The 70,696-nt window shown below is 41.4% G+C and overlaps 7 protein-coding genes across 9 annotated transcripts in view; 3 read left to right on the top strand and 4 right to left on the bottom strand.

The window, feature by feature from the left end:
- Positions 11,669-17,480, top strand: LOC110431943 (acetyl-CoA acetyltransferase, cytosolic 1-like). Its single transcript, XM_021451790.1, has 14 exons — positions 11,669-11,851; positions 11,954-12,013; positions 12,630-12,728; positions 12,828-13,001; positions 13,104-13,209; positions 13,462-13,600; positions 14,437-14,514; positions 14,594-14,659; positions 14,864-14,949; positions 15,732-15,831; positions 16,031-16,141; positions 16,266-16,307; positions 16,470-16,556; positions 17,038-17,480. The coding sequence occupies exons 2-14, from the start codon at positions 11,986-11,988 to the stop codon at positions 17,125-17,127; spliced, it is 1,206 nt and encodes a 401-aa protein (XP_021307465.1). The 5' UTR covers positions 11,669-11,851; positions 11,954-11,985; the 3' UTR covers positions 17,128-17,480.
- LOC8080445 lies at positions 19,229-23,381 on the bottom strand. Its single transcript, XM_021464546.1, has 7 exons — positions 23,125-23,381; positions 22,880-23,032; positions 21,525-21,760; positions 21,196-21,454; positions 20,046-20,225; positions 19,796-19,951; positions 19,229-19,717 (listed from the first exon to the last, which is right to left on the bottom strand). The coding sequence occupies exons 2-7, from the start codon at positions 22,964-22,966 to the stop codon at positions 19,541-19,543; spliced, it is 1,095 nt and encodes a 364-aa protein (XP_021320221.1). The 5' UTR covers positions 22,967-23,032; positions 23,125-23,381; the 3' UTR covers positions 19,229-19,540.
- Positions 39,833-42,055, bottom strand: LOC8080444 (60S ribosomal protein L37-3). The gene is made up of 4 exons (XM_002465126.2): positions 41,920-42,055; positions 41,698-41,833; positions 40,225-40,326; positions 39,833-40,114 (listed from the first exon to the last, which is right to left on the bottom strand). Exons 1-4 carry the CDS (start codon positions 41,920-41,922, stop codon positions 40,071-40,073), a joined length of 285 nt encoding a protein of 94 aa, XP_002465171.1. The 5' UTR covers positions 41,923-42,055; the 3' UTR covers positions 39,833-40,070.
- On the bottom strand, positions 44,194-49,499 carry LOC8077102 (probable inactive heme oxygenase 2, chloroplastic). Its single transcript, XM_002465125.2, has 4 exons — positions 48,935-49,499; positions 46,144-46,367; positions 44,814-44,921; positions 44,194-44,738 (listed from the first exon to the last, which is right to left on the bottom strand). Exons 1-4 carry the CDS (start codon positions 49,491-49,493, stop codon positions 44,646-44,648), a joined length of 984 nt encoding a protein of 327 aa, XP_002465170.1. The 5' UTR covers positions 49,494-49,499; the 3' UTR covers positions 44,194-44,645.
- LOC8080443 (probable protein phosphatase 2C 12) lies at positions 52,893-57,200 on the top strand. Its single transcript, XM_002467702.2, has 9 exons — positions 52,893-53,767; positions 54,498-54,669; positions 54,866-55,019; positions 55,105-55,168; positions 55,312-55,419; positions 55,582-55,707; positions 55,798-56,030; positions 56,213-56,415; positions 56,508-57,200. The coding sequence occupies exons 1-9, from the start codon at positions 53,543-53,545 to the stop codon at positions 56,540-56,542; spliced, it is 1,320 nt and encodes a 439-aa protein (XP_002467747.2). The 5' UTR covers positions 52,893-53,542; the 3' UTR covers positions 56,543-57,200.
- LOC8077101 (protein WEAK CHLOROPLAST MOVEMENT UNDER BLUE LIGHT 1) lies at positions 58,691-62,962 on the bottom strand. Its single transcript, XM_002465124.2, has 3 exons — positions 62,681-62,962; positions 60,804-61,423; positions 58,691-60,698 (listed from the first exon to the last, which is right to left on the bottom strand). The coding sequence occupies exons 2-3, from the start codon at positions 61,329-61,331 to the stop codon at positions 58,872-58,874; spliced, it is 2,355 nt and encodes a 784-aa protein (XP_002465169.1). The 5' UTR covers positions 61,332-61,423; positions 62,681-62,962; the 3' UTR covers positions 58,691-58,871.
- Positions 68,236-70,696, top strand: part of LOC8080442 — a 9,318-nt gene continuing 6,857 nt past the window's right edge. Inside the window, exon 1 of one of the 3 annotated variants that reach the window (XM_021447781.1) lies at positions 68,236-70,696. This exon is cut by the window's right edge and continues 2,318 nt beyond it. In XM_021447781.1, the coding sequence (XP_021303456.1) occupies positions 68,470-70,696 (2,227 nt within the window). In that variant the 5' untranslated portion in view covers positions 68,236-68,469. The other 2 variants (XM_021447773.1, XM_002467701.1) reach the window with 2 other exon arrangements.

The raw sequence follows: 70,696 nt of genomic DNA, 5'->3' as shown, positions 1-70,696 counted from the left end.
TTCATCTTGATTGTGTCTTCACCTGATGATCCTTCCACCATCACTCCATGAAGCCATTTGATATCTTCACACATTGCTCGGCGGTGATATGTGTCTTCATTGCTAGGTGAACGTGAACACAAGGTCCCGCCTGTCCGTTCTGGCATAGTGATTATACTCACATAATCAATGTACTTCAGTTAACATTCGTATAAATAAGAGCCAGCTAATCGATCGCTCGTACGTATAGTGGAGAGGGTCATGCGCGCGCGCGAGTGCATGCATCTATCTAACACGAAAGTTATTTTTTTGAAGCATCTGACACGAAAGTTTGTCGACTATAGAGCTTCTCCCTTCGTCTTGGAACTCATTAGAAAACGATTTCTTCTACTGTTGCAGAGCCCGGCCGGATTAGACGTAGAATATCCATACTGCATTCTTTGCACCCGTCATGTGCTAGAGCTCTCTTTTTAGGTAAAAATGTGGTAGTACCGGCCAGCCATGATGCATGCCAAGATCGACATCAATGTAGATCCAGTCTGGAGATGCATATAGCTAAAAGTTTGGAATTATTAATTGTTTAGGTGCTTTTTAGAGTGTACTTGTATATGAGTTAACACTTATTATTATATATTTATATGTACTCTTTTTGCCAAAAGCAAGCATAGCGCACACACGTACGAGCACATGATATTGCTGCATTGTCCTTATTGTGAGAGACGTCCCTAGCTCTCTCGGAGAGCCATGCCATGCATACATGCATGCAATGCATATAGACATCAAACATCCATGCATGCTGCATGCAATATTTCACATGCAAACGCATGAGGACCTATGAGAGGCCGCACACGCGCGCACGAAGCAAAACTGAAGCTAGCGACGTAGAGTACGTACGTGTGCGCCGCCAACTCTCGGGAGATGTGCATGCATGTCGTGCACGCACATGACGCCTCGATGGATCATTTCATCTTTTGTTGCTTGCAGCCGCCGTCAGGATGGTCTCAACCATAGTTTGAACTTTTTTTTTTGAAGTATAGTATAAATATGTGACGGTCGGCGGTGCCTAGGAATATTCAGCCGCGCTGAGACATAGATACCTGCATGCTACATGACTATGGCCTTGTTTACTTCTGAAAACTTTTCGGTTTTCGGAACTGTAGCACTTTCGTTTTTATTTGACAGACATTGTCCAATCATAGAGTAACTAGGCTTAAAAGATTTATCTCGTGATTTACAGTGTGTAATTAGTTTTTATTTTCGTTTATATTTAGTGCTTCATACATGTGCTGTAAGATTCGATGTGATGGAGAATCTTGAAAAGTTTTTTATTTTTGGTTGAACTAAACAAGACCTATGTTAATTAATTACCCTAAGCTAAGCTAGCTAGCTTCTTTTGGGGTTGATTCTTTACGTTTAAGCCGTACATTATGCCATCTATATTCACTGCATCCGTCCATATGTACAACAGCTAGCAGTAACAAGCTGCATAGTATAGATTAATTAAAAAGAAGCATGGCAGTAGTATGTGATGACATGCGGCTCTTAGTTTCACCGGTTGTGCGATATTCAGTGGCCAATACATGGTGCAATTAAAAGTGTTTATTAGTCAAACTGGAGTCGTTTGCAAATTGCAATACCCTTTAACTTTAGGGTCTTTCTGTAAAATCACCAATTCTAACCTAAAATCAAACCCATGCATGTGTTTCTTGTTTGTTGTAAGAGAGAGCTAGGTGACGAGATGAGAAATGAGACTTCAACTACCAAATTCATCCATTAGAGAGTGAAACTTACGAAGAATTTGTAGCCTTTCCAACCTTCTCACCTCTTGTATTCTTCGCTTCATAGTGTCTTGGGTTGATTGATTCTCGCCTCCCGTTGTTTTTCTTAGAAGAGGTTTCCACGTAATCATGGTGTGTTTTTTTATTTGTTTCTTCTGTAATCTTATTTCCATAGGTGTTATCGATTAGAGATTTTGTTTTTTGTTGGTCAAACTGGCTCAAATTAGTGGTCAAGTTGGCGTATGAGACTTGCATATGTTAAAACTAATTCATATATATGTCAATCATTATATCAACGGGATTGATATGTTAGTAAGCAAACCTTTGCAAGTGTATTGCTTATTATGCAATTCGGGCATCAACTTGTTCTTAAGTATTGATGCTAGCTATTATTTCTTCATTATATATATGAACATAAGTTGTTAGGTTAAATGCTTGTGAATGATTAGCATACTAATTTAGTTGCTTCCACTAATTTCACATAGTGCCTAACTCCAAAATCCTAGCTAATTAGTAGGGGCTTTTCAAATTTGGTGTTCAATATATATGGATGCTCAGTTCATGTTATTGGGAAATGTGTGCGAGGACACACATCAGCCCTTTGTTACATAAACATGCTAGTTGCTTATTACAACAATGTAGTCATATATATATATATATATATATATATATATATATATATATATATATATATATATATACCCTACCATGCAACATGCATCATGACAGTTGGCTTTGTTATTTCATGATTCCTTCAATGATGATTCATTTCTTATGCTTCCTCTTTATTTTCTAACAAGATTCTTTGAAACTCCCTTCCTACAAACCATGGCCCCTATCTACTAGTTCTCATCCAAACATGCATGGATCAGAGTTTCATTCAAGGCTTTTAAGAAAACAAAACACAACAACCAACACTAGGACATATTTATATATGAATACAATGATCAACGATTCCACTAATAGCAACTAAATCATATAAGAGAACTATGTGCCTCTACCCCTTCTCCTTCTCCATAGTGTCAGGATACCTCTCGGCGCCTCCAACCCCCTAGCACACCAAACTATTGTTTGTCACCACTAGAGTTAGCTACTAAAAGCTTATCTAGTAACAATGACAGTGCTAGTGAGGCATCCCATTCCCATTCCCCAACCCCATCTCCTTGCTAGCTTGGTTCTCTCATGGGTCATAACTCCCTATAGAGGAAGTCTCTTCATCTTCAGGATTGGTGGTGACTGCATCTAATACCTCCATGTCAAGATCTGGAGCCTCCCCATTGGTGATGGATATATCTTGTCCAAATATCACTGTTGTCCATCGCTCATGATGAAGATGTGCACTATTCTGCAAGGTCAAGGTTGTGCCCCTATAACACTAGTTCTTCAGCGTCACTATATATGTTAAGTCCAAGTGGACGACCACAAAGTAGGTCAAGGCCCTAGTGCTGCCTATGCAAATGATGATGCCTGCATGGGCATGTGGGAATAGTGATAGTGTGGGTATGATGGTGGCATCAAGGGAATCCTTTTGTAGTCCATCAATCTGATGGGCTGATGATGACGACACCCTTCAGTTATTTACTCCCTCTTTGGAGGCATTTGTTGTATCCTTCCATATCCCATGTGTCGTCATCCCATATCCTAAAGTGCCAAGTAGTCGATGTGAACAGTCACATGTGGACGCCACCATTCCAAAAATATCTTGATCGCCTGGCACACCCGAGTAGGTGTCCTAGGCATGGGGTGTGTGGTTTCAAGAGACATGTTTTCCAATCTTCTATATGTTTTGGAGAGACTTGAACAGGGAAAACTCAGAGCAACTCAATAGAGAGGAGAAGGTGTGGTGTACGTGAATAGCATGAGGCTTCTAACGAGGTCTTTCTATATACACATGGATAGAAGTCAGAGCGGGACCACATCTTGTCATGGAGCAGTGCCACCCAGCACGCCATGCACACGCACACACGCCACGCCACACCACAACATGGCTCGAGAGCAGCATGCACGTGTGGCACACCCTTAGCCTCCCTCAACTTCTCAACAAGAGCACACACATATATAGTTCACATGTTTAAGTTGAGTCAACATATAGTTAAAATTCTATATATAAGAAAAACTATATTGGAGTAAAATTATATTGCACAATAGCATTACATATGGGCCTAGGATTTAATTGATTTAATTGAATAAAATATGGGCTAGGCCCATATTAAATCTAACAGTATTGAGCCTACTATGTTGTGTTTCTTAGAGTGTACTGAATCTCTTTCTTCTTCTTTTTCTTTCTTTATTTTATCTTTTGCATTTGTATTGGCTATACACCATTTGAGTGTAGAGGACTTGATAATATATATTTCATCTCAAACTAAAGCTTCGTTTATATATCTATAAAAAAGAAGAATGGTTCATTTGTACTCCAGTGTTCCATTATACCCTCAAGGACAGATTACAAATGATGCCAATATCTTGCTCGCTAGCTTTGCTTTGATTTGAGAAATTACGTAATAGTGTGCTTTTATCTAGTTAACTATTAAAAGTATGTCCATCGAGGTTTCTTATTGTACGAAAGAGTCATATATATCTCTATGTTATCATGCAGATATATAACTGATGAGTGCTGCACGTACGGCAGCTTTGTCGGCAATGTAGCTGTTACCAGCACTTGTGCGGTGTGGGTCTCTGGGTATGCTTTTGAGGTTGGGTTATATTATTAAGAGGTATAAAATTAATCTGTAACATATATAAACACAAACACTAGGACAAGCAAGCACAATGTTAAGGCTTTTGAGAGGTATAGTCCGTACTTTCTAACAAACATATGTTACAGTTATTAGTGCAAAAGAGAGATGTTTAGTGTTGTTATCTGATTAATCCATTTAATCAAATACTAATTCTTTGTGCGACCCACATGCACATGTGCCAAGCTAATAAAGGTGGCTCCGTAGTTATATTCTATATAATATATATTGCAGCTCTAGTCGGCACACCTAATTCATTGTATTTGTATCTAGTACGATGCTATAAATAGCAAAAATATGAGCTAAACCCAAAAAACTACTGTGAAGGAGAGGACATACTACTGTGAAGTCTGAGCAAACGTCTTTAAATTAAGGCCTTGTTTAGTTCGCAAAAATTTTCAAGATTCCCCGTCACATCGAATCTTTGGTCGTATCCATGGAGCATTAAATATAGACGAAAATAAAAACTAACTGCATAGTTTACCTGTAATTTGTGAGATGAATCTTTTGAGCCTAGTTACTCCGTGATTGGACAATGTTTGTCAAATAGTAGCCAAAAACAAAAAATTTTGTGATCTAAACAAGGCCACTATTGATAGTACGTGTATCGATCGTCTATCACCTCCTCCACGTCCGCGATGAGATCTCATGTTATTATGGCGCGGCCATGCGTGATACCGGCGACGAGGTCGTCGTCGCATTGGCGAGGCCTGCAGAGGCTGCTGCTGTCCTGGGGGGAGGAAAAATCAGGAGCAGCAGGCCATTGTCACACCCAAATTTTAAGAATAAAATAGGATGCATAAAAGACTCATATGTGCCCCAGAAACAGTCGCACACATAAGTAGACAAATCTCAAATGTACCATCGCAGTGTTTATTACATAGCGGAATATAATATATCACATAGTCTCATACAATAATGATAGCATAAAGTAAACCACGCTCTCGACGGAAGCTCCACACAGGGACACTGTTGACTGGTTGACTCCAAACCTAGTACTCATAACGGTACTCCTCATTCCAGTCATCTTCATTATCATATCCTGAGGTGTTGGGAAATTGCAAGAGTGAGCACATATCGTACTCAACAAGTATAACCAGGGATTCATGAGGCTCAAATAGCTGACACTGGTTTGATGCATTTAGCTTTTAATAGTGGATAGCATGTTCATAATTAAATAGCAATTGTCAAGGAAGCATAAATAATCCATTAATCCTATGATCATGTGTAAGCATAATTAATCCATTGCATAAACGATAATCAAATGAACATAACAACTTAATAAGCTCATCGTCGGCGCAGCAAGAACCCCCAAGGCCGCTCATAACCGTGAGCACGGCTAGTATACCAGTTTTACACTCTGCAGAGGTTGTACATCTTTACCCATGAGTCATGATTTACCCTTTCGCCCGAGGTGATCAGCCTCTTAACCCACTTCCAAGGAAGGTCGGCAGGGATCACTATGAAAAGTTTCAAAACAGAGAATAAATAAAAAGTAGAGCTCGGAAATACGAATCTAACGAAATTTGAATGGACAAAAACGGAGTTAAAATGAATATTTTATAAGCAATCTAAGTTCAGTGGCAAAGCTGTAATTTTCAGAAAACGTATTCCCTTCCAAACCGACAGAGTACGTTTTCAAAATTAACAAAGCGTATTCCTGAAATGCGTGACAGACTGCGGGTTAGATATGGGAAAACTCAGGGGCTCTTAAACAAAAAGTGCAGCGAAGGGGTACGATCTGTTTTGGGCCCTTGGATCTTGATCGGACGGTTCAGAAACCAGCAGGGGGCCTCGGCGGCGGCCGGCCACCAGGGAGCCACCTCCGGCGTGGTGGCGCCATGGCCGGAGCGTCTGAGCTCGCCGGCGTCCGCGGACTCCTCGTTTCCGAGCACCCTTTCAAGAAATAAAAACACCGGGATGCGGAGAAGCTTCACGCGAACTCACCCAGGGGCTCGGTTCGGCCAGAGAAGGAGTAGGGAGCCCGGCTCGCGACGGCGCAACTCGGCGAGTTCTTGGTTAGGCGGCTGCAGCGGCTAGGGCTGTTTTACTTCGCGTGGATGGGAAAAACAGGTGCGGGCGAGTCCTTGGGTCCTTTATAGGGGTTTGAATCCACGAATAAGGCAAGGAAATCACGGGGTTCGGGTTGATTTCGGGGAGGAAGCTTCCCAGCTCGCGTCTCGGCGGGGAAGAAGAAGGAAAGGTGAGTGGGTGAGGCTGACGTGCGGGGCCCGAAGGTCAGCGAGAGGGAGGAGGGGGAGAAAGGAGGCGCGCCTGCTGCCCGGCTGGGCCGCAGGGAGGAGGAACTGGGCCGCGGGTTGGGGGGAAAGAAAACAGGCCGGGGTGAGAAAGGCTGGGCTGCGGCCTGGTTTCCAGGGGCTCCTCCCCTTTTCTTTTTTTTTATTTTATTTCTCTTTTCCAAAACAATTTTTCCAAAGCTTTTCCTAGATAGAAATTTGAATGCAAACAAATTCAAAGCAAAGCAATCAACACAAAATAAAGCATGCTCCAGCATGAGTGCATATTCATGTTTCTAAATTCATGGTAAATTTTAATTTGCACAAAATTATTTATTTTGCTAGATTCAAATGCTCGCAAAAATACTTAAATAAATCAAATTAATTCCTATTAATAGAAATTCACATTTTTGGGTGTTACAGCCATTCACTACTGGGCGCGTCCTCTTTGCCGAGGGCCCAAAGCTCTCGGTAAAGGCCTAAAAATTCTCCGCAAAGACTTTGCAGATGACGGCCCTCGACAAAGAGCTCTCGAAAAATTTTGAGTTGAAGCGATGATCCTCGTAATGGATGCCTGTAACAAACATGTCACAGTTAGTGCACAAGTACTACTTTGTGTGGTCCTTCACCTCCTCCATGTCCATATACTATATATAAACTTGCAAAAGAGTGGAGTTTAGTGTTGTTGTCTGATTAATCCATTTAATCAAATACTAATATACTTTGTGCCCACCATGCACATGTGCCAAGCTAATAAAGGTGCCCGTAGTTATGTTTTATATAATATATATACATTGCAGCTCTAGTCGGCACACCTTTCAGTGTATCTAGTACGATGCTATAAATAGCAAAAACATGAGCTCACACACATCAGATCAGCCACACCAGAGTTCACCACTTCACCATTAGCTCATTCTAGGAGCTCATCACCGGCCATTGTTGGCCCTTCTTTCTCTAGGTAGCTAAGCTTTATATACCATGGTCTTCTGTAAGGTTAGCAAAGTAGCCCTCATCCTGGTGCTCATAATCCTCGTCTCCTCTAACCATATCATGCACTCTCAAGGCGAACCCCTCACGATGATGCATAGGAGGTTTAACTTGTTGTCGCATTCCGACGATGGGGACACCAAGCGGACGATGACCCCAGGCACAATCTCGCCGGACGGCACCGGGAGCGGCGGCGCAGCCGGTGGTGGCGTCCTCGGAGAGGACACCCGAGCGACGGATCCTGGACACAGCCCTGGTGCCGGCCATGCCGCCACCAACAATGGGGTTGGGAGGAAGCTGCTTGGTGTGCAGTGGACTAGGCGACTAGCTAGAAACTAGCTTCATTCTTCTTGCAATTGTTCCTTGTTTCCTCTCTCTCTCTCTCTTCTTGAGCGACGAAAATCCAATGTGTTTTCTTCTGTTTGCACGCAATCAATTTATTACCTCATTTTACCGACCTATAATAACCTGATTTATCCTACGGGCTGTTTGTATGTAACTTGTATACTCTTTTGTTTTTGTTTTCCTTACTCGTCTAATAAAAATCCGGCAAAAGCTTTTTGCCGCCTTTCGAAAAAAAAATAACCTGATTTATCCATTTCCTTGTGTCCACTGTTCTCTACCTATTCATTATTCCTCAGATTTTACAATTTGTTGCAGAAGTTGCATGAATGTCTGATATCAACAATTTACCAAATTAATTAGTGTGTTTCCACATTTTGATATGACGACTAAATTGCTTTACGTTGATAGAGGAACAGTTTGCACTTTAGTCATATCCAAATGAACAAAGCCCTGATTTGGTACATTATTGTCTTGTACTGGAACTTGCAATGATTACAAAAAAAAAAGAATATTAGAGCAGCTCACACATTTTTATGCTACTAGGCCTACGATTGAGGAGGAACTTGGCCCAACTCCAGGAAGAGAAGATTTGGGCTGCCCATGACATCTAAATGTCTTGGGCCATAGGAATTGGCCTATGTCTGCCATCGGTGTCTTTTATCCGTGGAAAAAGTATCTCCTCACCTTTTTTTCTGATTTCTATCGTCAATCCAAAACCGTTCCCTCCTCCTGAACTTTTAAAATTATTTTTTATACTCTAGACAGTTTTTTTTTTGCTACTCCACTCTAGACAGTTTAACGATGATTTTCGTAGACTTGCCACCGCATGGCCCTATGTGCCGTCAGGTCAATCATATAACATGAGTAATAAATCAAACTAAGTTGAGCGATCACAAGCCGTCGTGCCCCATAGGCTAGCAAGCCACCACCGCAAACAGGTGCTGGGCGACGAGCCCCACTACGCCCCACAGGGATTTACTAGTGAGATGGGATCTAGTAGCGGGATGGGTTCAGTCCCCCTCTACCGCATCCGCGACAATAGAGCCCCTTTATCTTATCTTTTTTTTATAAATGTGGAAGAGAGCAAGAAGAAAGAGCTCTAAAGGTTAGAGATGAGTTAAACCCTCTCTTCTATAGCTTTCTAGATCCACTACTGATTATTTTGACAGATGACCTCTAACCTATGTGCACCTATTTGAGGAGGAATGGAATGAAAACCAAGATGTGTAATGAAACGTTGCTGGTGCTCTTTTCTTTTCCGTTCATTGTGAGTTTCATTTTAGCACTACTTGATTTGAAGAAGAAAAAAACGTTGAACTATTGTCTGGTTCAGATTTTAGATGGAGATTGCATAATAACCATGGTGTGAGATGAGAGCCCATGCTCTGCTCGGTGAAGCAAATTGAACTTGGAAGGTTAAAAAAAATGCAATCAACTAAACCGTCCAAATTAAATCACCGTCGGATCTCAAGTGCTTGCCATTGTTATTTGTTCCTGGTGGAACTTGTAGTCCGAAAAAAAAAGGAAGTGACCTTCACCTCGTGCACTCCGCCCGCCACCAGAGATCCAGATTCCAGCGTCGAGCTCGGCCCTCAACACGTGAAACCTGAAACGTCAGAACATACTCCTGTGCATCAGAACACATCCTCATTGCTAGTTTGATAAATGTTTTTTGGTACATCAGTTTTATTATATATCTAGATATAATATGTATCTATATACATGGCAAAATCTATATACTAAAAAATTTAAAGGACAGAAGGAGTATATAGGCATACTAATATATCTATATATAAGAGGATTCCTTTGCCGTGATATGAATATATATATATATATATATATATATATATATATATATATATATATATATATATATATATATATATATATATATATATATATATATATATATATATATATATATATATATATATATATATATATATATATATACACACACATACTATGGTCTATTGAGTCATCTATATATAGCTTGGTTTTTTAAGAGAAAGAAAGGAAATCACATGAGAGAATAATGATAGCAGCATGTGTGCATGAACATGGGTAAGTGCATCAACTACTTCAAACCATTTGTGAGTGGACACTTTGGATATGGTAGCAGGAGGAGTGGATGATGATGTGACGTAAGAAGGTGTAAGATAATTTGCTTAGTGGGATTTACTTTTATAGGATATATAGATATGGGTATACATGCTAGATTATATATTTGGAAAAACATATCCTTTTTTAATTGACATCGAGGTGATCAGCAGCCTCCCTGATGTGTTTTGATCAAAGCTCAGTTAAATTCCCAATTTTTTTATGAAAACGATAATCATTGCTTGCTGGGGAATCTGGAATGTCAGGAATAGTCTCATCTTCAGAGGGGAAAGATTAAATCTTCTTGACTTCAGACGAGCATTCTTCAGAGAACTCATGCTCTTGCAGCATAGAGTAAAGCCTGGACTTGGAGATCATTTGTTCCTATGAATCCAAAGTCTTCAATAGATATCTGCTTACAACTTATTTTCTTTGTTTCTTTTTTTTTTGTTTCTTGAAGCTGCTGTTAGAGCATGCTGTTGTACATCTACTTTGATTCATGTACTTGTTGTTTTTGTTTAATAAAGTTCCTGTAGAGGCTGCGGCTCCTCCAGTTTCGTAAAAAAAAATAACTTATGTAAAATTCGGAAGGGAAGGGAGTCGATAGCAAAAATGACTCTCTAGAGTAAATACAACATATAGAAAATTTGTTAGAGGATAGAACACAAAGAAAGCGCTTCGATAGATGACTCTTCAAATTTAAATAGAACTCTTAGAGGTGATCTAAGATATTAAGAGGGTGTTTAAATGTTTTTGGAATAGTAAAACTTTTGTCTCTAATTTTTTACTGCAAAACTTTTGCGCATTCAAACTTTATATCTTCGTATTTAAATGCATGAGAAAACATTAGCCATGCAAACATAGCATACGCCCCCATAATATTTTTGTCCAGCTTTGGGCCTCTTGGGTCCCAAATACAGCATCTCTAAGAGCTTTTCTAAATTTCATTCTCTAAATCATCATTTAGAGAGTCATTTATATAAAAATCACTTTTTATACCTTTTCAATCTCAAACATGTTTTCTATATCTCGTGCATAGCCTAGAGAGCCATTCTCGTCTTTTAATTTTTGGCTAGCAAAAAAATCGAAATAGAAAATAGTTATATTCGGATGACCATTTAAAAAAGCGGTTGGAGGATAGTTTCTCATCAAAATTTTTGTTCCTAACATTTAGAATGGATATATAATGTCTCTTGGAGTTGCTCTTAGCCGTCTAAGTTTTGCTCTTTTTTGTCCATCTATTTTGCCAAAAGATAAAATAAAACAGCAAAAGTTTTGACAAAAGAATTAAACTAAACATGCCCTAATACTATCTCTCTGTACAAAATAAATACACATCACCAACCTCGAGTTTAACTAGATTTGTATAAAATTATATTAACATTTTCATATTTAAATTAGTTACTATAAAAATACATACCATTATTAATCTAATGATGTATATTTGGTATTATAAATATTAATCTCTTTTAACATGTATATTCGGGATATTTGCCTCTTGGGGGGTTGCGTTGCGTACTTGCGTTCGCCAACGCACCTACCAACACGAACCCTCTTTTTTCTTCCTCTGCTTCAACCTTCCCACTCTGTCTCTCTCTCTCACACACACTCTGAGCTTTCTTTTCCTAGCGGCGCCGCCATTCGATCAGTTTTCGTCGGCCGCTTTGCCGGCGACAGCATACTCCAGGTATGCTGTCCCTTCCGTTACTGCTGTGAGAATTGAACTCCCCCAATCTACTATTTGTATTTGGATCTGACCATTTTCACTGCGCCCGCCCCTGATTTGCAGGTGGTTGGTTTTGGCACTCTGGACCGGCGTCCATGGCTTCCGACGGCGTCGCCCCCAGAGGTATTATTGTTTCATCTCTTCTTCTTGTGTTCAAACAGGCAGACGTCAAGCCGCCGAGGGGTGCAAAGGTAGATTTTTTTGGGCAATCAGCACGCCATTGCGCTTCCAGCGATCTGACATGTTGGAAATTCTTGTTTTTGTAGCTTGCAAGGCCAGAATTTATCACTTTCTAGTGTAATTCTAGTGCCTGTCTGCGTCCATTAGGGCATTCTAGCTTCTCCATGCTCTTGATCTCGTCCTTGTAGTCCCTGATCTATTTGCTTGATTAAATCCATTGTTTTCCAAAGTTTGTTGCTACTAAAATGTTACTGCAAAATACATTTATATTATTACCACAAGTTGTGTTTTTGCCTTTTCGGGTTGCACATAAGGGAGTGCTACACACGTACTTGGTTGTAGCAGCTACTGCCATCATTGTTGTTATAGCGCCAATTGAAACAAGTGATTCACTGGTAGTGTAGTATTCAGTATGTGCTTTTCATGTGTGTTTGGTTTGTACAATCAGATGGAACTATAAGCACGGTTTGCACAGTACTATAGATATACTGTGAGGTGCTGCATACTAGATGGTTCTGATTTGTTCTACAATCAGTAACTTTTTCTTCCTTGCTCACAGATGTATGTATTGTTGGGGTCGCACGCACCCCTATGGGTGGTTTCCTTGGTGCCTTGTCTTCCTTTCCTGCTACGAAACTTGGCTCTATAGCAATTCAAGGTGAGATCCAAATCTTCTCTGCATTTACATCTGAGCTCTGAGCAAGCTATATTTGTTTCGCCCCAATAGCACTGACATCGCCATGGCTGGGGCTGTTAGCTGCTCTGGAAAGAGCAAATGTGGATCCAGCCCTCGTGCAGGAGGTCTACTTTGGAAATGTCTTGAGTGCTAATTTGGGACAAGCTCCTGCAAGGCAAGCTGCTCTGGGTGCCGGGATACCAAACTCTGTTGTCTGCACCACTGTTAACAAAGTCTGTGCATCTGGCGTGAAAGGTTTGAATTGAAATTATCTGTCCGTCCTTGTGTACTCTGCACAAAGTTCACAGAAGTGAGAGATTACCTGAACATGCTCTTGCTTTTCTTTCGTATATGCAGCTACTATGTTTGCAGCACAGTCAATTCAATTGGGTATCAATAATATTGTTGTGGCTGGTGGCATGGAAAGTATGTCCAATGCCCCAAAGTACATTGCTGAAGCTAGGTATGCAATTATTATTTGTTGGATACATCCAGTATCAAGCTGCATAAAGCAAATAACTTAAGTCATTTGGTGGGTACATGCATGTTTACTTATTCGCATTGCATTTTGTAAATTTGTTTGTAAGATGTGTCGATTCACCAGCGGCGAGGCTATTAGTGAAGTGACCATTTTTATAGTGAAAGTATATTATGTTCTTGTTTGAAGTGGATTTCAACTGCTTTAATACAATAAGCTTGCTGATTACAAATGCAGGAAGGGGTCTCGTTTTGGTCATGACACACTTGTTGACGCCATGCTAAAGGATGGGCTTTGGGATGTATACAATGATTGTGCCATGGGCATGTGCGCCGAGCTTTGTGCTGACAATCATGCCCTCACAAGAGAAGACCAGGTCTCTTGCTATAGACAACAGTAAATGCCATTTGTTATAATAATATATTAATATATTCCCCTCCTCTATCTGTCAACATATAAGTTGTGGTATTCAATAGTTGTCAATGCTGACAATTCTTTTGATAGTGCCCTGGACTCTTCTTGCTTTTATCTTGGTTATCATCCTAAATGGTCTAGACCAGCATCTGCATTCCTTGTCTGATGAAGTAGTACCTGGGATCCTTTCGGGCAATGATTTTCTGTCAGGTTATGGCATGATTGAGAGGGTGGGCTTATGCATGCTCTGGGTCTGTGAACTAACCATTCATTTGCTTCCAAAGATAGAAGTAGATGTGCCAGATAAATGGTCTGTTTGGTTTATGTCCCAAACTTGCCGAACCATAAGTCTGGTGTGGCACACTCACTCTAGCCAGTGTTTGCTTTTTTGACACATCTCTGGCATGCCGCACTTCTATATGCTTGTCTGTTGTCTCAACAGCAACTTGCCAAATGTTGGGCGAGCAAAGCCGACGCTAGACTTTTGGCACGGCCAGAGTTCAGTTATGGCAACCTGCGGTCAAAAGCCAAACAGAGCCAAAAATGAGCACCTTTTGTATTCTTGTTAGAGCTATATAAATATTAATCTCTTAAAAGCTGCTCATCAGTACACGACATTACAATTTTATACATGTGTCTGTTTACGTAATTCTTCCTCTTAATAAATTTGTATAGTATTAATTAAAATCATCAGATGCCTTTGAATTTTCATTTATCTGTTGCAATGCATTTTTGTCTATATTGCAATAAATCTTTTTCCAATTTATGATATATTTGATTTTACTTATTTTTGCATAGGATGCATTTGCTATCCAAAGCAACGAACGTGGAATTGCTGCTCGCGACAGTGGTGCTTTTACATGGGAGATCGTTCCGGTAATTTTCTCCTTCATTGATGATACTAGACATTATGTGCTTTGCTTGGTTTTCTTATGTTCAATGTTTTGTCCCCCAGGTTCAAGTTCCTGTTGGTAGAGGAAAACCCCCAACACTCATTGAGAAAGATGAAAGCCTGGATAAGGTAATTTTTCTGATGTAACAAAATATTTTGAACAAAATAAAACTTGTAGTTGGTCAAAGTCGAAAAGACTGGCAGGCACTTGATTGATTATTTTCGCTTCCTCCAAATGCAACGTCCCTCGCATAATGAGCTTGTTAACAGTTATTGTAAGATCAATGCATGGCGGTTTAATTTATGTCTTGTGCTATTTCTTTTGTCTCTTAGTTTGACCCAGTAAAACTAAAGAAACTTCGCCCAAGTTTCAAGGAGAATGGTGGTACAGTTACAGCTGGAAATGCTTCTAGTATAAGGTAGCTGCTTGAATTATTTCTGAGACCTTTTTGTCCTACAAAAGGCTTTCTGAGACCTTGTTTTTCTGCCATATGTTGTTTAGCTGACAGGTCTGAAGGACAACCTATTTCATTGTTGACAGTTAAATTATAATTTATATTATGCATGCATTTTGTAGACTTCATTGCTTCTCTATTTGTTTTTAGACTGCTTGAGTATACTCTACTTTGTTAAATAAATGATAACTTTTTCTTCAGAATTGCTACCGAAATTGGTGTAAATGATTTATCACATAAGTAAAATCATTTTTAATGTCTTATTTGTTAAGAACGACGTATAGAAATATGAAGTAAACGAAATCAATCACAGCGAAGACACACGATTTACGTGGAAAACCTCTTCAATGCGAAGAGGAAAAACCACGGGCACCAGCCGACAACAATCTCACTATCTCAAGAGTTTTGGGTTACACGCCTATGGCGGCTTACAAGAGAATCTAGTCTCCATGAAACCCTTAAAAGGGTATATATATACCGTACCGCTCCGCTCCGCTACGCTACGCTCCGTCAGAAGCCCGGCCAATATCCTAAAGTGAATTTGGAACAACTCCAACATTATTATGTCCATTGAAACAAGAAAAACTAGCCTACCTTTTAAATTTCTTCATGGTTGTCCTAGACCTTGTTCATTTCATTTTGTACTGACTATTTTTAGCTGACCAGTACTGCCCAGTGTACTGGCTGCTATTGCTTGTGTAGCCTTCTGCAACCAGATATATCTAAATTTGTTTTATATGGATCAGTGATGGAGCTGCTGCATTAGTTCTGGTGAGTGGGCAGAAGGCTCAAGAGCTTGGCCTGCAAGTCCTTGCAAGGATCAAAGGATATGCTGATGCAGCTCAAGTAAGCCACAGTAACAATTGTTAGTTCCCTTAAGAGTAGAGTGCACTTATTCTAATTTACAGTGTGATCTAAATATTTAGGATGTAAGAAGTTATTTTATCTGGAACAGTTTTATGTTTTTATTATAGATATCAAAGTTTATTAACTATTGGAACTTGTAATCTGGAATATTATTTTGTAAATATGGATATTTATACAGGCTCCGGAGCTTTTTACAACCACTCCAGCACTTGCAATACCAAAGGCTATAGCAAATGCTGGATTAGAGTCATCCCATGTTGATTTCTATGAGATTAATGAAGCCTTTTCGGTATGTGTTGAGTTTCTTTTACTCACTACTTAATTTTTTGTAAGCCTTGTTTGTTATGCATTGATAGTTTGTTTTACTGATTACTTTTTTTTGTAATAATATGTCTTTTTACTTACCAATACAGGCTGTTGCACTTGCAAATCAAAAGCTTCTCGGGATTCCTTCAGTAAGTGTCACATGTATTAAACTGCCATTCTTTATGTATTTAAAAGTTAAAACATCATTTTCAAGAAAGTACACATTGGCTCTTTTGTTATTTGCAATCCAGGAGCAACATGTAATTGCATGATATTAGTATTCACTGTACTAACAATATATGTGTTTGCAGGAAAAGATTAATGTTCATGGAGGAGCTGTATCTTTAGGACATCCTCTCGGGTGCAGTGGTGCTCGCATTTTGGTTACCCTTATTGGCGTAAGTTCTATCTTAAGATGCTTCTTTTATCTTCTGAGTTACAATCCCTTTTGTTTAAATATGTGCAATGTTTTTCTAGTAAAACATTAGATGCTGGTCTTTGAGTAAATAATGAATTCTGACAAATACTTTAGCATATCATCATAGGATTCGTGATGAACGGTAAACATCTTCACTATTGCTACTGGATTCTTTGTGGAATCGAGCCACCCCATCCCTAATACCGAACACTACCTTAGTGATTTTCAGTGTGCAAATTATCTGCAAATAGGATCTTGTATAAACCTGCAATTGTAGAGTTCACATTGATATTTGACTCGGATTATGAGAGCCACACCATCCCTTGTTTCACTTCTTGCTAGCGATCAGTAGTTTCTCTTCATTTTCTTTAAGTAAAATCTTGGGCATAATCTGTTGTCATCATGTTGTGACATCAAATATATGGTGCTCGACCCTCATAATCCTTGTTTCCTTTTAACAGGTTCTCAGGGCGAAGAGTGGCAAGATCGGAGTTGCTGGTGTCTGCAACGGTGGAGGCGGAGCATCAGCTCTTGTTCTCGAGCTCGCATAAGAAATCTAGACCTTGTAAGATTGAAAACGCTGAATATATCTCAACTCAAATGGATTCTTTTACTATATGGGAAAGTATTAAAAAGGTGCTAACCAATATCAGTTGTTATTGTCAACTTGTAATATGATTGCATAGTCAGCTGAACCTAATTGAGTGATCCTTTCTTTTTATTTACAATTGCTGTGCAATTTCACTAATTGCTACAACTTGATATTGCGGTGCAATCTTCAGTAGTTAGCAACAGCTCCCTGAGGTGATCTTGTAATCTTATGTTGATGTTTATTTTTCCGTTGTAGTAGTTCATAGAACATTCGTAAGTTGATTTGGCAATAAAGCGTGTCGCGCTTCTGTTAGTTGCATATTTTCCATATTTTCCTGTAATAAGAGAACTGGGGCAGCCCCTTTGCTCATTTCTCATAAGGAAGTTCTACATCTGTTCAGATGCTTCAGAGGCACAGCTTTAGATGTTTGTGTGAAAAGGGAACGATGCTACAACGGACATGTCAGGTTCGAGTCCAGGTAGATCAGAACTGGGAACGATGACATGGTGCTAGCCAATTGTTACAGTGGCTGCTTTATCAGTGGTTCCTCTTACATGTCAACAGTTGTTGACAAGGATCTCTATGCACGCCGTTCGTACCTTTGTGACGCTACTTGTCATATTGTCTCATTGTGTATATTATGTAAACGAGCTCTGTTCCGAAAAGAGTTTTGAGGTGCCCGGATTGCTCTGCTTCTGCTATGATTGTCTTATTGATGTCAGTCTCGTGCATATTATGTTGTGTCCCTTAGAGCATGGCTAGGCATGAGTATTTAGGGCTTGTTTCTGGAGCCTATGTCCTACAGCTGCAGTTCACTTATCTTCTCCTCTTTCCTCCCATCTCTAACACAAATCTGGCGTGGCAATTTGTATCCTCAGGGCAAGGGCAATGTTATTGTCTAAAATGATCTTAAGATGGACTCATCTGTCACAGCACTACAGTGTTGCCATAGGTACAATGTTTAGGCCATGTTTGGCAGGCTTGCTTGTTGGGGAGGGGGGTCACAATTCATTTTGTGAGAGAGAAACGGCTTTTGTGGATAGTGTTGATTGTAGGAGAAACCGGAGCCACAGCAACCTACACCAAACAAAGTCAGAATTGACCATAACCGTGGGGCTCACTTGACAAAAAAAAACTTAAAAAAAAAACAATGCAACCCCATCATGGCAACTACATTGAAGAGAAAGAGAGGAGATCAAAGGTAGAATCTACAAGTCATTCAGTAGTGTTTTTCTCTTATAACAAATCAGTCTTTCTATCATGATTTATCAGCCAAACAAACAAAGGTATTTTCATAATGTACGGTTGACCTTAAGACTCTTAAGGTCATCTTTTCAGTAACATGGCCGCGATCCGCAGGTTGTGGAGGTCGATCCGTCGATGCGGTCAGTCATCTCGTGCACCACGGCCACCATGAGCCTTGTAGGCAGGCGTGGTACATGTTGAACACGACCAAGGAGCTCGCCGTCGCCATTTGCGATAAAGAAAAAGAGAGGTTTTTTTGACCGCAGAATGGAACAAGGCCGAAAATGCTTCGGGATAGGGAAGGGAAAGAGCCCATTATATTGTTGCGGTCATCACCAATCATGATTGCTGGGCCCAGAAACATAGCCCTTGGGTAATTGGTCTGTACGGGGCCAGATCTACCGGTCGTTGACGGGTGAATTGCCCAAGAGCTCAGCCGTGGACGCCAAAAGTGAATTCAAAGTCTGTCTCCCTTCGCCAGAAACGACACCAGTGTAGAGGTCCTTGTCAACAACTGGTGCCCAGACGGACGACAATGATACAGGTCACGAAGATTTATGAATTTTGACCGTTTAAAAATCAACATGGGAACATTCCAATATATGAAAGAGACCTTTCTACCTGGTCATAGCACACCCAAACAGTTTGCGATCGCTGAAAATTCTGCCTCAGGTTTTCAGAGCCTGCTAGGGCAACTGCATCGCCACATACCCTCTTCAACTGCAGCGTCTTGCCCACCGCAAACATCGAATGAAGAGACAACAGGTGCACAGCTGTATTTCTCGATGGCAAGAGAGTAAAGATCACCGAGGACAGCACGCAAGCATATGTGAACTGGCACAGCAAGCATTACAAAGCGGACGGCCTGACATCAGAGAAGCTCGAGGGTAGGTAACAGGGACATCAGGAAAGCAGGTGTACAATTAATAGTGAGGCTAACCAGGAACTCAGAGTAATGCAACCATGGCAAAGCGCCTTCCCCGCATCAAAATTTCTGCCAGGCACGTCCAAGGCCAGCTACATGGAAAGAAAAAAAAAAGAACGAAACAATCACACGCACACAAGGGGATGCTATAAGGGACTATATCTACATCTACATCCACATCGAGAGATGTGGAGACGTGATGTTATACTACGTAGTCAGCAGCATTCAGGAAGCCCTCGTACTGGGTACCGTTGAGAGCACTGTAGACTTCGTCCCAGTTCTCAATTTGCTCCGACAGTGGCCTTGTGTGTATCTTCACATGCCGGCTCACCAGATTCCTCCTTGGCACTTTGAGGAAATCCAGGACATCAAAAAGCTTCTGCAACAACGCAGTGCTTGGTAAGCAACACAATGAAAGGAAACAGAATAAGTTAACGATGGGTCAGTGAGAACTCACTGTTCTGTTGCGAACGATATCCTCGTAGTAGACAGTGATGTGGCGGGTGTTATTTAGGTTTTGAATAGCATCGCGAGTGTATTCATCAGCTTGTTTCAGTTGCCATATTAGTGATGTCGTGTTGAGCTTGGGCTTGTATCTTGCAAGTATATGGGCCTGCGAAGGAAAAACAACTCATCAGACATAGAGATCACTCAGAGACTGCTGACATAACTGAGGCAGAGTTGAACCATTTCTTATATAGCTTTACCTCACGCTTTGTGTGAACATGGGCCTTATGTGTTCCGTTTAATTGCTTAAGGAATCTGTCATGATTATTCGCTAGTTGTGATACCAACTGACGGAGCAGATTCCTTCTAAAGAGAAATATTGCAGAGACTCCTCTTTGATTGAAGTAGTCAACTACATCCGCATGATTTGCCACAAGACCCTGAAAACATACATTGACAGAATAATGCTTGTTTGTTTTGTATCTTAACTCTCTATGCTTGGCCAATATTCATGATTTTATGAGTCAATCTGTCTAAAGGGAAAATTAAGTTTTCAGATAAATTAGATCAAGTCCTGAAAGAAATATGCTTGCCATGTAGATTATAATTGGCCTACTGGACACGCTACGAAAATTATCGAATATACTCAGTATGCATTTGCACTATGCTCTTTTTCATTTGTCCAAAATGCATCTAACAAACTAGATGTAACATACTCTCTTCTTCTTAAATCTTAATGCAATGGCATGCAGTTCTCATGCATTTTCAAGAAAAAAAATGTCTAAAATGCAGGATCTGGAGGCCAGAATACTTACATCTTTCAGATCTATGAATTTAACACAAAATTACAAGAGAATAGTATACCACACAGGAATACAGGACAACCATGCCATGTTGAACATCTAATCAGAAATGATCCATTTTATAATCACACATGAGGTTTATAAAAAAGGTATATAACAAATCATTCAAGCATTCAGCAGTTTAGCTGAAGTAAGAGCCTGCATTTTTCTAGCTCTACGCTAAACAGTCAGCCTACTTAGATTTACAAATTTCATGAAAAACAAAATCAGCACATGTCTAGGCAATGCTGCTTAAACAAGGCATCAGAGCATTTAGCCCACCGAGCCCTGGGTGTGGATCAGTAACCATGCATAAGGTGTTTCTGATAGCAAATCAGAAAACTAAACAAGCTATCCAACAGTTTCATAAAGGGGATTCCCAAAAAAAAAAGTTCCATAGAGTGGGTGGAAGGTTTGGTGCAATATGCAATAACATCGAGCATCTAGTTGAGAACGTGTATGCCCTTTAGAAGCCTACGATACAATAACTGAAATATACTGGAAATCTGGAACCAAACGAAAATGATCATCCAAACAAATTATCTATCCAGCATGTATTAGTCCTCACCTGATTAAGCATCCACTTGAAGCCAATAGCAGCAGTGCACTCATTCTTGGAAGCACTACTGTTCCAATCCAAGTTGTACACTTTATCCAAGGTATTTATTATAGAGGAAATGTTACTTCTCCTTTCTTTTCTAGAGAAAATTTCACCATTGGAGCTAACATTCATGTGGCTGTTAAGAAGGGTTTCAAACCAGCCACTTCCAGATCGCTGTGATGATATAATTGCAAAGAATCGGACAGCATTGCACTTGCATTCCTCCCTAGAAATTAAAACTATGTTAGGCATTAAACAAACCAGATTGCTCAATCTTGCTTCAGGGCAAATCTCACCTGCTGTAAGTTATTGGTTGAGGATAATGCACAAACTGAACCTCAGAAGGAGGAACAGTGGACTTGTTACATGGTTGTTCCACAACTTCAATCTTGACAATTCTTGACCAGCCATCACTCCCTAGTTGCTTCATACACATTGAGCAAATAGATATCCCACATAACATAGTCATAGCAAAGACAACCATTCTCAATGGGAGTGGTGACTTTTTCGGGGCCTTCAAGTCAAATGCATTCTGCAAACAGATTCCGACAAGTACAAAACCAATCAGCAGGTGCACAATGCATATTCCATTCAGTGCCGGTATATACGTTGCAGCCCTTTTTGAGGTAAGATCTGTTATTTTGTAACCTTGTGCTACAAAGTAACAAACCTTACAGCAAATAACACAAACATGAATATTTCCATGTTGGAACGAGGTGAGTTGAGAAGCATCCATTTGGCTACATCAATATAATAGATAAACAAATAAAACTTCAAGATCTATCTGCCCAAACCCAGTTGTGTACGCCAGGGGAGTTAAAATGGGCACGTACTATTCAAATCAGCTACTAGCCTTTACCAACATGAAAGACACGGCAAGGGATGAAAAGGCCCTTTCTGTGAAGTGTACATTCTCAGATTCTGTCGCCGAAGTGGCTTAATAAATGAATCTATCCCAACGAGGAGTATGACAGCTTTCGTTCTCACTCTCATCAAGGAAGACAAAAAAACTGATGGCCGAAAATGCTGGAAGTGCTAATAAAGAGACAAACAAATGCAAGCCGAGATGCATATTACAGCCGGAAAATGCAGTCATCATCGATACGACACATCTGAGGTGACACAAACATAATAAGCTGACTCAAATCAAGCGGATTCCTATTCTTCTGCAACTCATACTGCACCCAGAAATGGAACAGGCGAACAACAGATTCCTCCTAGCTTCTCCCGCAATAAAAAAGGATTGGACCAAAAACAAAGGGATTGTATGCAAACAAAAACAGAACATAACAACAGCCTTCAATTCTGAAACAGCGCACGGGAACGGCTCCGAGCTTAGAACTAGCAGACACAATAAAAATGGGGAAACAGAAATAGGAAACGATTAAAATCAATGCGACCCCCATTGATTTAGTGACGTTTCAGATCAGGGTTCCAAGACACAGAACTGTTGGCCGCAGAAAGTGTGACTGGTCAGGGAAGCTCGCAGAGACGGATTTGGGGGGTGTGAACCCAAGGGAATGGCCCCAAAGGCCAGCGCCAAAGGGTACTCCGCTCCATTTTCCTTTGAGATTTGTCAGCCTAGGCAAAAGCGGAACCCGAAAATGTGACCTAGGATCGCAGAGGTCGACAGCTGGGGAAGAAATCCAACCTTGTTTCCAAACTGGTAGCACCAGTCGTCTGCAGCTGCGACGGCGGCAGCGGCGGCGGGCTTGTCCTCCGCCTTGGCGCCCCCCATGGCCGCGCCCCGGAAACCCGCCTCCCCCGTTCCTCGGCCTCCCGCCTGGTCCTCCGCGGGCGCCGCCTGGAGAGACGGCGGGGTTTAGTTAAGCCGACACCGCCAACCGCCCGCCAAGGACTCGCTCGCCGCCGCCTGTCACGGGCGCATTAACTGACCTCCTGGCCAGCCGCCGCGCAGCGCGGGGAGAAGAGAACGGTGGGGGGTCCGTCAACGGAGCGGGGGGCGGCAGCAGGCGCGCGCCGGCTCTGGCCGGGCTGGGGCCGCAGAGCAGCGCAGATGGCGGCAGGTGCGGAGCAGGAGGGGGCTCGAGGTGGCTGGCCTCTGTGATGACTCGGTGGGGACGGTGAGCTGGGGTGCTGTGTCTCGCGCTCGCTCGCGTGAGGCGTGTCAGTGTGTGCTCGCGAGACGCGTCTCGGTGGTTTTTGACGGGTATCGGCAAGGAAGCGAAATGGGGCAAGGAACGGGATTTCCCGCTTTTGCAGCGCCGTTTCTTCGTACGGCGTTCATTAAATGGCACACTTCAGTTTCTTTCATTTTCTGTGCGGAGAAGGAAAGGATAATTATTCAGGAAAGAATTCCGTACGGTACTGTGTTGTATTTTTTGTACTCCCTCCATCTAAAAAAGATAGATGTTTTTTACTTTGATCAATTATATTTGACTGCTCGTCTTATTTAAAATTTTTAAGTAAACTCTAAAATAGATAAATCATTATTAAAGTAAATCTAATGATCAAATAAGTCGTATCAAAATAGATGATATTTATATAAAAATTTGTAATAAGATGGATGGTCAAACAAGATGTCTGAGAGTCAATAACAACGGTCTTTTTAAGACAGAAGGAGTACGTATTGTCACGAAAGGCAATCTCACCCCGAAAATTAGGATCATTTAATTAACATATTAATTAACTAACAAAAATAATGATGTGATGTTAGGATTATAAAATAAAGGGAAAAATATTTTTTTCGTTAAAAACTACTCCACCTGTCCTGGAATACAATGCATTGTGGCTATTTTCAAACAAAATAAAAGAGAGTAATAGACATATGTATCTCGCACTTAACTTCTTAATTTATTGTAATCTGATCATATTCCACATGATTAAAGGGTGAACCGTAAGCACTCAATTACTTTCATCTCCCGTATTTTTATTTAAATAAACATTATCTTCTTATTTCCCAAATGCACACCTCTCAAATATCGCAATGCACTCTGAAATATAATGTATCTGTGAAGTGTCTACATGATGTATGAGTTGAGTACAAAAATCATGATTGGGACTGCCCTAAAACATTAACTTGAATACTCAATGTTTGATAAACTCTCTAGCTTTGTTATCGAAAATTCTAATTGTCGTATTGTTGAAAGAAAAAAAATATTTGTATTTCTTTTATCTATCTATTGTCTCTATCTCATTCTAATTCTCTATGAAAGTTGATTCTCTGTGACAAGTGATTATGTGGCTGAAATTGATTCTTTAACATAAACTCTAAAAAATAACAATAAAGAATCACTTCGCAGAATCAAGAGAGAAACTGTTTTTTTGGGCTCCTAGCCTCTTAGTTTATTTCAGAGAATCACTTCACGGAATCAAGAGAATCACTCCTCTCTAAAAAAACTCTAACAGGGTATTCACCAGAGAATCAGCTCTAGAAGCTCTCAAAATTCATATAGTTATTGCAAGTCAAATTTATTTAACTCGAACAGATCGAGTTTATGAAAAGAACAGCACACTAGAGCGTAAAAATACCTTGATTAAATTATCCATAAAATATATCGTTTATGTAATAAACGTTTGTTTCAACTTCTAGATGGTTAGAACGTCCACTAATTTCGTTGACTTTGGACTTGCCTATTGTTATTGGTAGTATATAATACCAATTAAAAGAGAGCGTGAGATACGCAAAGGGCATGTGGATGTGCTGTGCTGCCTACCCTTGGAGCTAGTGATTGCTCCACGTCCGTACGTAAAAAATTAAGGTGTTCATCCTGAAAACCAAAAACCTTTTAATATTCTCCGTCATATCAAATTTTACGGTATATGCATAGAGTATTAAATATGGATACAAATAAAAATTAATTACACAGTTTGTCTGTAAATCACGAGATAAGTCTTTTGAGTCTAGTTAGTCCAACCAACGCAAACCCCCCCCCCCCACCCCAGACTCCAATGGCGTTGACTTTTTGGTACAAGAAGACAAAACCGGTGCGGGTGCGATGGAGTAATTGCGCGCGCGCCGGTGTGCTTCACCTTTCCAAATACTAACACCATCAACACGCGCGGCTCTCTTCTTCCTCCGCATTGACTGAGCATCTCCAACAATTGGCAAAATTTGGCTTGCCAAATCTTGAGTTTTGACAAGTTGCTAAAATAGATGGCAAATGAAATTTTATGTCATCTCCAATAGTTTGCTATTTTGAGTTGCCAAATTACAAAATCTAGGGCCCACTTGTACCTAAACCCAACTACCGTCGATCCCCCGCACCCCCTTCCGCGCGACGACGCATCGCGGCCTGGGCGCCGCCCTTCGTACGTGATCGTCGCCGGCCACAGTACGTATACGCCAAGGCTGTTCATCTCGTCGGCTTCCGTAGACGAGAAGATCGCTCCGATCAGGTTCGTCGCCCGACCATCTTCATGTATTCGCGTCGATAGGTTGCTGATCGTGTATGTTTGTTATACTGACCTGATCGAACATTCATATTTAAGTAGGTTCACCAATTGAATATTTATTTTAATTAAATCATCTCTCACCCAAACACTGCTCAATCAGGAATCATGTCTAGATGAACACGATGGCAAGATGAACACGATATAGAATCAACATCACCAAGACGTACACACGGTACTGAAATATATACTCGATCAGGAAGATGAACTGAAATATCCATCGATCAGAAATATACTCGACGGCGGATATATATACCTGATCAAAATGTACGCGATGATATAATCTGGATCAGCAGTTCTCCTACTACGATGGATCACGCCCTGATCGTCGGGCATGGATCAGCGACACTACGATGGATCAGAAAGATGTACACGTGCAGAACTCTGATTGCGGCATGGCGGAGATTGAGAGATTGGCAAGGGATGGAGATGGCCAGGGCATGGACATCAAACATACCTGATCACGGCAGCCGGCGGAGGAGACCTCCTCGCGACGCAGTTGCGCACCTGGTCGCGGGGATCTTGCCCAGCCGGAGGAGATCCTGGTCGCGGCCGAGACGAACGCGGAGGCGCTTCAGTTCCAGTCGGGGAGGTGAAGAACGAAATGAAAATTCCCTCGCATATATGCTCGGCGACGGCGCGGGAACAGTCCGGGAAATTTCACGAGGGCGCGCGAAGTGGAGTCGAGGGGCGCGCGCGGCATTTGCGACGGCCTCCGCGCCGCGAATACTTGTTCGCGCGGAACAAAAGGATGGCAAGTGTCGGGAATTGGCAAGTCCTTTAGCAAATTGTTGGAGTTGGTTTTTTGCCTCTTTTGCCAAATTTTTAGGATGGCAACTCCATTTATCAAACTCTTGGAGATGCTTAGCACTACCACCACGTATGCTCTATCAATTGCTACCTTTTCTTTCTTTTCTTTTGTTTTCTTCAATAATATGAAAAATCAAAATAAAATATCGGGCCTCTATCAAACGTACGACGGGTACACCAACTGCAGTTGATTTTGTTTCTGTTTAGTTTAACACGGTAGTACGTGTTTTTTTATGTCGTCTTCCAGCGAGAATCGAGCAGGTTTTGAGACGAACGAACCTATAGCTAATTCTTGTGCTCGATCACCCCCGGCAGGCAAGTATCGCTCCGGTCCACACGTTCAAAAAAAAAAAAAATAGAGCATGAGCGTTCAAAAGGAGAGGCGGCATATGTTCATGATGTCAGGCAGCTATTTTTTTTTTCTTTTTGATTCACAGTTGAGTCATCCACGCCCACGCGGCAGCCTTTTTCGCCCCGCACAAGGATGTGACATGCGTGACAATGTCAATCTATCTGTTTTGGATTTTTTATCACAAATTTAACTAAATTTATATAAAGATATACAATATTTATATATCTAAATAAATTTGTTAAAAACTAAATTTAAAAATCTTTTTAATTATGTATCATAAATATTAATATTTTTAAAATATATATTTAGTCAGTATTGTTTTCTGGAAAGCGAGAACTATACTTGTTTTGGGACGAAAGACGTCCATGCGTGCTTCTTGCTCCTTCCATTCGATCCGTTACATTTGCATGCATGCCAACCTCCCACTGCACCAAAAAGGTGAAAGGCGAAAGATCAGAGTGTTATGTTACCGGCCACGACTGACCGAGGGCAAGCGAAAAGTTTTTTTTTTTTTGCATATCGTAGTATTTTTATTTTTATTTAATAATAATTATTTAATTATGGACTAACTATGTTTAAAAAATTTATCTTATAAATTATAATTAAACTATATAATTATTTACTTTTTTATATTTAACGTTTTACTCCTGTATCGTAAGATTTAATATGATTAGTAATTTTGAAAAGTTTTTAATTTTTCAGTGATATTAGATGGTCGTCACGTCAGCGGCCACTCACTCGCGGTGGCCGGTGCTGGTGCGCACCACATCCACACCACACCTACCCCCCCCCCCCCCCCCCCCGGGGCCGCCACAAATCAGATCGCGCGCGGAGGCATGCAATGCAGCCCAACTCGATTCGAACATGGATGGATGGAACACCCAAAATAAAATGGATCGATGGATCCGTGCAGCGTGATGGACTGGGATAGTGGGATGCGCACATGCATGCCTGTGAGCTCTCGATCGCTAGCTGTCTCGCGCGCGGCTCTCCGCACGCTAGACGCTACTACGTAGGAGCACAGTAGTAGGCTAGTAGCCATCCTCCTATGTATAGCACGATCGGATCTGGCGAGTGGAGAAAAAATAGTTTTCTTCTACACTTTTATTTTACATGGAAACGTCTCCAGCACAAATCATCAATCAATTTGACCATATGGGAGGTACGATTGATTGCAGTTTGTAGGCACCCTTCGGTCTTGACTTTTCGCCGAATTCGATCTGCGGGCACGTGGCGTTTCTAAGGCCTTGTTTACTTCAAAAAATTTATGTAAAATAGTAATAGTAGCATTTTTGTTTATATTTAACAAATATTGTCCAATTATGAACTAACTAGGCTCGAAAGATTCTTCTCGTCAATTCTGACCAAACTGTGCAATTAGTTTTTATTTTCATCTATATTTAATACTCTATGCATATGTTTAAAGATTCGATGTGACGAAGAATCTGAAAAATTTTGCAAAATTTTTGGGAACTAAACAAGGCCTAAGGTGCAAGGGAGATAGCCAACCCCGGAAATCATCGGAATTCTTCATGTCCGAATGTTCCGACCCGAGTAAAAATGTCAATGGAGGCCCATGACCAGCGACCCGACGGGTATTTACTCTATTAGAGTACCAATATGGAGTGAAACTAATAGCCATAGATACACAAACGGAGCAAATCTTTTACCCATTGGGTACGTGGGTATGGGGACGTTCTAATAGTCCCCATACCCGTTTACCCATGGGTAAAAAATACCCAACTCAAAACTAAAGAAGCCTAGCCATAAGTCCACTGACAGCCCATACACTGAAACCCTAAGTAAGTGCTAGCAAAGTACTACTCTCTACTACGTGATTTGTATGGATCATGAACTACTATGGTGCTGTGACTAGTGGCTGCAGCAGAAATTATTATGTTGCTATTTACCAGGTGTATGGTGAGGTGGCTATGTGACAATGCTTGTGAATTACTACTACGTGACTGGTGCTTGTGAATTGCTGATGTTTGGCGGGTATGGGTGACCCGTCGGGTCTAATTTATCCACCCGGATATGGGTCTGGGAAAATTCCCCCACCTATGACCGTATATGGAGATACCTATAGTGTCATATTCTTATCACGGAGATGGGTCTGAGGAGTCCATACCGATGGGGATTTACCCATTGCCAAGGCTAGACCCGAGCGCTCCGCTGATGATTTTTCCCGCGCCGTCGAAGATGTTTCCCACGCTCCACTAAACGAAATCTTCCATAGTGTCGGCCAGCAAATATGGAAACTGCTAACGTAATTTTTTTCTTTTCTTTTCTTCTCTTCTTTCTCTTTTCTTTTTTTTTCTTTTTCTTTTTATTCTTTTTGTGCTTCATTTATTTTTTATCTTTTTTTAATTTTGTGCTTCATTATTTTTTATTTCCTGATTTTTTATCTATTTTTATTATTCTTTTTATTTTTTAAAAAAAAACTTTATCTTTTTATTCCTTTGTCCTTTTTACTTCTTTTTTTCTTTTCTTACTTCTCCCTTTCTTATTTTTTTCCTTTCTTGCTTCTATTTATTCTTTTAAATCATTCTTTTCACTTTTCTATGTTTTTACTTATTTTATTTATTTTTTATTACTATAGTTAATTATTTTGTTTGGTTCATTTTATTTTTGTCTTTTTGTTTCCTTTTTTCTTTTTTCTTAATGTTTTTCTTTAATTACATCACTTGGTATGTACCAACCTTATCTAATCTACATACTTAACATAGAGGTTAGTACTCTGTGTTTTATCAATTATTCAAAACCAAACTAAGGCTTTCATCCACGCTGCCATAGCTCAGTTGTGCCCGCTTACCAGACCGCAGTCACATGGACCACCACGCTGCCTCATGCGAGAAAGACCCCGCCACCGCCATTCGGATGAGCTGTGCTGGTGTTGTCGACAACCTGCTGGCGAAGCGGCAGGAGTGGGGAAGGAGGGTGGGGGCGGCGGCAGCTCGATGGCCACCCGAGTCGCCCGAGTGGTGTGGGGAGGGGAGGGGAAGGTGGTTGACCCGGGGGTTCTAGGGCCTTGTTTAGTTCTAAAAAAATTTGTAAAACTTTTCAGATTTCCCGTCACATCGAATCTTTAGACGCATGTATGGAGTATTAAATATAGACGAAAATAAAATCTAATTGCACAGTTTGGTCAAAATTGACGAGATAAATCTTTTGAACCTAGTTAGTCCATGATTGAACAATATTTGTCAAATACAAACGAAAGTGTTACAGTGTTGATTTCCCAAAATTTTTTTGAACTAAACAAGGCGGTATAGCTAGGCCACCATGTTCGTTTAGCGTTTTTGTCAAAAAAAAAAAATGTTCGTTTAGCGTATGTGAGTTGCCGCGGATAATAGAAATTTTGCTGTAAGAAATCCTGTGCTCTCACGTGCATGCCATTATTAGGTGCTCCCATGCTCTCGTTTAAAAAAGTAAGGGAACCGATCAAAAAGTGTGCTTTGGAAAATTTAAACAGAAAATTGAACTGATGGACGATGCAAGCATCCATCTTCGTCATGCCAAATTTGAGGATGAACAGTGATTTATAGAAACACATCAGTATGTACATGATGCGCGGGTTGTGAATCTAGGTAAACAGTGCGCCAAATCAAGTTATATTATTATTATTTTTGTTTCTTAGTTCTCACTGTACAATCTCTGTTCATTCTATTTTATTGTAAGACCCTATTCATTTCGTTGAAATTTGGCTTGTTCTGATGCTTACGCGGAAATGATGTGATGTGAGAAGAAAACTAAAATAGTATAGTAGAGCACATGATGTTTTTTCTATCCATGCAATATTTTTTTTTCTTAAACTTTTTAAGAGCACATGATATATATGATGGGATAGCAGGGTCCAAGACGCGCACGATTTGTTTGGCCTGGGAGCTGAGGTTTGCCGTGAACGGTCCCTCTCGGCGTGTCGGGCTGTGGTGCACGGATCGGAGTAGTACACTACTCCCTCTCTCGGTCGTCACAGTTCAGCGTATAGCTCTCTCTCAAGGACCCAATGACCGCGTGTCATGTTCCTAGAAGATCGAGTACTCGTTTTAGAATTTGAGACATATCATTTATCTTATTTATTTTTTCATAAATAGTATATATTTTGGTAAGATTTATTTCATCATTAAAGATACTTTACTAATGATTTATTTATTTTATAATTTACAAAAAAATTAAATAAAACGAATGGTTAAACATGATGTTAAGGCCTTGTTTAGTTTAAAAACAAATGCAAAAGAAAATTAAATTTCTTACCACATCGAATGTTAGGGCGTATACATGAAACATTAATAATAATAATAATAATAATAATAATAATAATAATAATAATAATAATAATAATAATAATAATAATAATAATAATAATAATAATAATAATAATAATAATAATAATAATAATAATAATAATAATAATAATAATAATAATAATAATAATAATAATAATAATAATCAATTGCATAGTTTATATATACATGCACAATGTACACGAGCATGTATTTTATTACTACAGGCAGTAGTAGAGGATGACGAACAGACTTTTTTGTTTGTACTAATCCGATCGTAGCAAATGGATTCGTGATCATATGGGCTGGGACCGGAGCAATGCAGGGCAGCACAAAACAGGTGTGGAGTGAACGCCACGCTACGCTAGATCCTTGTACTTTTATTACCATCATCAAGGTGCATATGCTAGACACTACTGTCGGATCGCATCCGATGATAATATCTTATTGTTTAGATGTAACTAAAATTTCAAAAGTTTACAAGATTCTTCATCATATCGAATTTTTAGATGCATAAATGAAGTATTAAATATAGATAAAAATAACTAATTGCACAGTTTACCTGTAAATTACGAGACGAATCTTTTGAGTTTAGTTAGTCCATGTTTAGACAATGCTTGTTAAATACAAACGAAAGTGCTATAATATCAAATTTCAAAAAAAATTACATCTAAACAAGGCCTTAATTAATGGAGCACCACACTTAACCATGGTTGGAAGGTGTGGGCCGAGAGCCAGGCGCAGAATATTGTACTTAACATAATTATTTATGTGAAGCTAGCTAGGCATGAATGTGCCAGACCTTGTTTGAGTTTATCAGTCAAATCTACTAATATTATTTTTTTCTCATAATAAATCAGACAAATAGTACTTTCTATGACTATCTGCAAGTTGGAGTTTTTGGGCCGGGGCCAAGCAGAGCTACGCGGCAGCGCATCGGTAGGTTTTTCTCAACGACGCAATTAGTTCCACCCTAAATCCAAAAACTTTTTAATATTTTTTATCACATTGAATCTTATAGCAAATGCATGGAGTATTAAATATAAATATAAATAATTAATTATATAGTTTGTCTGTAATTTACGAGACGAATCATTTGAGCCTAATAGTCTATGACTGGACAATAATTGTCAAATATAAATAAAAATGTTATAGTAATCAAACTTAAAAAATTTCACCAACTAAAAAGACCGAGCTAGGCCTTCTTTAGTTTGTGGACGAATTTATTTTTGAGTATCATATTGGATCTTTCATGGAATATTGAAAGCAATATTCGGATATTAATTTAAAAACTAATTACATAACTCGCATACAAAGTGCGAGATAAATTTATTATGTCTAATTAATCTGTTATTAGTACATATGTGTTAATGTAGCAATTATGATTAATTATAAACTAGTTAACCTTAAAAGATTTGTCTCGTGGTTTTTATATAAACTATGAATATTCTATGTAACGGAGTGAAAAGTTTTTGGGTGGAAAGCCTTAATTGCCACGAGTGATCCAATAAACAAGTTACTCCTTCCGTCCACAAATAAATACACGTCTCATTCTGTGACGTCAAATATTTTTAAGTTTGACTAAATATATACTAATATTTATCATATATAATATGTATTAGATTGAACATAAAATATATTTTCATAATATATTTTTAGTTAAACTTAAAAAGTTTACTTGTTTAACTAATATTTATCATATAACTATTGATATAATTTGATATATTTTTAATTAAATTTTAAAAAAGTTTGACTGCTTTGAAAGCTAGACAGGATGTGTACTAGAGGGTAAGCTAGGGTTGTTTGTTTAATTTTGCTTGCAGGGGACATGATTTGACGTGCACGGCATGGTGCCGTCGGTCCACTTGACCTGTTCAATTGGCTCATGCAGTCATGCACCCGTGCTACCCGGATCGTTGACAACTACTACTCCGATACCGATATATCCGTCCATGCACGCTTTTGAAAAATTGAACCGATCGAACCGATAGGTACATGTCCATGGCTCCAAGTACTCTACTAGTATCCGACGACAATGACTTTTAAGATGGCTTTAAACATGTTTTTATATTTTAACAAAAAAGAAAAAAAACTATATCTTGCACATGTTTTAAGATTTGTGTATTATATTATATAAGTTAGTATTATAATAGAGAAGTTGTCTCAGGACTAATAACTACTAAGTAGTTCCTACTATTACAGATGCCCTAAGTACTCGTAGTACTATTGTATACTGTTCAGGATGCAAGCGGCACGGGCTTGCCCGCAGGCCCGCTTTGCCCGTCCCGCGAGAAAGATGTATTGGATAATGCAGGTAGCCTGCTTAGTTATTGCGGTTTGGGGCAGGTTAGGGCAGTCCTAATGGTGTATTTATAGTGGTTTCTATCTTTATTAATTATCTTGTCAACTAAACAGATTGCTGATATGGCAGTGAATATATTAAAGAGAGAGAAGAGGAAATAGAGAAACCGTTTCCTCACAAAGAAACGAAGTCTTCACGCGCGCCGATGCTCAAGGAAACGAGCCGACCTTCCTTATCCGCTCGGATCTCCTGCTCTAGTCGTTTCTGCACTCCGCTTGCATCCTTCGGTGCACTGCCGCCTAAACTTTCCTACGCACTCCTGCATCCCTCCGCTCTTGCTGGCTGCACTCGTGTCCTCCATGCGATCTGAGAGTTCGAGCTCGTCGGCGGTGGACGCAGCGGAAGCCATGGCGCGAACGGACGTTGCACGCTACCATCCGAAGAGGAGGTGGTGCTGCTACAACGACAAGGCACCAGCGACTCCATGCCAATCGTAGGCGAGCGTGCGCGGAGTTTCACGAACGCCATGCCGTCATACCTCCAGGCAGCCGGGGTCCTCGGACCGGCGTGTATGTCCGAGGTCGCCCATGCCTTTCGTCGCCCGCAGCTGTAGGTGGCCAAAAATCGTCAGACCTGTCAGTCACAACCGCACAATGATCGTGCTACCGCATGCGGGGTACGTGTATATACGTTAATACGTGTAATCCAGAGTTTTCAGACTAGACGATTTCAATTGCATTGCATTGCATGAATTCGGAATCCTATGAACGGGCATGAGCATTTGGTCACCATCTGACATTTACTTCGACTGATGATGAAGGGATAGCTCTCAATCACAGTGTGGTTGTATGATTGCTTGCCACAATTGATCTACTTCTATTTTGTGATGCATTTAAGTTTTCTTTTGAATAGACATTGCTATAGAAACTATGGGTTGAGAAGACTAGTTTTTATTAGACATTAATTACTCTTAGAAACTACCTCTAAAAACTATCCATTGGGAGTGCTAAGCCCGTTGAGTTATTGATAGTGTCCGCAAAATCCTGCTTATACCTGCAAGTCTCACGAGCACCCACGTCGGACGTCTATGTTTTCTTTGTTTTGAGACGAGTTGGATATTTCGGCTTATGTTTGGATGAAAGATCGTGGCCGTGCTGGCGGAGCACTCGCTGGATTCCATGTACTCCCTCTGCTCCAAATTATAAGTCATTCAAAAATCTTAGAGAGTTAAAGTATTTTCAAGTTTGACAAAAAATATAGAGAGAAATATAAAGATTTATGTTATAAAATAGGTACACTATGAAAATATAACTAACAAAGAATCTAATGATACTTGATTGATACTAAAAATATTATTATCTTGCTATATAAATTTAGTCAAACTTGAAAAACTTTAACTCTCTAAAATTTTCGGAATAACTTATAATTTGGGAGGAGGGAGTAGCTCATCGTCTATTCGTCTCCAACGGTCAACCCCTATGGACATCATGACCTACGTCGCTTGGAAGCCGTTGGGTCCCAGTCAAATGCATCATCAGCTTCGACACTAAGGTCTTGTTTAGTTCTTAGAAAGTATCTAAAAGATTTTTCGTCACGTCGAATCTTACAGCACATGCAAAAAGTATTAAATATAGACGAAAACAAAAAAAACTAATTACACAGTTTTTTTAAATTTGCGAGACGGATCTTTTAAACTTAGTTAGTTCAGGATTGGACAATATTTATCAAATAAAAACGAAATTGCTACAATACCCGAAACCAAAAAATTTTGCCAACTTGTTAGAATCGTCCAAGTTCCTCTTCCTTGTTGCCGAGCATCTCGACGTCAACGACCAGGACGTGTAGGTCACACAGACCATCCTTGTCTAAGGTCTTGTTTAGTTCACCCTAAAACCAACAACTTTTCAAGATTTTTCATCACATCAAATTTTGTGGTATATGTATAGAGTATTAAATAAAAACAGAAATAAAAACTAATTATACAGTTTATCTGTAAATCGTGAGATAAATCTTTTAAGCCTAATTAGTCTATGATTGAACAATATTTATCAAATAAAAACAAAACTACTACAGTAGCCAAAACTAAAAAAATTTTGAAAACTAAACAAGGCCTAAGTTGGCGCATAGCGCAGTCATCGGTGGTCTCTTCGCGAGGCAGTGGGGCGGAACGACTCGTGGAGGTAGCGCATTCCCTCGCTCGATCTTGTCGGCGAAACAGTTTGTATTTGATAAATATTATCCAATCATAGACTAAATAGACTCAAAAGATTTGTCTAGCAAACTACATGTGAACTGTTCAATTAGTTTTTATTTCTATTTATATTTAATATTTAATACATTCGTTTAAATATTTAATGTGACAGAAAATCTAAAAAAATTGTAAATTTCTTTAGGAATTAAACAAGTCCCTAAGCGACGTCACGGCTGCCCGTGACAGGACAGCTCTCGCGTGCAGTGTTTTGTCGATGGACATATCAGGCTACTGCAGGCTCTTGCATGTCTGCTAGCTCTTTCCTGCAAGGCCTGCTGAATGACGCAGTCAGCGGCACAAGCAGTAACAAGCACCTGCTAAACCCGCAAATAGACTTTTAGCGGCTAGGGCGGCGACGTGCGGGCCGTCTGCACAGCGGCCCGCTTGCATCTTTGTATGTAAGGGGGTGATTGGTTGCTCCTCCCTCGGTGAGCTGGGATGGAGCAGTGGTTCAGGCTGATTTCAGCCATGCCCAAACCATACACCAATCTGTGTTTGGTTGCCCAAATCATACACCAAGTGGTTCAGGCTCACATGGAAAGTTCGAGTTGGGCATACGCTTTTCCTGTATGAGGATATACTCTAATGAACGGTCTCGTGCATCGATTTCGTGCGAGCAGAGTAACCAAACACAAGCAAAATGCATCGTTTCGACCTGGATGGCTCTTTGCACCGTCTGCTTCAGACAACCAATCACCCCCTAAGTGTATGCACCCGATGAGAGGAGTGGTAGCATATACTCTGTCTGCCTTTAAATATCTATCATTTACGTTTTTTAAAAAACAAATTTAACTAAATATATATTAAAAATAATAATATTTATGTTACATAATAGTTAGTAACGTTATATAGATCTTTGAATCTAATTTTTTTTAATAAAATTTATTTTAAAAAAATAAATATTGTATATATTTTTTATGAATTAAGTTAAATTCGAAGCAGAGTATGCAAGTCCTTAGACCATTTGCCGTGCACGGAATCGCTGTGGGTCCTACCCAGAATCGAGTTCGTGGAACCTAGCTACCTGGGCCTTGTTTAGTTCACCATGAAAACTAAAAAGTTTTCAAGATTCTCCATCACATCGAATTTTGTGGCACATGCATTAAACATTAAATATAGACGAAAACAAAAACTAATTATACAGTTTAGTTGTAAATCACGAGACAAATTTTTTGATCCTAGTTAGTCTATGATTGGATAATATTTATCACAAACAAACAACAATGCTACAGTATCGAAAACTTTTCACTTTTGAGAAGCCCTGGAGTCGTGGAGTGCGCGCGGACCGGCACCGTACCCATACCGACGCTCGCGGCGGAGACAATGGAAGGCCGTACCGATACCGACGCTCGGCGTCGCATGCGATGCGATCCGGCGTCGACAATCGAAGGCGGCTACGTACGGCGTGGCCGCGTGTTTCCCGCCGCGACCCATTCTCAGGGCGCGCTACATGGTCGGCCGGTACAAAAACGATGGGAGCTTAAAAAACTAAAAGTTACGACGGCATATACATAAAGTATTAAATATAGATGTAAAAAATAATTATTTATATAATTTATCTGTAAATCGCGAGACGAATCTTTTAAATCCAGTTAGTCCATGATTAGATAATGTTTGTCAAATACAAATAAAAGTGTTACAGTATTAAAATTCAAAAAGATTTTGTATCTAAACAAGACCTTAATTAGTATCTCATTTGAAATCTGAGAAAAGGAGCAGCTGCAATTATGAAGAATAACTTATAGTTTTTTTTTTGCAAACTATAGACGTAGCCGGTCAATACGTACGCACATTTACCCTATAAACACACGTACGTAAACCCTAATCTTATGAGCACACCTCCGAAACATGTTGATCTATTTCATCTCCTCTTCATACACTTTCTGAAAAACTCAGAAACAGTAAACATTAACACATCATAACTAACACAGGAAATTGAAATGTGACTCATCTCCTATTAAAGGTAAACTATTTCAGGAGGTCTGAGAAAACAAAACATTGTAGATACCAAGATTAAAAATATATGCCCTTTTGCCAACATTTGTTATTGTGAGTTGTGACAGGCCCATTATGCATTTTATTTCCTGAGAGATCTGTGAAAGGCATGCTAATTGTAACTAATAAAACTATTATTAGTTGGTTCCAAAGATTTTTTTTTTGTAGATTAAAACATATCAGAAGGCCCAACATAGTGTGTCAAATTTTCTTATCAGTAAGTGTTCCGAAACCTGACCAGGATTCATGGGTCAGTTGAAGGGTCCAAGTTGATTAGATATATTACGAAATGAATAAAAATGACATATGCTAATCCAAATGAACACAAAGAACATGGATTCAGAAAGTAAGTATTAGTATGTAAAGGTTATATGAACTAGTTCGCTGACTCAAGCATTGTTTAAATTAATCGAGCATCAGATGTACGTCAAACTAGACCAAGGGCAGTATGAAAAGTTATTGGTTTCGATAATGTTATTTACCATTGTTGAATGTAGACTAAGGATAGAGCATTAGAGCTTTCATCAAAATATGGTTTTGTTTCAGTTTTCTGTCACAAACTCACATGTGTAAGCACAGTTCCAGTAACCGAAGACCCGATTTGGTATACAACTCATTACAGGTTCTGGCAGAGGAGTTTGATCATAGGCCCTCCACAGATTTTAGTTACAGAAGGACATTGAGGATTCACAGAAGCACCCTTGATAGTTCGCACAAGGCACATAACAGTGTTTGGTATTTAGGTGAACCTTCCTGAATTTATTCTTAAGATGTACAGGTACCTACTGGTGGGTTGAGCGGGGGTGCAATCCCCATATTTCAAAATTTTCTCATTGAGTTAAAGTTTCCAACATACAGAATATTTGGCAAACTATTAACATGATATAAGTCCAAAACAGGGAAAACCTCCAAATTAAGATGTTTGTCAAGGGAATCTCTCCTGAGAAGTTCCATGAAGGCACATATGCAGATCAGCGTACTTCTTGGATATAGGAATGAAACAGAAAGTGTGCGATATGAAGCCCTCCATCGATGTGTCCCATCGCCTTGTAATCGAACCCAGCAAGCATAGCTCCTACGAAGATAACACACACATGTTTATGTGACAATGTAGGAAGTTTATATACTAGAAGTGTATACAGTTGAAGGCCAAAAGATGAGTAGTTACCATGGTTTCGACAAGACCATTATGACACGATTCTGCTATACTTTTTCAGGGCTCAAACACTTTGATCCACTGCTCTTTCGGAGCCTTAAAAATCAAACTAGCTCCAGACAAAACCCGAATGGTTCGCTCATCGAGCAAATATGACAAACACTTAGCTTTCCATTGCTTCCACATGAGAATATCGTCCATCATTTGCGACGATCTGTGTTGTAATAGCATTGAGTGAGTTCAGAATCATGGCTTACTTCAGAACTGCCGGGGCACAAGGCAAAACACATATAAATGTGAATTTTGATAACAAAAAGCAATGTATCGAAGGTGAATGCTTTACTTGGGAATTGCTGGGGCGCATTGCTTATTACTCCCATCATCCAAAGCTGCCTGCGGTTCATCAGAACTAGTGGGAAGTCGTCCACCCTCACAAGCACTCATGGTCTGCGCAAAACATGACAGATTCATCATGTTCAATATTGACTCAGCATACTCTTTCTTAGCAGTTAGCATACATTGTGCGCACCGTACCACTAGCAGAAATGCCATCAGTATCCATGTCAACAACCGCTTGAAGAAGAGCACCAAGGTTTTCGACGCCCATTTTATTTGCTTTCAGGACATGTCGCATGACCGAAGAGCACCATGCAAGCTTTTCATTTTGCCAACTAAACAAGGCCTAAGCACCATACAAGCATTTTCAAGTGAGTTCAAAGGAGTGCCGCGTGGAGTTCTCTTGCAGAATCCACGTGTACTGGCCCGAGTCACGCTAGTACTCGAATATCTGCACACAATGCGGCCGTTATGGAGGCACAGAGGGCCAGAGGGGTCACCGCTAACCTCCTCGAAGAAGAGCGACCACCTGACGAGGTGCGGCCTGTTGCAGACACAATATTCTTAACAACTTATTACTTTAAAGGACCCTTACTGCCAGTGCTTATCATGGCCTTTCATCATTTCCTCACACAAATCATTTAAAAAGATTTGGATAATGCTTTTAGCAAATTTGCGTGTGCTTTCGGATTGCCAGGATAATAGATGCCACCAGAGAAATCATCGCCCACTGTATTTATCAACTCGGTAAACGTAGACAAAGACAATTGAATGAGCATCGAACTGGGATAACAAATAAACCATACTCATCACCAAAAAAAGATACAAACCACCAGGGGCGTCTGACTTTAATTCAAAGCACTATAAACCATACTTCCATAGCATTAGGGCTAAATAGTTCAGAAGTACAATGCTTTTCAGGTTCTTGATGGCAAAATCCAGACTTAGTTGGCAGCAGCAGCACTCTTCTTTGGGGCAGCCTCAGTCCCTGGATTGAGGTTAACAAAACCAATCAAATTAAGCCAATCAGGTTTGACAAATAAAGATGAGAATTCCCCAGTCAAAATGTAAGGATCATTAGCAACAAAAGAAAGGTACCTTCTCTGAAGTTGCTCTTGAAACGGCGAGGCACGTGTCGCATGTACCTCATCCTTCCAGTACCAGTTGTCTTGCGCCTGATGGCCTTAATACTCCAGTTATCTGAAATCATGGACCACTATGTTAACATTGAGTTAAGTCAGGTTAGAAGCAAGGCATAGGAAGTTGAATCGAACACAGCTTACGATCCTAAAACTCGGTCTACAATTTACAGGATTTCCAGTCAATGCAGTTCAATTGCTTAGAAACCAAACTACCATTGAAAACCTAAACCCATGAGACAAACAAATGAAGCAGAAATATGCAAGGCACTGAGAAGGCAAAATCACAAGACAGAGAGACAGAATGCAAAGAAAATCAAAAAAAAATGTGGTGGGTCATCAGAGACTTAAAACGAAGGAATCACAGGAGAATAGTCCCATCATATTGTTGCAGTTAAATACTCATCATCTGACCAGGGAAACAGGCAAGAAAAAAAACTTGGCAAGAAAAAGAGTGCTATGAGGCTCAATTACTAAATGCTTGAATTTTTTCAAAGAGAACAGTGACAATCATTTTTTTGTTTAGTATAATGCTGTTCATAATACAGAGTACAAGGATATTAAGACAGAATCATCAGACTTAAACTTAGGAATCATAGGTGAATAACTCCAATCACGAGTCGACAGTGGAAGCAGGCAACAGAAGTGCTTAAATGTGGTGCAAACTCACGCAAGAAAATGTGACGAAAAACTCCAACAAAGGAGGTAAGCCAAAATATTTGTGTTGAAATACAAGCAACCAGTATAACCCATAAAAAACGGAAATTAGTAGACAGATGCTCGCTGCTCAGAACATGAAACATCTTCTCATTAATGCCAAGGCATCTCTGAAGTCTGACATGCGAATAGAATTTTCATGGTTCATCATAGCTTCCATTCAGTAGGTAGTAAACAAACTCAGGGTTCAACATATTACAGAAGAGTGCATACAATGAGGTTTCTAGATGAGGGCAATGCCCAAACACACAAGGCGTGAACAGTAGCACAATATAATATGGTTCATACGAATCAACTGTTCTAAAGTACCGCAAATTCAGCAATTAGCACACTGGGATCAAGCTTGTAAAACATTGCTGTCAGTCAAGTATATTCAGAAACACGGACCAATGTTTTCTTCATCATTTCCCGCAGGAACAAATTCAGCAGCACATAAAGCAGGAAGCACATAAGCCGGTAGCATAATGATAAACAGATATGCATACAAAACTAAAAGCACGAAACCTACTACATATGTGACAACGTTCAAAAGCCCATCCAGTTTTAAGTTCATAACAAAACATACCATATCACACTGTTCAGCCATCTAGATATATTCCACGGAGCAACATATTACAAACAGGGCAAAACAGCACAGGGTAACACTAAAACTGGCTAGATCTAGCAGCGGGGAATTCGGACGAAGAGAGAGAGGAAGCGGGGAGGCGGATCTTACACTTGCGGATGCGAGCGGCGGGGTAGCCGCAGGAGGAGCAGGTGCTCTTCTGGAGGTGGAAGCTACGGCGGCCGCAGCGGATGCAGAGCGTGTGCGTCTTGTTCCGGCGCTTGCCGAAGCTGCCCGTACCCTTCCCCTGCGAGCCAAAACAACTGCACGTTAGCGGGCGGGCGGACGGAGGCGGACGGAGAATCGGCGGCGGCGGCGGCGGCGCGCACGTACCATTCCTTCCTTGCTCCGAGCGGCTAGGGTTCGAGGCGGAGGCGCGGCGTGGTCGGGTTGGGGGTAGTGGCGGCGTGGGAAAACCCTAGCGCTTTATAGCGGCGGACGCACGCGGCACTGGTCACTGGGCTTTTTGGTCCGTAAATGGGCCGAGCGGGTGTCTTTGCCCTACCCTTCTTACATAGGACCAGCCCATCGGTCCCTGGGACCCACCAGCAAGGAGCAGGCTTTGTTGAAGCCTGTCATATCTGGCAGGAACATGGCCCATGGGCGCATGGAGGCAGCGGCATGCATGCACGAAAAATGTCCATTCTATCTAAACCTAAGTATTCTGATTTTATTCCTTAAAAGCTTCAAAATTAAATATCTTATCATCTAAACTCTCAAAATCATTAAAATGACCTCACTATCTTGACTTGGAGTGGTTTTAAAGGTGGTTTTATCTTTTTAGGCCTTGTTTAGATGCAAAAAGTTTTTGGATTTTGACACTGTAGCATTTTCGTTTTTATTTGACAAACATTGTCTAATTATGGAGTAACTATGCTTAAAAGATTCGTCTCGTGATTTACAGGTAAACTGTGCAATTAGTTATTCTTTTTATCTATATTTAATACTTCATGTATGTGCCGCAAGATTCGATGTGACGGGGAATCTTGTAAAGTTTTGGGTTTTTAGGTGTATCTAAACAAGGCCTTAGTCAAAAAGAAAAATTCGCTAAATACTTGATAAGATTTTTTTCTAAAACACAAAAAATGTCTCTAAGATTTTAAAATTTCAAAAAAAATTCTATAAATATATTGGGACACTACAAATTCAATTGAAACTTTAGAGCCTATGAAAGCAACTTTAGAAAATTTAGAAAATATGTTTATCTCTAGAAAATGGGAAAATATCCAGAAAAAACAAAGAAATTCCCATAATATTCTAATTTCTAATTGATGTATAACTATGTTTTAATTTTGCTTACATGTAAATAATATGAGATGCAAAAGGCATGAATGCAACAAAATTAGTGTTGGTTCTATTAATATTTTGTTGCAAAAAAAGTCAAAACATGTTGGCATACCCATTAGAATGATTTGAGAACTTTCTAGATTTTTATGAATATGTTTCTATTTTCTTAGAGCTAAATCTACTCTTCCAAAGCATCTAGAGATATTTTTATGGGCTCTAAATATGCGATTTAAATTTGTTGTATCTCCATCTATCTCTAGAATTTTTTTAGAACTTTAGAAACACAAAAATATTTTATGTTGTTTAAAAACTTTATCAAGTATTTACCCATCTTTTTTTAACTGGAAGAAGATAAAACCATCTTCAAAACCATTCCAAACCAGGACAAGAAGGTGTTTTGAATGTTCAGGGTAAAAATGTCTAGTTTGAAAGTTGAGAATTTAGTTTTTTCCATGCAACAACTACAGGTCTGCGATGAACATGTACTCCGAACATAAGCGTCTACTCACTCCCGCCCGAAATCTCCGAGTCAAACAATCCCAAGTTGCTACGAACCACTACAGCAGAAGAGCTGTGCACGCGAATGTCCCAACAGACTTTTTTTTACCAAAAAAAAACATGCACAGTAAGACTGTTTGGTTTTTTTTTCAATCATGCCATGCAAAACCAAGATAACAACAATGCATCCAAATCCAACTATGCCTGAACCTGCACAGTTGACACTTTGAGCAACATCACTAGCAACGACAGAGGATGTCAGCAATTTTGAGCACAGACGACATAAAATTTGCCACTCTCAGGGCTTGTTTAGATGCAAAAAGTTTTGGAATTTTGACACTGTAGCATTTTCGTTTTTATTTGACAAACATTGTCTAATTATGGAGTAACTAGGCTTAAAAGATTCGTCTCGTGATTTACAGGTAAACTGTACAATTAGTTATTCTTTTTATCTATATTTAATACTTCATGCATGTGCCGCAAGATTTGATGTGACGGGGAATCTTGTAAAGTTTTGGATTTTTGGGTGTATCTAAACAAGGCCTCAGCAATATAGGCCTTGTTTACTTCCCAGAAAATTTTGCAAAATTTTTCACATTCCCCATCACATCAAATCTTTAGACGCATGCATGGAGTATTAAATATAGACGAAAATAAAAACTAATTGCACAGTTTGGTCGAAATTGACGAGACGAATCTTTTGAACCTAGTTAGTCCATGATTGGATAATATTTATCAAATACAAACGAAAATGCTACAGTGTCCATTTCCCAAAATTTTTCGGAACTAAACAAGGCCATAGCATCAACAATTCAACATAGATGTCAGGAACGATAAAAGAAAACTCAGATATACTAGTTTACAGCTATATATTCGAGACTGATACATCGTTGTTCGCAGCAATGCAGGTGAAATATTCGGGGACCAGAGACGAAATTTTTATGGTCTCCCAGAACTAACCTGCATGCTAGCCCATTGCTCATGACCTCATCACTGCGTGGATGGCATGATCCAGCAGCTTGCTCATCAGGCTATCCTCACAACAGCAAGCAAAGGTGCCGCAAGCAAGGGCTCACTCATGCATCAAACCAGCAGCTCTAATATGCACGCGGAAAAAGAAGCCATTGTGGCCTGCCATTTCGACATCCATCATAAAGTAACTGCACTACGCCTGCAGCGATAGTAGTGTCTCTCTAGCTTTTCTGTCCTCTAAAATATATCCGATAATGCATGCAGTGAGATTAGACTGGGGTTTATCCAACAATCATAACAGATCATAAGATGATTAACCGGACCATCTTTCCCAAGTACTGGAAGCATTTTGCAGCTTCTTTCAAGCACAAGTTCCTGTCCTTCCGAGTCCAGTGCTGCACAGTAGAAAACCATGGGCTTGTCAGAATAAACTCTAATGAAATCAGGGAAAAATTACCATCTATTGCTACCTTGCTGAGCTCATTCAGCTTCTCCCTGGCATCTTTTAATAGAAGTTCAGCATCAGTATCCCACTTGTAGAACTCCAGCTCCCTTCCTTCCAGAATTTTCTTGCAGATCTATTTCAATTCACAAATCAGTTTACTATGCTTCTATTCGGGCACAGGCACTACCTAAATTCTAAGACAGTATATGCTCAGAGAGCACGATGAGGTGTAGCACAAATAGTAGATAGTGATACTGCAGGTGATATCCAGTACCATGGTGATGAACCTTTTTTTGGCCAAATATAGGTGGACCTCAATGGGGGCTACCAGCATACCAGCAGCCCCAAAAATTGTGAAACAACGCATCAGGTACATACAATGCACCAAACTCATAAATTTCTCAGCGATGTACCCTTACAAGGCTAGAAGCAACCTAGCATGTGGCCCACCCAAACTTGGGCCAGCATAATCTAGATGCCCCCCAGGTTCACATGGCCCAGTTGGTTCTTTTGCACCTAGACTTGCTGGTCATCACCTCCATAGTTTTACCAGAGGAGTCGACTTCTCATTAAGAGAAGTGTTTTCACTTGTCATGGCATTGCCTTCCTAAATTCCACCTCTATTTAGAAACTCTCAACCCCAGTGGCTCTATTTACAAACTCTCAACCCCAGTGTTTCAATGGAGGATGGTATCGAAGATGAATTTAGTTCATGGTGCTTAGCCCTAGCATAGGTCATGGGTTAGGACTAGCTTCACTAGTCCAGGTTTGGGTCGTTTTTGTGGTGCGAAACCAGGTGATCTTCTTGATATTTCTGCCCCATCTTATTTCCTTTGTGAGTAAGGGGGTTGTGTTGTAAGGGACCGTTTTCTCTCTCTTTTTAATACCACATATGTCTCTCCTGCATGTTCGAGAAAAAAAATGAAGGATGACAGTTATCAGCCTGAGCTCTGAAAGGCGGGTGAGCCAAGCCAATTACATGTGGAGGTCAGCCAATTTCAATTGGCAGGCCCTAATGTCTCAGAATACAATAATGGCCACCTTAATAGAGTGTCAAATGCCATAGAAAATATAGGTTATGTTGCAACTATATGGTTCATGTCAGAACCAAGATTATATGTTCCAGGGGGAAAACATTGGCATTTCTTGAACAGTTCAACTGCATTGCAATGGTAGGAAAAGCTAAATGATCTCATATAACTGCAAATTGGAAGAACATAAACTTTTCATATCTAGATAAGAAATTTATAATTGCCATATCTATATTTTAGCATACTGGCAATGTCATGGATAAGTGACATTAAACTTGAAAAGCAATATACTGAAGATTGTATCAGGTACAGACAGTGTGTTACCTTATTGCCTATTGCCACACCTCCAGTTATATGTGCAAAATAGATATTGTAATAATGGGAGAGGAATGCAGGAGCGTTGCTTTCAGCCAGTTCAGTCAGATAAGCTGCATAAGTTGATCCTGAAGTACTTGGCTCTGGGATTGCGATCCCTTGTTTTCTGAACCACTCCAAATCTTTTGAAATGCTAGCTGAACGCTCCAAACCACTTTTCCTGAAGTAAACATCTGAATGAACATTAAATTAATTATATGCAAGTAATTAGCTGCCACTTATGTTTTAGTCATTTGATTGTTTTTTCCCTCAGGAGGTAGATCCAGATTTGCAATACTGTGAGCTTTGAGCCTTAAACTTATGCCATAAAATGTTTGGAAGATTCATGCAAATTATGCACTTGTTAAGCACTTAATTGAGGTGCTTGGCAGACAAGGAAGGATGCCATGATTGTTTTCAAACAACATTTTCTGTTTGGCAAGGTTTGAAACAAGACATTTGACTAAAACACATGCAGAGATGAGAGATCTTTGTAGATATGCTCAAGAGCTCAAGTGCACCAACATGGTAACACCTTCCAAGTAATTGTTTACTGTTATGACCTGCCATCTACATTCCGGGTATCCTAAGGAAAGAGTGAACAGTATGATAGTCACTACACAGAGAACTCAAGAACATTTCATTGCTCAGAATGCACCTTACACCATTTGCCAGTGAAAACACCAATATAGAAATACCACATGGTGTAACAAATCTTACTCTAGGTAAGCCATTGAGGCATTGACATTGCTGTCTAGCTATCACAAATTTGGATTGGAATACCACATGTACCACACAATGCTACAAACTGAACTCCAGGATATGTCACACATTGCATGGTTTGCAGCGTATCTCCAACTCGATGGTACAGAAGGCACTCCTATTATCAATATTAGACTCAACTCGATGCTACAGAAGGCACTCCTATCATCAATATTAGACTCAACTCGGTGCTGCAGAAGGCACTCCAATTATCAATATCAGACTCCGAGTGTACCCTATCCATTCCAGTTGTGGAAACATATATTGTAGTCAAATCTAATAGAGCGAGATGCGATATTCTAGTAAAATATAATAGAACAAGATGTGATATTGTAGTCAAATCTGTTAGAGTAAATAAGAATAGTACCATATTGTGTACCCACATAATGTGTTAGTCCTATGTACCCTATATAATCAGACCATGAGGCCTAATGTAATAATCCAATATTCCACCAATTATATTCTCCTTCATGGTATCAAAGCTTACCATGGCGCCCCTTGTGCGCCTGCAGCTCCATCGACACGCAACCCAACCACAACTACGTCGACCTCGGCCATCTTCAGCACGGCTTCTTCGACCACGGCTACTGTGCCGTTACGCTCAGCTACCTCGACATCGGCACAAAGGGCTACTGCCTTGCATGAGGATTCATTGGCTTCTTCTCCGCCACAGCATACGCGGCGCATCGACTGTTATGACTGCGGGGGGATGTTACTTATCAGTGTAGCGCTCCCACTATGACTGCGGGAGGATGTTAGAGTAAATAGGAACAGTACCATACTGTTTACCTACATAAGGTGTTAGTCCTATGTACCCTATCTAATCAGCCCATGAGGCCCAATGCAATATATCCAATATTCCACCAATTATATTCTCCTTCAAAATCTAATAGAACAAGATGTGATATTGTAGTCAAATCTAATAGAACGAGATGTGCAAACAGAATAGATACTCCTTCTGTACTCACAAAGGAAGTCGTTTAGGACAGCGACATGGTTTCCAAAGCCTAACTTCGACTCCTTGTCTTTATAAAAATATTTATCAAAAAGTGGTATATGTATATTTTTATGATAGTATTTTTCAAGACAAATCTATTCATATGGTTTTCACATTTCCAAACTCAACAACTTAAAAGTTATTCATGATTTATATTCCCAATGTTTGACTCAAACCTTGTCCAAAACGACTTTCTTTATGAGTACGGAGGGAGTAGTTCTTACTTCTTAGCCATGAAGATGCATCCATGGGGATTAGAGCTATTGAGGAAGTACAAGGATACTGTCCAATTCATTGCCAACACCCAGCAACCTAACAAGCTCACCCAGCACCCATGGGCAATGGTGCCTCTATAGCTTGTACCAGGGTCTAGACAACTACATCTAGGAACAGTTATAGCTTCCTCTAAAAAGAGGAAAGGCAATAGGTTACAACACTAAGTCATTTAGCTAAGTTTACAGAACTTTTGGGGTGTCGTCTTGAACTGCTCACTCTATATTGCTAAATTTGTCTTATATGTTGAGTTTTTGAATAATCAGTACATGTGCAATATATTCGAATAAGTAATTGTGATCGTCACCATCCACATTTGGCTTATCATGCATTTGCTATATATTTGTTAGGGAAACTATCAGTGTTCTGGCAATATCCATGTCTGATTATGATACCATATACCAAGAGAAGAAAATGTGAGAAAGGATACGGGATCAGAGGTAGCCCTCTATACCGGTTACAATTGCTTCCCTGAATAGAACATATCTTCAACTAGCAATCCTTTCACAGAGGTGACAATGACAGTCTCATCAGAGCAATGTACTACTACTTATGTACAGGCAAAGCATCCAAATGCACTAATACAGCCAACATACACGCAAAACCAGTGAAGCACATATGCAAATCACAGACCGAGACCGAAATTCTAATTGACGAAAATCACAAGCCACGACAATTAACCAAAATGGCACTCATGACAAAGAATGGAGGAAGAGAACCGTGACTCACAGGCGACGTCGGTGGACTCGGCGACGACCCGCTCAATGGTTCCGAAGACGAGCTTGCTGTCCACCAGGTAGCGGACGAACCCCTCCATGCTGGGCATCCACTCCCCTGCCTCTAGCTCGCCCTCCTCCTCCTTCTCGTGCTCCTCCTTCACGCCGCCGCCGCCGTCCTCCTCCTCCTGCTCCTCCTCCTCCTCCTCCTCGTCCTCGTCCTCTGACGCCCCCGCGTCCGCGTTCTCCGTCCCCGCCTTGTCCTTTATGGTGGTGCGCTTGGGGTTGCGCAGGCGCATGGCGACGAAGCGCATCTCCTCGGCGACGCCCACCGACTCGCCGGGGTACTGCTTCGGGTACCGCCGCGGCTTCGGCTTCGGCTTCGCTTCCTGTGGCGGCGCAGGCGCAGGCGCCTCCGCAGCGACGACAGGGGGCGGAGGGGAGGGGGAGCAGCAGGTGACAGTTAGGGCTAGGATTCCGGGTCTACGAGTGCTGAGGGAGCGGAGGGGAGCCACCACTCGCCGGGGTGGGGGCGGCGCGACCGCCGAGGCTGCGGCGGCGATTAGCGGCATGGGTTTAACCGTTTGAGGGGGGGTTGGTTATCCGTTAGGCAAGGCGAATAGGCGATACAGCTAGTGACTGAGGTAGTCCAACAAAGTACGTCATGCAATGAGATGCGAGTTTGGTGCGTGTTTACTGTTTTTTTTTCAATCAAGATAATGGAAAGGTTTAAGATTTTCTGTTTTTTTTTTGTCTTAAGTAAAGAAAATTAGACCACCTTGCCACAGGCATCACGTCACTGTAACTAGATCGGGTTTATCAAACAAATTCAGCTTAAAATTCCATTCTTGAAATAAAATACTATCCAATTAGTACAATTTGCACACACTACCTACTAGTAAATTTTGCATAGGAAATTCTACCTTCGATTTGTCTACCGTTGTTAATTCAAAACGATCTCAAAGACCTCAGCATGTCTTTGTATTGGTACACCATAAAATCTAAGATGTCATGTGACACTTGTCGAGCGACTAATTTCATTTTTCTTCATGTCACAATACACAATTTTCACAAAGATACTCCAACTCTTGCAGCGACATGCGCCCTTTGCTGGATGAATTATTTTAAAAAACAGACAAAAAGAGTTGTTGATTGTATTTAAAAGACTAGATTGAATAACACAACGAAGTAACAAAGAAAAAAACTTCGAAAACCAAAGGCAACAAAACTAAAATAACATATGTAATAAGCAAATTTTTACTGCCGTAAAACGGCCACGCCACGAATGTGATAAAGCCACGTCCACCGCAGTTATTATTTGGCTACGGCTTTAACTGCATCAGCCACGGAATCTCACAAAAAGAAACACACCACAAAGTTTGGCGCAGAAACGCTACCCTAATTGTGGCTCACCGCACTTTAATTCGGGCGTGCCCAGGTGTGGTACTGGTCGATATTAAACACACCTTACGACCTCAACATGTGACACACACAACATTGTCACAACACCATACAACTCAAGCATAGCAACAACAATACTACTATACAGCTACAACTATAGTTTTTCAAACGGGCCAGCCCCGATGGGCCCACACGGGCACGACACGAGAAAGCACGGCCTGGCCCGGTAACCTCCGTGTCCGTGCCTGGGCTGACATTTCGGCCCATGAGCCAGCACGGGCACGACACGGCAAATCAGCCTGGCCCGCCTCAGGCACAGCATGAGCGTTGCCAGCCGTTGGATCCCCCTCCTCGGATGATGCCAGCCGTTGGATTGGAGCGTTGGAGACGGCGATTATATAAGTCGCGACCGCTGCAAATCCTAATTCATTCTCCCCTCCCCAGCCTCCCCTCCCCCGTCGGCCGTCGCTGCGACTGCGACTCTGCGAGCAAGAGCGCCTCGCCTCTCTGCTTCTCTAAGTCTCCGTCAGCCATGGCGAAGGGCGACCGGCCGCCCAGCAGGGTCGAGGGCGAAGGCGGCTCCTTCTCCGTCGCCGTCGACTGCAAGGTAAGCAACCCTTACCATAACTTCTTCTTCTTCTTTGCTTCCGATCTGACTTCTTCTTCTCTGATCTGACTTCTTCTTCTTCTTTTGGGTTTTGGCAGCCGTTTGAGGCTAGGGCCAGTGAGGATGTCGGCTTGGCCTCCCTCTGTCTCTGAGGACACGGTGGAGGCTAGTGCCACTGCCATGGCTGATGAGATGGAGAGGGTCCGTGACCTCCCTGGGGATGACGACGACGACATGGGTGACAAAGACCTCCCTGGTGTGGTGTCTGGGCCGGCACGGGCACCGGCGTGCTGCCATGCCCGGTGGCACGGCACGACACGATTGAGACCTGATAGGGCCGTGCCTAGGCTGCAACCTTGGCACGGCGGCACTATCAAGCACGGCATGATGGGCCGGTAACGTTGTCTTGCGATATCCGCCCCAATCCCTACCAGTTTTGTTCGGCATTGTTTCTATCCTTCTATTCTTCAAGATAATTCGGATTTGTTGGCGAAAAAGCGAAGAAATAGGTTTGCCGTTCCATTACAATATCATCAAGAACAAGAAAAAGAGCGAATATCCTGTTTGGGTATTTCGTGCCTCACCGTGCCTGTACCCGTGCCGTGTCGGGTGGCCGTTTGGAAAACTATAGCTACAACCAAACCATAAGCACTAGTTTTTCCAAAAACACAAAAACACACACCCACAAGCATTGTACCCCCACAAGTAGTCAACATGAAGCACCATTGTTATTAAGTGACAATGCTAACATGTCGAAGCACTATTGTCGATATCCTACACCGCGAGCCACCCATCATGCCATCGCCTCCGTTTTATGCCGCTTGTCGATCCTATCTTGCACTAGGTTTGCACGTACCAGCAAGGTAGCCGTCACATGCCATTGTAAACCAATCGAATAGGCACCACGCCATCATCTCTGTTTGCATTGTATCTATTGACGTTGTCCCGCGCCGAACTAATCCATGCCATGCAGTGCTAATAGCGTCGTCTTTGCTTTACGTTGCCTGTCGACGCTATCTCGCATTGAATTCACATGATGCCAGGCAAGGACGATAACCATCACAGACAACTGTAGCCGTCACACCTGACACCACCACCTTTGCTTGGGCTCACATTGTCCTACATCATGCGGCGTTGCCTATTGATAGCCTACAAATTATCTCTCATCACCATCAAACTTTGGTATGAGCAACTTCATTGCTAACTCGTCTCTTATAGTTTTTTCGTCACATCTTTTAGCTATCAACTCCTAGTTTAGTACTCAAACATCGTGACCGAAACTGGTGGTTTGGAGAAATTTAGTTACCACGGCCCTTGTTTGCCGTGAAAAGATATACTCCTCCTCCCGGAAAGCTTTAACTCATAGAATTCGTGTCGGTCAATTTTTTTTAAGTTTTATCAACTTTATAGAAAAAAAGAGTCAATATCTATGACATAAAATAAATATTTTATAAAAATATATTCTATGATAAATCTAATGGTATTAATTTGGTACTATAAAACTTAGTGTGTTTTTCTAGAAATTCAGTCAAAATTTTAAAAGTTTAACTTAGGACGACTCTAGAAGTTGAAGACAGAGGGAATAACATTATGCTAAAGGTCTAATTACAATTTGCAACCAGATTATTTCTTTTTGAAAGGAAGAGATTATACAAATCGTACTCCTGTGTTTCTTTAGTGGAAAAACACTAAAACAAATAAGAAAAAAAATCCCATATATTTCATGACATGTTCCCACGCAAAATTTCGGCATTCCGACATCTATACACCAATTTATTTATTCTTCCTAACAAGATGCACATATCTGTATTCTGACAAATTTTAAAAACTGACAGAGATTAGGTAACGTATAATCCTGTCCCGGGTATATAATCAATCAATCAATTATCATCATCACAGTAAACTAAACAATAGAAGAGTAGTAGATTGACAGCTCGATGGCGATGAGCTGAGCTGAGCTGAGCTGAGCGGCCTTCCTTCCTGGCGCGCACGTTCAGGCGCTTCTCTTCGGCGGTTCGGCCTTCCCATAACGGCTTTTAACTAATTCCCCGATCCAGCTAGCCTGACCTCCCACCCTCCCCTTCCCCCCCTCTTGAATCCGCTCAAGTTCCCGATCTCCCACCTTCCTCGTCCTCCAGCTTGCTCGATCGCGTTCGCGGACCCCCACTCCGTGCTCCGGAAAATAAGTAGCCGGCGGTTTCCTCGCCCCAGGTTTTGCGGTTGCTGGGGGTGGGGAGTGGGAATTCGTTCGTTCGGCTCCGGTCGCGGTCGGTCTGGCCAATGCTCCTGCGGTTTCTTGGAGAGGCCGCTGAGATTGGGATCCAAGCCGCGTTAGGCGAGCAGCAGCAGCAGCAGTAGCCGCATCGAGATTCGCCGTCCTTGTCCGAGGGATTCTCCGTTTTCTTGGGCGGCGAATTCGGTTGCGCCGGGGGAAAAAAATAAGAATTCTTTCGTCGGATTGGCCCAAGTCCCTCGTTGATCCGTTACAAAGCTCCCCCACTGTATGCAGTAGTAGCCTTTTTTCCACGCGTTTCTTTCCTCGCCCCAGATCCGCCTCTTTGGGGGCAATTGGCGGCGGATCGGGGGCGGAGGGATTTGGAGGCCTGAGCTCCGATGGAGGTGCACGCCGACGTCGATGGGTCCGGTGTGCCCCTGGCCGTGCTCCTCAAGCGGGAGCTGTGGAACCAGAAGGTGGAGAGGCCGGACATCCTGTTCGGGGAGGCCAACAAGAGCAAGAAAGGGGAGGACTTCACGCTCCTCATGCCCAGGTGCCACCGCACCACGGGCGGCGGCGGCGGCGAGAATGCAGGCGACGACGACGCCATTTCCGTGTTTGCGGTAATGATTCAGTGGCCCTCTTCTTATTTTTGGCCTGTGTTTACTGCATTCATTTCGCATGTCGGCAAACCATGTACAGTTTGCCGCCTGATTGTTGCTGGTAATTGGGTCATGTGGCTGGATGGACTAAAAGTGTGGTAGGAATCTCGTTGCTGTAGCATATAACTAAAAGTTTCATCTATGCTTCTGAGCCTGGATTTTATGGTGGCTTATTTACTTCCTTATAATGTGTTTAGTGTAATAGCACCATTTCTAAGATTTCGTGATTGTTTTACATCATGGAACTAGTGCTTCCTGTGGTGTCATTGTCATGGTCTCATGCTGTTTGTCTTTTGCATAGAGTAGTAGCATGATTGACAGGCCTGATTTTGCGGTGTGCTGGCATCAAAGCACATGGGGACATATGTCAGCTAGTATTTTACTGCTCTTGATTGTCTTGACTCTATCATTTCGGTGGTCAGAAGACCACTGGTTTGGGATCTTTCAGGGCTTCCAGTAGTTGGCAATTAGTTTGGTCCTACAAATTTTCATATATCAATCCAACATTCTCTATCAACACAAAATAGAGCAGTGTAATGGCAAAGTCAACCCATGTCGGAATACTCTTGTGATAATTCAGTTCTACAGTATGAATGGAGAGTATTACATTTTCTATATTAAAACTTCCCTTATACCAACTAAACTAATTGCTAATCTCACTCAAACTATTCATTCTGGTTTCTCGCGTCAGATTTTTGATGGACACAATGGCTCTACAGCTGCCATATACACCCGGGAGAATCTAATAAACAATGTGTTGGCTGCTATACCTCCAAATCTCACAAGTGAGGAGTGGACAGCTGCGTTGCCAAGGGCACTAGTTGCTGGTTTTGTAAAAACAGACAAAGACTTCCAAACAAAAGGTATTATAAATGGGATGTCAGGTCTGCCTGTCTTCTTACCACTCAAAAGCAAATTATTTCTCAGTGGGTGTGCAATGTTTACAGGAGCTATCACATTTGCTGTTTACTGTGGGCAGCATGGTTTTAGCCTCCTATATATCATGGGATCCTCAGACTGTTTTACTGTGATGTAAACTGACTGTTACAATGTTTTCAGCTGCACGTTCAGGGACCACTGTGACATTTGTTATAATAGATGGATGGGTTGTCACTGTAGCATCAGTTGGTGATTCGCGATGTATTCTAGAATCTGCTGAGGGTTCAGTATATTTTTTATCAGCAGATCATCGCCTGGATGCTAATGAAGAGGAGTATGTCCTTACGCCCAAGTCCAAGCTTAGTTATATGATTACACTATCGTTAGACTTATGACTAACCCAACCTCCATAACTTCAGGGTGGAGCGTGTAACAGCAAGTGGAGGTGAAGTTGGGAGAATAAATATTGCTGGGGGTGCTGGGGTACGTTACTTTTATTTTATGTATGTTGTCAGTTACCAAGTTGATTATTTGTTTCACCCTCCCCACCCAAGTATACAATGTTGTATTCATGTGAGTGGACAGGTTGTAATTTTAAGGACAATTTCTTTGCGGTCATTATTCAGATTGGTCCACTCAGATGCTGGCCAGGTGGATTGTGTCTATCAAGGTCAATAGGTGATATCGACGTCGGGGAATTTATAGTTCCTGTCCCACATGTGAAGCAAGTAAAGGTGCATAACACATATGAACTCTTTATATAAGTGCAGTAGTGGAAAAGATTCTTTGTGTTATTAGATAGTAGCAGAGACCGATCATAAAGATCAATCGTGTCTCAGCTTAAGGTCGCTAATCTAAATGAATTGATCTGAGGTTTTATGCCTACATTATTGCAGTTGTCCAATGCTGGTGGCCGGCTTGTCATTGCCAGTGATGGGGTGTGGGATGCACTGCGCTTTCAAGAGGCTCTGAACTACACCAGGGGTCTGCCAGCTGAAGCTGCTGCTAATCGAATTGTTAAGGTACTGTTATCTATTTTCATCCCTGCTGTATCCCTTGTCGATAAGGAATGCTTTATGGTTTTATCTATACTCATAGGTCTTGTTATGTAGGAAGCTGTCACTTCAAAGGGATTAAGAGATGATACTACTTGCATAGTAGTTGACATACTACCTGCAGAAAAGTTAAGCCCCCCACTAAAGAGGCCTGGAAAAGGAGTCATCAAAGCTCTGTTCCGTCGGAGGCCCTCTGATGAAATGTCTGAAGACCAGATGGACAGAGGATGTTTGGAACCTGATGTTGTGGAGGAAATATACGAGGAGGGCTCTGCAATGCTTGCTCGAAGGTCAGCATTCCTTTTTCTTTGTGCTGGGTACATTTTATACTTAGTAATTAAAGGATATGTGGTGGGAGCATGCATCTGCATAAGAGGTTTGGACAATAGATGCATTTATTGCAACAGCATTTGAACATGAATTATATATATCCATGTGCAATTTGGCCTAAGTACTTTTATCTTGTCCACAGGTTGAATATAAATTATCCAGCAGGAAATATGTTCAAGCTGCATGATTGTGCTGTCTGCCAATTGGAGATGAAACCTGGTGAGGGCACCTCTGTTCATGGTAACGTGCCCAAGCATTCAAGAGTTGACCCCTGGGGTGGTCCTTTTCTCTGTTCCTCCTGTCAAGTGAAAAAGGAGGCCATGGAAGGGAAGCTACATTCAAGAAGTATGGATGTGTTTACCCAGAAGCTATAACCTTTTTTCATTTTTGCACTGGACAATAAATGTGCTGAATCCTTCGTTACCCTCTTCTTTCAGATTCCCAATCTGCTGTCCAACCTGTGCCTAAGTAGGCCTTGTCTGACGGTTTCTATACACTGGTTCATACACAGTAACTATCACTAACAACAGCATTAGCAAATAAAGTAAACTCGTCAAGAATTTTCACCTACTTCATTCTTATCAAATGGTGATCGGTACAGATTATAGAGATTTATGGTGTCATTTATATGATGCACTACAGTTGTTCTGTAGAAGGTTGAGGTCTGAGCTTATCAAGTCTATATTCAGAGAGACCACAACTGACCTCTAGGTTCAAATGAACTGGTAGCCTTAAGGTGTGCTGCCTTCTGTAGTTCTGTCATTGATTATCAAGTCTGCACGACTTGTCTATTTGTGAATACCAGTCGTTGGTTGAAACCCATTTAGTCCGAACGTAGTTTTTTTTTGGTTCACATGTCATGCTGCTTGATGAGTGACCATAAAGACTATGCTTTTTCCAGTCTCTAAGTCACACAATGCTTCCTCCCTTGTTAATCCTCTCACCATTTGGATTTTCCTTTCTTTTTTATTCTTTATTACCATGTGTATAGTCATGAGGCACATCAGTACATCACATTGACTACCCCTTTTTTTTGTATTTACACCATAATTCTGCAGTTGTACCATTGTACTACAATTTTCTAACAAATATTTATTCCTTTTGTTTTTTTGAGCTTTTGCTTCTATGTACTTGAAATGGTGTTGCTGAATTTGAATATATTTCTAAGGTTTATGAATGTAATTTGGTACCTGTAAATCTTGTTCTGGCAAAGAGGAAAGTTTCCAAATTTGTTGCATATAAACTGCAATCTGGAGGGAAAAATTCATAAACACAACGGAGCTTAGTTCCACCTTTCATTTAATATTTATATCAAACAGAAGCAGGGTGACAATGATCGCTTCTGCGTGCATATCGATTAAGGTAGTCATTGTTTTCTGCTGCAAGGATGAGTTCATTGAACTGCCAGGCAATAATTTTGATGCATAGGAACTTTTTGGCCAAGTCAACAGGATTCTCAATATGGGAGCCATTTGTATAGCCGCCCCTAATTTCCTACTCTTGTCATCCCCATGAAAGAGCCCATACAGATACAGTCTTCCACCATGAGTTGAAGCTAATTGCAGTACCTGTGGGTTGCTTTTTTACTCAGATGCATCAATTTAGAATAAAACGTACTAATGCACGTCTCATTTTCAAGGAGTCAATTTTTTTTTAAGTTTAACCAAACATATACAAAATATACTAATATTTATCATATGTAATATGTATCGTTAGGTTGAGCATGAAATATACTTTCATAATATACTTATTTGCATATACAAATGTTGATATTATTTGATATATTTCTAGTTAAACTTAAAAAAGTTTGACTTCTTGGAAAACAAGACGTGTATTTATTTGTGTATTCATGAATGCAGGGAGTAGATGTTAATGCATAGACATAAGACATGACATGATGCTATTAGCATCAGTTTTCAGAAAACCTGCTGTATGATTGGCCCTGCTTACTGAATATGCCAGCCATTTCAACAGCTTTCTTCCTCCTTAGTCCTTACTGTAAAAAAAAATCACAATCTGCTGAATCTTGACTCCCTTCCGCTAATTTGCTATCAGAAGCTAGATCTAACACGACGAAGGATGACCCCAACTTGTTTAACTGAGAACACCTGACATGTCTGATATTCTTATGTCGCAAAGGATGAACTAATGTATTTGACAGCTAGCAGTCGCACAAAATCTTTTGCTCCTTTTTGGCTGTGATTGCTGCAGCTGCGCCCGCAGCACACACAAGTATAGTGTACTGTAAAAATACTATAGCCAAAACTTGTAGCTGCAGTAGGTTCATACGCAACTTGATAAATGGACACAGACAAATTCCTTCCGAGGTTTTCGATGTAAAGCACAAAATAAAAGAGCACAGAGAGGGTGTAAAGCAAAGAAAGATTTGGGCCTTGTTTAGTTCCAAAAAAATTTGCAAACTTTTTCAGATTTCTCGTCACATTGAATGTTTAGACATATGCATGAAGTATTAAATATAGACGAAAATAAAAACTAATTGCACAGTTTGGTCGGAATTGACGAGACGAATCTTTTAAGCCTAGTTAGTCCATGATTGAACAATATTTGTTAAATACAAACGAAATTGGTATTATTCACATTTTGCAAGATATTTTGCAAGTAAACAAGGCCTTGGGTAACGACATCCACTCCAAAAACATCATACAAAGACATACACTCATAGTGTACAGGTGTGAAACAATTTACAAGTGTATGGACAAAAACTAAATTTACACCATGTGTCCATCAGTTCATGTACATTTTACAAAGATACAGAGACTTTTGTTTTAGAACAATCACTCTTATGTTTGTGTCTGTGCCTTTCTAGACAAAAGTGTGGACATCTGGGGCAAGAACGACTTCTTTTTTCGCATTTTCTCGTCCGAAACAAATTGATCCTTACTACCAGTTGAGTTCTGCAACTTCGGATCTGTTAGAAGTTCATTTTCTTCCTGATAAGAGCCCTTCTGCTGGACAGACATTCTCGGTGGAGTTCTCACAGGACTAACCCCATGTTGTGCAGCAGCCTCATGGGCTTTCCGGCGCTGCACATGTTCAGCTCTCCATCTTCTCAGCTCCTGCTCAGCACCAAGCTTCCCCTCATTTGCCCTCTCAGCCCTCTCCAGTGCGATTTGAAGATCACTCTTCTTTTCGTCCATGTCCCTGAATGCTTCTTGCAACCTCTCTAGGTTCCTTGATTCAGACTCTTTTGCCACCTCTATTTGTGCCAACGCCGCTGCCACCCTCTCATTTGCATGTTCTTCAGCTTCATGAACCCTCTTGCTAAGAGCATGATACTCACTTATAGGGAGCGTTACTCCTCGAGGAGAAGCGCCGATGCTTCCTGTCTCCTTGCTCTCTTGCATTGCTTGAGCTGCCACTATGGCTAGCCTTTCAGATTCTTTAGACGCCTCGATTTCTTTCAAAACTGCATGCAACCTGGTATCTGCAGTTGTCACGGAAGCGTTGGTTTGCTCAGCTTCTTCCTTGGCCTTTCTCAGTTCTTCTTGTGCCGAATGAGCTGCCACCTTGGCATCTTCTGCCTCCTGGGCTGCTTGCTGCAACATCCTTGGAAGCTCTGCCATTTTTTCCCTAGTTTCTGCTTCTTTCTTATGTACCATTTCTATCTCTTGCTTTGTCCTATTGAGCTCAGCTTCTAGAGAAGAAACTGTGATGGATGCCATACCCTCGCTCTGCTGCAATGTAGCAAGTAACGCTTTCTCCCTATCAAGCTCTGAACAGAGTGATTCTGCAATAACTCTTACTAAATTGGCTTCATTTCTTGCGTTTTCTAATTTCCCTTTAAATTCAGCAAGCTCCTTCCTTTTTGAAGCTAGAGCTTCCTTGATTGACCTACTAATTTCTTTTGCTTCGTCAGAACCTTGCTCCTGAACCATTCCAGCCTCTTCATTCAATTTGTTTTCCACATAGGCAGCTAGCGCACTTTTCAGGCTAAGTAGTTTGCGCTCGTTTTCATCAGCTTCGGACTCCATGTTCGTTTTGGATGCAATTTGTTCGTTGAGCTGGTTTAGCTCCTCTTGTGCCTCTTGTAGCTCTTTCTCCCAAGCCAGGAAGTCCTGCTCTTTCGCCAAAGCTGCCCCAAGTCTGTGCTCTTCAGCTTCATGGTGTGAAGTGTGGGCTAACTCAAGAGACTCTTTGGACGCAATAAGTTCTAAAGTGAGTTCCTCTACTTGTTTCTCAGTATCCTTTGCAGCACAAACAACTTCCTTGGCTCTTTTAATGGCTACATCCCTTTCAGTGGCTAATACAGCATACTGTTCCTGTGTTGATCTTAACTCCTGTTTCAGCAATTTCAGTTCCTCAACAGCTTTTTCATGTCTTTCTTTGGCAACTGCCAGCTGTGTTTGGGCTATTACACTAGCTTCATCATCAATCCCTTGCTCCATCTCTTGTGCCCTAAGTAGGGCAAGCTCAGAATCTTGCTTTGCTTGGTCCACTTCAAGCTGTGCCCTCTCCAATGTATGCTTCAGCTCGTCGACAAGTCTATTAGTTCTCTCTAGCTCCTCAATGACGTGTGACTTGGCCACCTCAGCAGTTTCCCAGTCTTCTTTGCATTGTGGAATCTCCTGCTGTACCTTTTCAAGTTCAAGTTGCATCACCCTGCGTCTCTGCATAAAACAAATTTTACTTTGTAAAATGTTATCAGACAATAGTTTCGAGGAAGTATGTGTGTGACCATGATCCACATTTGGTGTGAAACTAAGAGACATTACCTCTAATGATTGAGCCCTGTAGGCCTTCCAATCAACAATTCCTCCAAACTTGGTGACAGCCTCTTTAACAGACTCAAATGGTGCACTAGTGTCAACAAGACCTGTGTGTGAGCCTTCAGATCCCTTTGGTGATTCTACTTTCTTTTTGGGGGTGGCAGCAATGTTCTCATGATGCATATTGTCTTCTTCAGATTTAATTTCAGCTGTTGGTGTAATACATACACCAGTAAAACCATTTTCAGATATGCTTTTCACTTCATCCTTATTTGTTGGAGCAGCATGATCTCCCTCATCTTTTGATGAATCATCAGATGCCCGAGCTGGTTCTATGTGGGAGAGAATTTCTGGTGACAAACTCCCAGCACGGCCTACAGGGGAACCCAGTTCTTCCTGGTGCTCTGTCAAATCGTGAGGGAACTTTTCTTGGATTTCCAATGATGTATCTGGGCTCTTAACAGAAACTGGTGCAATATTTTCAGCATTATGTGCTCTTGTTTCCCCGTGACCATTACTATCAAGAAGTTCCATGAAATCAGGAAAAGATGAGTAATTTTTTTTCTGTTATTCAGCAGAAGTTGTCAACACCATTCCCAAAGCTTAGCCTTCACAGTTTTTTACTCCTATAAACAAAAGTTCAGGAAAAAATTGATCAGCTTATAGAAAATAAAGTGCACATATTATTACAAGTAAACTAAGCAGAATGTGCTCATACCGTACACCACCTTAGTGGGAGATAGTTTTATTATTACCACTACCATTCATACAGCATGGAAAATTTAAAAACTACAGCCATTTATGAGTCACCCCGTTTCATGTGCATGTATTATGGAACCATAAACACTCTCGTGTGCAGTAAAGATGATAGCAGCCAGCACAAGAGAAGTGTGATCTAGTGCTATGAGCATGAATCATTGCCACTAACTGACACGAAGTCATGAACCAGCTCAGCAATTACTACTCGACTCGATCGGCAGCTGTTCCACACTTCCACCAAAAAACCTCTTTCCGTCCGTCCGTGTAGCCAAATAGTCTTTCCAACACATAAAAAGCAAACAGTTTTCTAAAAAAACTTCTACTTTTAATAAAATCCAAAGCAAAGCAAGAACATCATGATCAAACAAGATGATGTTGAGATTGGGCCAGCTAGTTCAAAGTTCCTGTTCTACCATCACCACCTCTAATCCGTGGAGTCGCTGGACTCTCCAAACTGTTTAGATTAATTTCCTTGGGGAACTATGTAACTTATGCCTTATGGGCATCAAGGACTTGGGATTATCTTATCATCATGTGCTTGTCCGCAAGCAGCACGCATGCAAGACTTCAGTTGCTGAGGTATTCATCGAAGCTATTGCCGGGAAACGCATGGCAGCTTGAACAGGGCAAGAGGCACTCTTAACCGCACGCAGCTTAGGTGTAACATGGGATGTTCAGCAGAGCTGTGGGCTTGTGAATTCCTCATCGCCTCCTAGTTCCCAACTCGTGTAGCAGAGGAGCTCAAATCAAATCCTCTGCACCTGTTGTCAAAAAAAAAAATCCTCTGCACCGAATACTGCCATGTACAGACCCCGATGCCAATCAAACGACAGAAATCAATCCTTGCGTCAGGCGACGTTGTTAAACAGGAATCACTCACTGGTACACAGCCAACTCCAAAAAAAAAACAGCAAAGCTCCAAACCCCGACCAAAATCCCCCCCACGACACCAGCAAAAACCTCCGAACCATGGCAGGCCGCAGAGCCGAACACATCCATCAGACGGAAGGACCAAGAACCCGTCAAATTCACCCCACCCAAACCAGCTTCGACCAAGCTAGCTCCATCGTAATTCGTAACCAAACTAAGATCGCGAAATTGCAGCAAAAAGGAATGAGCTTTACCCGGTGGGCGATGGCCGAGGAGCAGGGGTATGCCTTGCGGGCGAAGCGACCGGGGGGGCCTTCGATTGGGGGGTCTCCGCCGGCGACTCTTTCCGTCTTCCGAGCCTGCCTTTTTCCTTATTGTGTGCGCGTGTTCTTTGCGGGAGGGAAGGAGGGGAGTAGGAGTGGGTGCGTGTCAAAGCTCTGTTTGTCTCTTGCGCTCGCGTCACCGCGCACTCGTCGTCGTCGCCGGGCCAGGGGAGGGGAGGGGCCGAGGCCTCAAGCGGCAGCGCCACCGCAGCTCAGCTCGAGATTAGCGATAAGCTCCGGGGTGTTGCTGGATAAGGCTAACGTAGCCGTAGCTCACTTTTGTAAATAAAGCCCCCGTGCTTTATCAATTTCCCGTTAGTTAATTAATTTTCTAGAAACTGGGCGGCGGCTGACGGGGTTCGGGATTAGGAGTAGGTGAGTGTGACGTGTCGCCCAACGGAGTCGGCCTTGTTTAGTTGAGGAAAAAATTTAGTTTTAACTACGGTAGTATTTTCATTTGTATTTGATAGTTATTGTCTAAACATAGATTAATTAAGTTTAAAAAATTCGTCTCACAAATTATAAACAAACTATGTAATTAGTCATTGAATTCGTTTGAAACCACCGCGCTACGTCTACTTCTACTCCATATGTGCACCACACCACTAAACCTACAGTACGTAGTTTTTATTAATCGTCCTCACTCGATGGATATACTTCAGTCGTTTAGCGTGAAAAATATACTTCGATTTGTTTAGAATGCAAGGATCTCATGATCATTAGATAACTCTCGTGGTGTTGTGTAAAGGGGGTTTTCTCCTTTCTTTAGGGCGAAGGAAGATGGTTTTAGGAGATCCCTTAAATGGTGTACATTAGATGAGCTAGAAGATTCATAGGAACAAATTTATCTCTTATCTTAAATATCTAGTTTTAAGATATAGGAGATTCGATGGAAGATCCAGAAGAGATATTCTACCTTCATTGTTTTCTTTCATCTTTTTTTACTGACTTCACGGCTCCCAGCACTATTCTAATATTATAGCACTACTGTTCGTAGAATTTTTTTCTTTCTTCTCTCTTATCTCATAGAGTTGGTGGAGCCATTTCTTTTTAGCTTCACTGGCTCCAGATCCTTGACGTACAGAGTACAAGAGCCGGAGCCGGTCGAATCCCTACTAAAGGGACCCATACACATGGCACCCAAGCAAAAATAGTCCTCCAATGGTCTTTCACTGGCAGCTTTCTTTTTAGTAATTTTTTATTATAAATAAGGTCATGTCAAGGTTAGATATGATACTTTTTACAGAGATTTTACTTGTGTGGCTCTCAAAAAATACCTCTTCTTTATATGAATTTTTTTTGAACTTTCTTTTATGCCTCTCAGACGAATTTTCATTTCTTCTATGGCCCTCCGTCCGTTTCCAGCACTTAACGGTGTTAAGTGAAGGATAAAAAGACCATAATACCCCTGACATGAATTTTTTTCACAAAGTTTGATTTGTTTCTTTTATAAATGAAACTTTTGAGCACATACGGTATTGTATTGTGATGCTGTCCAAATATTTGTTGTGTATGTACTATTATAATATCTAAATTGTCAATTTATTTGTTTATATAGAAGAAACAAACCAAACTTTGCGAAAATGATTTTGACGCTAGGGACATTATGGTTTTTTTACTCTCCACTTAACACCGTTAAATGTTGAAAACAGACGAAAAAGTCATAGAAGGAATGAAAGTTCGTTTGAGGGCCATAGAAGGAAGTTTAAAAAAAGAGACCATACAAAGAAAAGATATTTTTTTAATAGCCATACAAGTAAATCTCTCTACTTTTTAAGACCAATAAAACTGGTGTTATAGCGTATGCTTTTAAGCTGACTAACTAGGCCCTATAATCTTCAAATTTATTTTTTAAAAAAAGGGTCTCCAAATTTTCAGCAAACTATATGGGGCCTAAGTCTACGGAGGAGACTTTATTGTATCCTCCGTGTAAAGGTGTCAAATGATGAGTGTTAATAAGTGGCTGAGTTCACAATGTCCCGCGCACTAGTAAAGTCCAACTAAAAGCACGTTATATTTCTTTAAGAAATTGTAAAACATTTTTACATTGCAAACCTTCAACTTGTTGCTATCTTTTCCTTACCTTCTTTTTCTCTTCTCAACATCAGGTTGTTCGTGTCTTCTGTCCTTTCCCAAAGAGATGCCGCAAACCAAATTGACTTTAAATAATAAATATTGTGCAGCTTTCTTAAACTTCAGAATTTACTCTTCTATTTGCATTAATGATTTGTAGCTAATAGGTCAACGGTATGCATCTCTATCCGTTAGACCAGTCTCAGGCCTGTTTAGATGCAGGCAAACAGCCAAAACTTTTGGAGAAATAAGCACTTTTTTGGAAAAATGGATCTAAACAGGAGCTTGTAAAACTTGGCTGTAAAGATTTGGAATTTGGGACCTTGGAGCCCCAAAACTATGTAAACTTGCTTAGGGACCTGTGTCTTGTGTGTTGCAGAACAAAAAACTTGGAAAGCATCTAAACACCTATTTAAATGTAAAGTTTACAGCCAAAAGTTTTGGGATGTAAAGATTTGGGATCTAAATAGGCCCTCATGCATAGTTTTATGACATAGTTACCAAAACTATAAACTAGGTAACCGAGCCATACGAGTTTTATGGGGATGAAACTTCTTTCTCATCTGATGAAACTCCTTCATTTAATGACCCTGTCAAGTCAACAAATTTGCTTATATGGCACCCTATTTAATGTGCATGACAATCTCATGAAACATGTATTGAGACTGGCCTTACAAAGTATGTGCTCCAAAATATAAGGAGCCTTAACACGAGGTTTCCCCATGTGTTTTTTCTATGGCCTTGTTTAGTTCCCCAAAAAATTTGTAAATTTTTTTCAGATTCTCCGTCACATCGAATCTTTAGACGTATGCATAGAGTATTAAATATAGATGAAAATAAAAACTAATTGCACAGTTTGGTCGGAATTGACGAGACGAATCTTTTGAGCCTAGTTAGTCCATAATTAGACAATATTTGTTAAATACAAACGAAAATGCTACTATTCCTATTTTATAAAAATTTTGGAAGTAAACAAGGCCTGTGTTTAAAATTTAACAATTCTCTCAGTTCGCTAGTTATTCATTGATGAAACACACACCATTTCTTGTTGCTTAACTTTCTCGTCGACTTGTCGTTGCAAGAGGAAGGCATGAGAATGGCTCTTCTAGTCATTGCAAGTGGTGACTCGTAGCACAAATATGTGTGAGCCAATGCAAGGTAGCTGTGTCCTTTTCTAGACTTATTAAGAAGTTGACCTTTCATGAACTTGCTGTACCCCTCGGAGTCCATTTCAATATTAGCCAGGCATAGTTGAATTTTTCATTTTCACTTTCCCTTTCGTGAGCATAGGCTTAGATTTGTCAACTAAATAATATATAATCGCTCCATTATAAAGTATATACCACTTAGTCTTTTTACTCTAAGTCAAATTGTTTAAATTTAACTTTTTTAAGAAAAAAATATACTAACTCCCACGTGTTCAAATAAATATATTATCAGAACATATTTCATAGATAGTTTAAAACAACTATCATAAATGGCCAGTAAGTGTGGTTGTGCCTAGGGATGACTGCGGGTCAAGTAAGCTGCAAGATGGAGTAAATATCTCAAGGGACCTTGTTGCCTAAAGGTTGTGAATAGGTGAAAGGATCCATTTGCTATCTTTGTCCTATTGAGCCATCCTTAAGTCCACACATTAAGCATTCATAAGCTCCATATCAAGATTGTCCATATCCAAGTCATATCCAAATATTATTCATCTTACATGACTTAGCTCGGCCTCAGTTGAGTCCATACCTTGACATATATGAATCAACATCAATTTGGTCAAGTTAATTCATGATTCCTTATTTCCTCTTCAGTTTGGCTTGACATACTTATTCATCATTTCAATACCTATTTCTATAATAGTGTCACTCTAATTTCCTTCTTCATTCCTCCAACTTGATCAAAGTCATTTTACAATTGATATCCCTTCTTGTTCATACAAAGCAAGCAACCTATATAAGACCAAACCATATCCATTCCTCTTATGTCTCATTTTCCATTTGCCAAAAATGCTCTGTTTTCACATGATGCCTTAGTACCCCACAACATAAAAGCTATTTCATCAATTCCATTTGCATTTCTGTCTTTCATGATCCTCCAATCACAATATTGTATAACTTTAGTTTTTATTTAAACATTGTGTAGAATACCCTCAAGTTTACCTTCTTGTTAAACCTTTGATACATTTCTTGTTATACAATCTTTAAGTGTATGCAATATACTCAATTTCTTGTTCAACGCTTAGCAAATTTGTTAGATCTTTAATTATATTGTCAATTAATCCACTAAAACCCACTAGGGGACCTAGATGCACTTTCATGCACGACAACTACAACGGGCTTGAACATGACATCACCTACCTCGCACATCAAGTGGAGAACCTCGACATAAGGACGGGGAAGGTATAATAGGAGCTGCACAATCACATCGAAAACACCGAGGTATAGTGGCAAGGACAGGGGGACTAGATTCTCTTAGTCTCTTAGTTTATTTTAGAGAATTACTTTATGAATCAATAGAGATTCACTTTTCTTTAAAAGACTGTTCGGTAGAGCTCTTATTGGATTCAACAAAGAATCAACTTTAAGAGCTCTGCCAAAAACACCTAGTTTAGGGGCTAAACTTTAGACTATTTTAACTTTTAAGGCTTCTAAAGGTGTGGTATAAAGTCCCATCTAAGGTTTACGCAACTTTTTTACAATAAAAAAATTAGTTCATTAGACATATAGAAGTGAGGTAAAGTAACAATTTTAGTTGTTAATTTTTATCAACTAATCAAGCAGCGCCGCCACTGCTCGAAGGTCTGGGCATAGACTTTTTTAGTCTGTGTCATATTTCAGGTTGATCAATGTCCAATGTAAACAATCTTTTTTGATATCTCGTGGTGCCGTTAAGGCATATTGTATTGAACTTTTGATTATATAAAAATACGTAAAGGTTTAGCGTGATCGAGCATAACTTGCAGTATACTAGGAAGGATCGAAGCGTTAATATACAATCTCTTTTGATATTCTAGTACGCCGCTAAGTCGTGTTGTATTGAACCTTTCTTTATTATTATAAAAAAAACGCACAAAGCTTTGGCGTGATGAAGAAATTTTTTTAATCAACCTCATGAGACATGAAATTCAAATAGGGCCTAAATCCGACGGCACACCAGGCATCCGACGGCCATTTTGTCGTGGCAGGCATCGCGGCAGCGAACAAACCGCCTCAACTGAACAAGGGGCCCCAGCAACAGCCCACGCCGCAGCACCGGGCACAGCCGACGCGGCAAAACAAAACCAGCGGTCGCACCCAAAAAAAAAACCAGCGGCCGCCTCAAGATTCGTGCCGCGGCGCAGCCTCCCCGCCCATCGCCGTCACCTCCCCTCTCCCCAGTCACCGCGCCTAGCTAGGGCTGCCCTCCCCTTCCCCTTCCCGTACACCGACCCGACACCACCACACCAACCTTCCCACCTCCCCCCCTCCCCCGCACCCCCGCCGCCGCCTCCTCGTCGGCCGGCGGCGAGGGCGCGACGCCTCGCCTCGCCTCCTACCCGCCCCTTCCGGACCTCCGGAGGGCCCGCCCCGCGCGTGAGAGCCCCTCTCCCTCGCACCGGGCTGCGCCTACGGGGTCGTGGCTTAGGGTTTCATGCGCCTCGGCCTCGCCGCCCGCCGATGTCGCACCCCGGCAAGTTTGTCTCCGTCAACCTCAACCGATCCTACGGCCAGCCCGCTCCCTCATCACACCATGGCGGCGGTGGCGGCGGCGGCCGGCCCTCCCGCCCTGCCGGCGCCGGCTCCTCAGCCGGCGGTGGCATGGTGGTGCTCTCCCGCCCGCGTGGAGCCTCCTCACTCGCCAAGCCGCAGGCGCCCAAGCTCTCCGTCCCGCCGCCGCTCAACCTACCATCGCTCCGCAAGGAGCACGAGCGATTCGACGGCTCGGCGGCCGCTGCGGGGGGCGGGGTCGCCTCGGCCCCGCCTCGATCCGGCGGGCCTGCTGCCGGCTGGACCAAGCCCGCCCCGGCGTCCGAGAAGCCTCCTGGCTCTGCAGCGCTTCCTGGCGGCGTCGCCAGGCCACCGTCATATGGGTTTGCGGAGAAAGCCGTCGTCTTGCGCGGGGAAGACTTCCCGTCCTTGAAAGCAGCTGTTGCCCCACCAACACCTCCGCAGCCTGCGCAGCGGCCGAAGGATGCTGATGGGGCGCGGGTCGGCACCCCAGAGGGGCGTCCAGGACCTCTTGGGATGCGGCCGCAGGTGACAACCTCACGGGCCACTGAGCCACTGGCCTCTGGTGGCAGCTTGGGACCTGGTGGCCGCACTTCCGCTGAGAGGGTGCAGAAGCCTGATCTGGGGCCGCTTCCGATGGTCCGGCTTAGGTATGATTCTGACTGGGCTGATGACGAGCGTGACACAGAGCTGAGCCTTCCAGAGCGGGACAGCAGGGAGAGGGGATTTGGCAGGACTGAGGCCATGCTTCCAGGGCGCGACCTTTATGGAGCAATGAGGGAGCCCTTCAAAAAGGAGCTGTTTGGGAGAGATGTGGCTGCAACAAATAAAGAAGGTGGGCAGGACGGCCTGTGGCGATCTCCTGTGTCAAACCAACACGATAGGGAGCGAACAGATGGCCGACCGTACAGTGGTGGCAGAGGAAGCAGTGGCCCTGCCGGTGGCTCCAAGGATGTGTGGAGTAATAGTAAGGAGCCTCTTATGCGTGGCTATGGTCAAAATGGGGTGGAACAGTATGGAACTACACGAGTTGGGGAAGCTGCTAGTGAGCGTTACGGCGACAGTTCAAATAACTGGCCTAGGTTGAATTCTTTCCAGAATAATGTTGGTTCCAAAGTGCAACCCTTTGGTGGTAATAAAGGGTCTTTAATTAATGATACAGTGGCAAAATTTGGTAGGGAGAAACGGCTGACTGGTTCCCCTGCTAAGCCTTTAATAGAGGATAGTGGTTTTGACAGCATTTCTGCTGTTAACTTGACTGCAATAAAGAAGAAAAAAGAAGCAGCTAAACCAGCTGATTTTCATGACCCAGCAAGGGAGTCGTTTGAGGCAGAGCTTGATAGGATCTTGAGGGTACAGGAGCAGGAGAGACAACGGGTAATGGAAGAACAGGAAAGGGCCAGAGAAGTTGCTCGGAAGCAAGAAGAGGAACGGGAGAGGCTGATCCGAGAGGAGGAGGAGAGGCAACGTCTGGTGGAGGAGCAGGCAAAGCAGGCAGCTTGGCAAGCTGAGCAAGAGAGGCTGGAAGCTGCTAAAAGGGCTGAGGAGCAGAGAATTGCCAGGGAGGAGGAAAGGAAGAGGATTGCCATGGAGGAGGAGCGGCGTAGGGAGGCAGCGCGTCAGAAGCTCCTAGAATTGGAGGCAAAAATTGCTAGAAGACAAGCAGAATCAAACATTGGCAGCGCAAGAGCTGTTAATGATGAATTTATTCCTGGAGATGTCAAGGACAGAGACCTGTCACACTCTGCTAACTTTGGTGACAAAAATGATATTGACAAAATGAACGAGTGCATCAATACCTCAGCACCATTGGAATCCTCTAGTCTTAACAGGTTCAGTGAGATAGTTCCAAGGGTGCACACTCTTACGGATGGACGCTCTTCGTTTATTGATAGAGAAAATGCATACTATAGTTCAAGGGCTGCATTTCCAGAACAAGAGAATGTGCATCATAGTCCACGGCGTGATCCTTTTGCTGCAAAGAGGGGAAATTTCCCTAAGAAAGATCTTAATGATGGATTTGGGAGTGTTTCGGTTAGGCAACCTTCAACAGGCCGAACAACTGATTCTCCATGGGCACTCGAAGATTTCCATCATGAAAAGGTTCCACGATGGGATGCACCTAGGGACATTGACCGTTTCAGTAAACAATCTGACTTTGATAATGGGCTTTTTA

The sequence above is a fragment of the Sorghum bicolor genome, chromosome 1 (genome assembly GCF_000003195.3).
Source record: "Sorghum bicolor cultivar BTx623 chromosome 1, Sorghum_bicolor_NCBIv3, whole genome shotgun sequence".
In the NCBI taxonomy this organism is placed as follows: Eukaryota; Viridiplantae; Streptophyta; class Magnoliopsida; order Poales; family Poaceae; genus Sorghum; species Sorghum bicolor.
Note: the sequence above shows the minus strand (reverse complement) of the source record. Positions and strands in the feature narration are given on the sequence as shown.

Bases quoted from the DNA above. Each gene is read 5' to 3' on its own strand.
- LOC8080443 (XM_002467702.2), top strand. From the start codon at position 53,543: ATGGAGGTGCACGCCGACGTCGATGGGTCCGGTGTGCCCCTGGCCGTG. The intron at 55,020-55,104 runs GTATGTCCTTAC...CCATAACTTCAG, and splicing joins CTGGATGCTAATGAAGAGGA to GGTGGAGCGTGTAACAGCAA. The intron at 56,031-56,212 runs GTCAGCATTCCT...TCTTGTCCACAG, and splicing joins TCTGCAATGCTTGCTCGAAG to GTTGAATATAAATTATCCAG.
- LOC8077102 (XM_002465125.2), bottom strand. From the start codon at position 49,493: ATGCCGCTAATCGCCGCCGCAGCCTCGGCGGTCGCGCCGCCCCCACCC. The intron at 46,368-48,934 runs GTGAGTCACGGT...ATGTTCATTCAG, and splicing joins CGAGTCCACCGACGTCGCCT to ATGTTTACTTCAGGAAAAGT. The intron at 44,922-46,143 runs GTAACACACTGT...GAATTGAAATAG, and splicing joins GTGTGGCAATAGGCAATAAG to ATCTGCAAGAAAATTCTGGA.
- LOC8080444 (XM_002465126.2), bottom strand. The intron at 40,327-41,697 runs GTAAGATCCGCC...CCATGATTTCAG, and splicing joins CGCCGCTCGCATCCGCAAGT to ATAACTGGAGTATTAAGGCC. The intron at 40,115-40,224 runs GTACCTTTCTTT...ACCTCAATCCAG, and splicing joins CAAGAGCAACTTCAGAGAAG to GGACTGAGGCTGCCCCAAAG.
- LOC110431943 (XM_021451790.1), top strand. From the start codon at position 11,986: ATGGCTTCCGACGGCGTCGCCCCCAGAG. The intron at 13,210-13,461 runs GTATGCAATTAT...TTACAAATGCAG, and splicing joins AAGTACATTGCTGAAGCTAG to GAAGGGGTCTCGTTTTGGTC. The intron at 16,308-16,469 runs GTAAGTGTCACA...ATGTGTTTGCAG, and splicing joins AGCTTCTCGGGATTCCTTCA to GAAAAGATTAATGTTCATGG.
- LOC8080445 (XM_021464546.1), bottom strand. From the start codon at position 22,966: ATGGGGGGCGCCAAGGCGGAGGACAAGCCCGCCGCCGCTGCCGCCGTC. The intron at 21,761-22,879 runs GTTGGATTTCTT...ATCTGTTTGCAG, and splicing joins GCTACCAGTTTGGAAACAAG to AATGCATTTGACTTGAAGGC. The intron at 19,718-19,795 runs GTGAGTTCTCAC...GCGTTGTTGCAG, and splicing joins ATATCGTTCGCAACAGAACA to AAGCTTTTTGATGTCCTGGA.
- LOC8077101 (XM_002465124.2), bottom strand. From the start codon at position 61,331: ATGGAACTTCTTGATAGTAATGGTCACGGGGAAACAAGAGCACATAAT. The intron at 60,699-60,803 runs GTAATGTCTCTT...TGTTTTATGCAG, and splicing joins ACAGGGCTCAATCATTAGAG to AGACGCAGGGTGATGCAACT.